Source organism: Nelumbo lutea, chromosome 1, assembly GCF_056320005.1.
Source record: "Nelumbo lutea isolate HS-2025 chromosome 1, American lotus-T2T, whole genome shotgun sequence".
Classification (NCBI taxonomy): domain Eukaryota; kingdom Viridiplantae; phylum Streptophyta; class Magnoliopsida; order Proteales; family Nelumbonaceae; genus Nelumbo; species Nelumbo lutea.
In genome coordinates, this window is record NC_142684.1 from 120,821,335 (window position 1) to 120,893,423 (window position 72,089).

Below are 72,089 nucleotides of genomic sequence, written 5' to 3' on the forward strand. Positions count from 1 at the left end.
CTTAGTTGTGTATCGAGCTAGACTAAGCTATAAGATAGAGGATTAGAGCACCTGGGGCGGTTAATCCGGCGAGGTCGCTCCGATGCTTAAGTCAGTGTTGTATCATGATTGCGAGTTAGAATCTGAGTGCTAGAGAGCTTGGATGCAAGTAATCGCGCGTACCTAGACCATGGAGGGTTGATGCCTTTATATAGCTGAGTTATTGCGGGTTTCCCGGAATAGTTTCGAGATCTGCGGCCTGAATGGACGAGATCCGTTTCCACTTTAGTCAGGGAGTAACGTACTAGTCACTGAACCTCATTATCGCCGCCCAATTCAGACGAGGAGAAGATAAGGCTTGTCGTTATGTGGTATGATCCCATAATATTAAAAGTTTGTTGGGAAGCTATTGGGATTTATTACATGTCACTTCGGTTCTCAGGCCCCGAACTCGATTACCCGCCAAGGTGGTGTTACGCTGAGGTGACCCTATGCCTAAGTGACTTTATGTCGTGTTCTGCATACCGCTGACTAGGCTCTCCTTGCTGAGTAGTCATCCTACATGAACGTCATGAACGTGACTTTTATTTACTAGGTTATGCCAAATTACTCATCATTAATTGCCCCCCACTCCTCGTGGCAGGGGTGCCAACCCAGTGCGGGGAGTTCACGACGATCTTAGGTGGATTTGGCATGGAATCTAGGTGATGTGGAGGGGGAGTCGTTGGTCGGACTTGTTCGACCGTTCGGTTCAACCAAGAAGTGACCCAGATCGCGTACCCGGTATGCACAGACGTCAAAACATGTGCTAAATCGATTTCAACCTTGAGGGGCATGCAAACGATTTTCCTAGGAGCCATCAGATTGTATTGATCTTGACCGTTGATTCCCAGATATACTGGCTATAAATAGGGGCCAAAGGGCCAATTTTCTTCACCACAAGTCCATAAGTCCACAATTTTTGAGGTTGCGCTCAAGTCTTCCAGTTCGGTATCAGCCTTTTCTAGGTCTAAGGTCGCCTCCTTTTCTTCGGTCTTCCTTTTGGTGAGTCCACCTTACTTTGCTTTTTTCCTTTTGATTCCGTTGTCCTTTTCTTTAATATGTCTAGCCTTAGCTTAGATAGTCTTCTAGACAGGAGCGGGGAGTCCGTTGGGGCCGAGGTGGGTACCTCGGCTCAGACCGTGGATCCTCGTCCAACCGAGGTGGTCACTTCAAGACAGGACGTGGTCCTCAGTCCGCCCAAGATGGACTCACCTCGGCAGGAGTGAGAAGCTTCTGGTAAATCGGCTTCCACCTCACACTGAGGTCAGCTGCCAGACAACTTCAGCCCATCGATAATGATGACAGACAAGCTCCTAGATTTAGTAGCCCGGTATAGACTCCCTAGCGACCTTGTGTATAACATCCCCTTAGGCAACTTTCCTTGGGATCATGATCACAACGAGATCGTGGTCTTCGAGGAGCAACTCGTAACTGGTCTATATATTTCACTTCACCCCCTTATAATCGAGATCATTAAGTTCTTTAACATTACCATAGACCAGCTACACCCGAACTCTATCCGTAATATCATAGGGACCATTTCTCTTTTCCATGATTACAACCGTCCCCTTGACCTCGATGTCTTTGCTTCAATCCTTTCCATTAAGAAAAACCCATTCTGCATTCTGCCCGAGCACAAGCGAACTTACTACTTGTCTCCTCGTCCCGGGTACAAACTGTTGCACGAGCTCCCTAATAAGGTCCCAGCCTGGAAGAGGTGTTACTTCGTAGTCTGCAACACTGAGGGGTGGCCCTTCCCAACTCACTGGAGGGCAGCCATCTAGGACCCCGGCGTTAGACTATACCTGAAGACAAGGGAGGAGGTCCGATCTTGGGTGGAGCTCGGCTTGAAGTTCGAAAACTTCGTGACCAAGGAGAAGCTCGTGCAAGCTAGCCTAAGTCCTCTAGGTAGGTTGCTACTTGCTATACTTTTTTATTCATTTTATCGTAGCTACCATGGACGACATCCCTGCCGATGAGCTCTTCGGGAGCATGAAAAAGGGGAAGAAGAAGAAGAGAGCCTTCGAAAGGGCTCATGTCGAGACTGAAGAAGCCACAACTAAGGTTGTCGTTCCTAAGCCCAAGCACCCACCAGTTGCCAAGCAGCCTCTCGTAGTCGATCTAGTCGAGGAGGACTCGAACAAGGCCACCCCACCCCACATACCCAAGGAGGCTACATCTTCAGAGCCCGTCCCAACGACCGCCACTTCTTCGGGCAGCGATGCTCTAGTTCGGAGCATTTTGACTCCGAAGTTCGGCCTTCTCAAGAGCAAGGACGCAGTGTTTAGTGAGGAGATCGCTCGTTGGGCCGACTTGCCAGTTGCTCGGCTTGGGGCCCGAGCAGCGGCAACACACTGTATGGTGGTGTGTTCTTGAACTTATCTTTCAAATTGTCTTGTACTTAGATTTTTCGTATACTGATAATCATTTTCTTCTCTTGGCATGTGAACTCCTCCATCCACGCCTTGGCTTACCACTTCGAGGTGAACCTAAAGTGGACTCTCGAAGCTGAGAAGTCTTCCCGAAATGCCCACACCAAACTGAATTTAGCACACAACGAAATCAACCAATTGAAGAATGACACGTGAGCTAAGAAAGAGTTGCTAACTCTGCTGATGTCAGAGAAGAAGGAGCTCGAAGAGCGTGAAATAACATTGAAGAGGGAGATTGAGAACATCGAGGCCCATGTGAAGGAATAAACCGAACTCCTGCTTCAGGCGATGGAGGAGGCCAAGGTTAAGGTAGTTGAGGAGTACAAATCCTCGGTGGAGCTTCGAGAAAGGTTGGTCGAGGCAGGGACAGCGGGCTACCACAAGGGGTTCAAGCTCAGTAGGTGGTTGACCCGGCATGAATTTTCCCACCTTGATCTCAGCACCATCACCATGTTGAAGATCACCAAGGAGATGGCCATTGAAGCTGCCAAGGATTCGGACTCCGAAGCAAAGAGTGACGACAACCTGCTTGATGACGAGGGAGAGGAGGCTGATGCTGTTGAGGACCATATGGAGACAGATCCTCCTACTGAAGTCTCCACTGAGGATGAAGAGCCCCAAATAGATTGAAGCCTCTTTCCTTAGACCCCCCCTTTTTGCAATCTTTGTGTGCAAATTTTTTTAAGTGTAGATTACTCTTGAGCTGGCGAACTAAACCAAATAGGAATGAAATTTTTTCTAAGTATAGATTACTCCCAAGCTGGCAAGCTAAACCAAATAGGAGTGAAATTTTTTCTAAGTGTAGATTACTCCTGAGCTGGTGAGCTCGACATTAGTAGGAATAATCTAATTGTCATTGTATGACAGGGAGAACAGACACTATAGGGTACATACCCGACCTGTCTATTCCTGTGTCACTTTGCTTTGCCCATGCCAAAGCGACTAGGTTTTAAGCTGCCTATGTCGAGGTCTTTTATCAACTCGGCACTACAGCCCTTAAGCTTTTGGGAGTGACTTATGGTCCTCTCTCTAGCTCGTTCTCTATTTGGCCGGTTTGGTGATTTCATGAATGACTTATACTTGGAGTTGTGGACTCATACATAGTACCTTCTTAAATTGTCGATGTTCCATTCTCGAGGTACCAACTCCCCATCCAAAGTCTCAAGCTCATACGTGCCTTCCCCGTACACCCGTCTTGTACAGTACAGACATTCCCAGTTCGGTCCAAGCTTACCCACGTTGGGCTTAGGTACCATAACTTTCCATCGGACTAGATCGCCAACACAAAATTGCCGCTTCTTGACCCGGGCGTTATAGTACCGAGCTACTTTCTGCTGGTATGCTGCAGTCCGGATGTAGGCCAGGGTCTCATACCTCCTCTACAAGGTCAAGGTCGTTACGAAGCTCATCATTATTTGCTTCCTCATCATAAGCCTCAAGTCACAATGTGGGCAATTCGATTTCTGTCAGGATCACCGCCTCTATACCATATGTGAGGTTAAAGGGGGTCTCACCCGTCACTGTTTTGATGGTAGTCTGGTAGGCCCAAAGAACGTTGGGTAGCTCGTCTACCCACAACCCTTTAGCTCGTGTAAGATGACCTTTCAGCCCGCAGAGGATAGCTCTGTTCGTTACTTCGGCCTGCTCATTTTCTTGTGGATGTGCTATCGAAGTGAAGTTCTGTTGAATCCCCATCTCAGCGCACCAGTTCTAGAATTTAATATCTTCAAATTGCTTCCCGTTATCCGAAATCAAGATTTTGGGGAGTCTGAAATGGCATACGATGTTTTTCCAAAAGAAATTTTGCACGTTTCAGGCTGTAATGCTTATTAGCGGTTCGACTTCCACCCACTTCGTGAAGTAGTCTACTGCCATGACTAAGAACTTCCTCTATCCGGTTGCCGGCGGAAATAGACCGAGGATGTCGATTCCTCACTGTGTGAAGGGCCATGGGCTAATAAGATACTTTAAATCAGTAGCAGGTTGATGGAGGATGTTGGCATGCCTCTAACATCTGTCACATTTTTTGATGAGTTTGAGTGTATTTGCTTTCATTGTGGGCCAATAGTAGCCCGACCTTAATGCCTTTTGGGCAAGGGCCCTCCCCCCCAGGTGTCCAACGCATAAACCTTCATGGATATCACAAAGTACAAGCTCAGCTTCTGTGGATCGCAGGCAACGTAGGTAGGGGAGCATGAATGATCTCCTGTACAACCGTCCATCTATGAGAACGTACTTGGTTGATTGTCGCTCTACCCTTCGAGCTGCATTGCATTTTGCAGGTAGGGTCATGTGGAGCAGATAATCAATGAGCGGGTCAATCCAGCTCAGTTCCACTTGCAACACGGGAGCGGCCTCTTCTGCCCCCCTAAGAATGTTGGGCCAAGGTAGGTCTTCTATGTACACAGTCCGCATAGTGTTGTCGCTCGTACTAGCTAATCATGGCAGGGCGTTGGCCTCAGGATTTGTCTGATGAAGCATGAGTGGAAGCTCGACAGGATCTCTCTGACTCTGGTTAAGTAGGCTGCCATGGTCGAGTCACGAGCTTCATAGTCACCATTGACTTGGTTAACTACCAGTTGGGAGTCACTACAAACAATGAAGTGCTTCATTCTCATCTCCTTTGCTAAGTTGAGCCCGACAATTAGTGCCTCATACTCTACCTCGTTGTTCGATGCCTCAAATCTGAACTGGAGAACATACTCTAGCTTCACCTCGCTCAGGCCGTACAATATCAATCCCGCTCCACTTCCTCGCTAGTTAGACGAGCCATTAACATGGAGGATCCAGGGATCCTTGTCCCAGGTCAGTACTGTTGTAATTGCGATCGGTGCCGCACTGGTTTATGCCTCCGACGTGTGAGCGGGCTCAGTCAGCTCAAGGGCCGATGCGTTGAACGTGCATTCTACTACGAAGTCTGCCAAGATTTGGGCTTTGATCGCTGGTCGTGACTCAAACCGGAGGTCGTATTCACTGAGCTCGATGGGCCATTTCGTCAATCTCCCGGACACCTCGGATTTAAGTAGGATGTGCCTCAGAGGTTTATCCGTAAGGACAACAATGGTATGGGCTTGGAAGTAGGGGCGTAATTTTTTAGTTGCTACCACTAGTGCGTACGCCAGCTTCTCAATGTTGGGGTATCTGGTCTCTACGTCCTATAGTACCTTACTTAGTAGACGGGCCATTGAACCCGGTCTATTTCCCTAATTAATACCACACTGACTACCTCATCACTCACGGAGAGGTACAGCTTCAAAACATCACCTTCCTCAGGTCATGTCAAAACTAGGGCGGTACTTAGATACCTTTTGAGCTCGTCAAACGCGAGTTGGCATTCTTCAGTCCATTCGAAAGCCTCATTCTTTTTAATGGCTTTAAAGAATGGGAGGCATTGACCTGCCGACTTGGACATGAAACGGCTTAGGACTGCTACCCGGTCAGTCAGCCTCTAGACTTCTTTTATTCTTCGAGGTGGACTCATGTCCATAATTGCCTTTATATTTTCTGGGTTGACTTCGATACCACACCGGTTGACTATGTAGCCTAAAAGTTTTCTCGAAGTGATTCCAAAGACACACTTATTCGGATTTAATTTCATATTATATTTTCTTAAAATTTAGAAAACAATGTCTAAATCATTAATTAAAGATTCAGAGAACTGGGTCTTTACAACCATGTCGTCAACATAGCACTCCACTTTATTGCCAATCAAAAGCTCAAAATTTTTAATTACAAGTCGTTGGAAGGTTGCTCTAGCGTTTTTCAAACCAAAGGGCATAACTATATAGCAATATAGCCCTAGTTTAGTTACAAAGACAGTTTTGTCTTGGTTAGTCGTGTTCATCCTAATCTGATTATAGCCGGAGTAGGCGTCCATGAAACTCAGCAACTCGTGCCCTGAGGTCGCATCTACTAGGCGGTCAATTCTGGGTAGGGGGAAACAATCCTTTGGATAGGCTCTGTTCAAGTCGGTGCAATCGACACACATGCACCACTTGCCATTGGCTTTCTTCACGAGCATCGGGTTTGCGACCTAGCTCGGGTAATGGACCTCCCTGATTAAGTTTGCAGCGAGGTGCTTCCCGACCTCCTCATTGACTGCCCTCCACCGTTCCGAGGCGAAGTTGCGTTTTCTTTGTCAGACCAACCTAACTAAAGGGTACACATTCAGATTGTGAGTTATGACACAAGGGTCAATTCTGGGCATTTCTGCCACAGACCAGACAAAAATGTCTAAATTGTTAAGTAGAAAACTTACTAGTTGATTTCGAAGCGGTTTGCTTACGAGTGCTCCGATCTGGAGAGTCTTAGTCAGTTCGGTCTCGAGCACTGGTATGTGGACCATCTCTTCCATCGAGGCAGCTCATTCCTCGCTGTAGTCCGTCAGTCGCTCCAGTTCGACGTCCTCTACTATCTTTGCTTTTCTTTTGAAAGCAGTCACATAGCATCTCCAGGACTCGAGCCGGTTGTCTTGTACTACTCCCACTCCGTAATCCCTTGGGAACTTCATCACGAGGTAGAAGGTCGACATTACTGCGCTTAAAACATGCATAATAGGCCAACCTATGATTGCGTTGTACAAGGATGGTTAGTGACCACCAAGAATGTGTGCTCGAACCAAACAATATTTGACCACGTGTCTGCCTCCACTAGCACTGTGACACGACCTATAAGCCTAACTTCTTATCCGTTGAACCCTACCAATGGGGCATCTGCTAGTGTTAGGTCGCTCTTTTGTAACTGTAGATTGTCAAAGGTTTCCTTGAGGAGGATATCTGTCGAACTACCTGAATCCACCAAGATCCGACTTACTTCAAAGTCATTGATGACCATCTTCACGACCAGGGCATCGTTATGAGGATATTGGATCCCGCGGGCATCGTCCTCGGTAAAGTAGATCGGTTCTTCGATCCAAGGTCGTTTGGGTGGGTTCTCTACTTTGTATTTTAGTTCTCGGAATGATGTTTTCTTAGCCACCGTGGATCGATCTCTCTTCTAGTAGTGGGCAAGGTGGCTGTTCGTTTTTTCTACTACTCTATGGGGCGTCTTTTTTTTATCTCCCTGTCGATCCTCCTGTTCCTTTTCTTCGTGTAGAATGTACTTTTTCAAGTACCCATGACGGATTAGCTCTTCAATTTCGTCTCGGAGGTTTCTACAGTTTTTTGTACTATGACCATGGTCCCGATGAAAGTGACAATAAACGTCTGGGTTCCTAGTCGTTTGGTCTCCACAGAGTCTAGGTGGCCATTTGACGAAAGGGAAATCCTTTATTGCCATTAAGACCTCTCCTCGCTTCGCGTTCAAGGGGGTATAGTTCGTCCTCTCCACTGGAGGGGTCCTGGAATGCCGACTCGACCTATAAATTCGCGAGGGGGATTTGCTTCTTCGCTTGGGAGACTTACTTTTCTTTCTTTTCTTGTTGCTCATCCTCTCTTCCTCCCTCTTCTTTTTTTCTCCTTGTTGGTTGTCAATTTTCTGGTTTATTTCCTCTTCAGTGCTGATAAACCGATCTACCAACTAGAGGAACTCAGTGATGTTTTTTGGTTTGTTGGCTACAACATCCCACTTGAACTCTTTATGGGTGATGCCTTTGCGCATTGCGGTGAGACGTACTGTTGGGTCAAGGTCTGGTATCTGCATGCATGTCTCGTTGAAGCATTTGATATAACTGCAGATTAACTCTCCCTCCCTCTACACCATGTTCAAAAGGCTCTCCTATGACTTCGGGCACTTCTTACTAGTGATGAAGTGGGCCATAAACATGTCTGCGAATTGTGCCCAACTTCTTATGGAACCCGGCGTTAGGTTTCTATACTAGGTCCGAGCTACTCCTTTGAACATGGTGGAGAAAGCCACGAACATACAAGCCTCATCGGCCTCGACGAGGTACATTTGGGACTGGAATGTGTCCACATGATCATTGGGATCAAATGACTCATTGTACTTGTCTAGTAGTGGGACCTTGAAATCTTTCGGCATTAGGGCTGCTAGGAGCTCAGGTGTCAGGGGAGAAGGCCGGTTGTTCCTGTGGCCAAAAGAGAAAGCGTTGTTCCTGTGGCCACCGAGCTCACCTCCTCTCTTTCCCGACCTTGGTTATTTGGATGGTTGGGCTTTGTTGTTGGATCATTTCTTGCTAATGAACAGCGAGTCTTGCAACATTGTCGTTGCTGCTTTTTCGATGGAGCGACATTTGTACTCCCAGCCTCCGAGTTGTTAGGCACTTTGATCTTACTTCGAATAGTAGGGCGAGCCGGTTCAGAGATTCTTCTCGCCGCCTCCCTTCGTCATGCGTTTGATGCTGGCTGCTGTGAGGAACCAAGGGGTCTCTCTTGGAGCTTGCACCTCGGACCTCGGATCGGTGCTCCACATGGGAAATTTGTCGGCTACGCCTCTCGAGCTAGCTGGGTTCGGGTCTATTCCTTGGGCTTTCTCTTCGAGAAGCAGGGGGAGTACGTCGGTCACCTACAACACCCCGGGATGGGGTTCACCCCGAATGGGGGGCCAGTACCTGTGAAATTCTCTCCCTACAGGGCGGGGACTGGCGCTGGTTGTTCGTCAGTTGGTTTGATTGCAGTGGTGGGAACTGCTGTTGATACTGTTGATAAAAATAATATTGTTGGAACTGATGAATCCGTTGCATCTGAATTTGCACCGTTTGGACATTTTAGATGAGGTCGTTGAACTGGGAGTGTCCAATCCCAGGGAGAATAACGGAAGGCTCTAAGAATGTGGCGCTCACTTGGGGGAGCAGGACACTCACCTGTTGGGCAGTGTGGATAGTGATGGGACTCTGGATATGGTCAGAGGAATGGTGAACTAGCCGATTATCATCGAGGGTCCTTGGGGAGCGACTATCTGCTACTCTTGCCCCCTAGTGATGTTCATGTTACCCTTACCATTGTGGGTGAAAGATGACATTGAGGTTGAGGCTGAGTTTGAGACTGTAAAGAAATTGGGATGACCTTTCGATCTTGTTCCTACAGACGACACCAATTGATGATGCGCGATCTGAAAGCTCCTAGATGGAAGATGACCTGGACCTTAGTCATGTAGCAAGCTAGACTAAGCTGCAAGACAGAGGATTAGAGCACCCAGGGCGATTAACCCGGCGAAGTCGCTCCGATGCTTAAGTTAGTATTGTGTCGTGATTGCGAGCTAGAATCTAAATGCTATAGAGCTTGGATGCAAGTAATCAACCTGGACCATGAAGGGGTTGATGTCTTTATATAGTTGAGTTTATTGCAGGTTTCCCAGAACAGTTTCGAGATCTGGGGCCTGAATGGAAGATATCCGTTTCCGCTTTATATAGTTGATGCCTTTAATGTCGCCATATCAATCAACTATATGCCATTAAGATTGTCCCTTTTAGTGTTTTCAAGGGCAGATTTTCCACTTAAACCGACCCACTAAATCATCTATCAAAAAAAGACCCCACTAATATGCCATTATTATGACTTTGGTTACGTTTGTTTGCCGTGTAAAAGTTCATTGATAGAGTTTCACACCAAACGGCTTGAAATTTCTGAATGGTTGAGTTTTGAAAAATGAGTTCGCATTTCCGCCCCATTACCTGTCGCCCCACAAACACTCCACACAATGTGCGACTACCACATCCAGCCGCATGTAGTAGGGTGTTCCCGCGTGTGGGGCTAACGAGACAGCCGCTAATTCGTCCTGTTAGCCCTAAAACGAGCCCAAACCTCCTTTCTCCCATATTTCCGTCCCCTCAATCTCAATTTGACGTTTTAAAAAATGACCCAGAAACGGAACCATTTTGGCCACCATTTTTTGGATCGATAGTTTGATCATCTGGTTTGAATGGATGGACCATTCTGACGAATAAATTAAAACAATAAAAAATAATTAAAAATAAAAATGGTAAAAATTCGTTGAACGGGTCGATGGTTTGACCACCCGAGTCAACAGAACCGGTTGCATGAACAGTTCTTGGGCCAAAAGGTCCGACCGTCCGGATCAACGGTGGTTCGAAAACCTTGCCTAAAATCGTGTCTGACCCCATTCTACTCCCCTCCGCCCAAGCTCAGATCCAACTCCATTTCTATCAATGGCGATCGCTCCAACTAGTTCACCGTTACCAGGTACGTTCCAACCCTCGTATTTTGTTTTGATATTTGGTTTTTCATTTCAAACCCAATATTTGGCTAAAAACCATTGAAAAAATCAACAATTTGTTAACCTAAGAGGTTGAACCAATGACCCGGCTACCCGTTCAACTATTTTTGACTGTTCGAATTGAACGGTCGAATCATCGACCCAGGAACTGGTGGCCAAAATAGTTCTGTCTCCGTGTCATTTTTTAAAACATTGTATGAGAGAAAGGAAATTTGGGCTCGTTTTGGAGCTAACGGAATGAGCTAACGGGTATCCCATTAGCCCCGCACACAGAGACGTCCCACTGTGTGAGACTGAACATGTGACAGTCGCACATTATGTAAGGTGTTTGTGGGCGACAGGCAGTGGGGCAGAGATACAAACTCTTGAAAAATATGATTATTAATGTAATATTACATCGATTTTATTAATATAAAACTTTATTATAAGTGAGGTTTTATATCAATTTACGATGTAAAACTCCACTTATGCATATGTCAACAAATCTGAATTAGGAGTGGAGTTTTACATCGATCTTCATTTACATTACAAACGAACGCCATATATCAGCATGTTGAATTGTTTTAACTTTCATTTGGAGACTTTATGTTTTATCCACTTAATTTGAACTATTTCCGTTAGTTGATCTCAGGACTCTATTCCTATATAGGGCAATAACAACCCTGGGGCTAAAAAGCGCTTAGGAGCTTTATCCAGAATAGAGATTTTGGTCATAGCCGGATTGCTAACGTTAAATTAATGAACCCCTGATCCAAAAAAGTGGTATAAAGGCTTAGCAAGAGTCGAGATTGATAGAGACCAAACAAACAGATAATCCAAGATAGAAATTAAGACTGGCCAAATCCACGAGGTAAATGACAAAAGACAAATTAAGTGAGCGAGCTAAAATGGAGAAGGTTTGCTAATTACATCCAACGGAAGGCTATATACGCAATGTAAGTGAGAGAGGTAGCGATCGAGGTCCTACAGGCAGCAAATCTAAAAGAACAGAATCCCCTTGGCCCTTGATAACCACCAACACCTTTTTGTTTCCCTTTTTCTTTGTTCTTTTCATTGAGAACCATCACTAACAGCACTAGCTAGCACCAGCTGCAGTCGTCCCTGCTTGCACAAGTAATAATAATTGCAGAGTTCCCAGTGGGATTTGGGCAGTGTCCGGAGTTATATTACGAAACCAAATTCCAAAAGCACCACCACCGCCCTGAACCTGAATGCAACAGAGCACCGGCCTCCTGCCAACAGCAAATTCACAACCGGCCGGTGCCAGCCAAACACTAAAAGATCGATGATGCAACCTCATCATCATAAGGCATAAACCAAACCCCATTCAATTCAATTCAATTCAGTTTGATTGGGAATTGGGATCGGTGGGGTCTCGAGATGAGGCTGCTGGTCATCTTATCCCCTTCACGCGACGCGCGGATGATGGATGGATGGGTGGTTGATTTTGACTTTTCTTGCTCATTCATTCATCATCTCACCATCCTTTTTTTATTACATCATCACATGCGTCTCATCTCTTTTCAGTTTTCAGTTTTCACACACAAAATAAGTCAAATTAATTAAAAGACTGTCATCAGTGATGGCTTTAATGTTTTTTGACCGAAAGAAACCTCCGTTAGTCCGTGTTCCTCTTTTCCACCTACGATTCGTATTATAAATTAATTTCAGCCTTTTTATTCCTTGTTGCACATTTCTCCAATTTACATTTAACCTTACACTAAAATAAATTTTATTCAACAATGGAAAAAAAATGTGCAAAAAGCACTAACACATGATGAACTCATTATATTAATCATCATAGAATTATATTGAAAGTAGAAATGGATTAGAAAATTCTTACGAATAGTATGAATCTAAGCATCCAAATTAATGCAAGAAGTTCATTTGCAGTCACCTAAGCCTAATGTCTTTAGTTCTATCATCCGTTATAAGAGTTCAGATCTTCTGTCATCATGGGAAACAATCATAAAAGAAGAACCATCCTCTCTCATGCTTCATTTGCAAGATTTTGGAATAAAACTAGAATTAGACAAGGGTGCGTGATTTCTGAATGAGAATATTGGCATTGCTACTCCAAGATATACAGATTTGTCGAGCATTGCGCAGAATAAGTGGTGATTAAAGCAATTCGGATTTATTCATCACATCAATCTCACAGCAAATATCTCCATGAATAACAACATTCAAATATGAGAAATGTTTCCAATGTACGATTGAAACATACTGTGAGCAGGTTTGCATGAATAATGTTATAGGCCAGATCTAGAGTCTGATTAGAAAGACACTAAGGTGGAAGATGACATTGTAAACCTAGACTGGTTTTTCTCTCACAAAAGTAATCTTTACACCCACTTCATAACCCTTGCAGCCGCACGTCGGAGGACATATCCGTATTTAAATGCTTATATTCTTAGAAGGCCTAGTGATGTGGATGTCATGAGGACCAATTCTCACGTGGTAATATGGACTATAAGTTAAATAGGTGTGGATTCACAGCTGCCCTTTTCTTAAATAAATTCTGAGCTACTGCTCCACCAATAATTAATAAATGCATCTGAGAGATACATGGAGATGAAGAGTATACCCAGCCAGACAGCCCTTTAAGTAGCTAATCAACAAATTTTTAGGCCCGCGTAAATTGTTGATCCTAGTGAAATCCGTTAAACCTTTTGTCTAGAGACCGTAGATCTGGCACGTGGGATTTCAAGATTATGAGAAAGTTTTGTGATCATATATATAACCCTTTGTATTGGCGTCAGATGAGGTTTTTCGTTGGAGAAATATCTGCTACGCCCATTGGTATAGCCTTGGGCTAAAGCAGCCGTGAATCACAGCCTTTGATGTATTAATGTGGCTCACCTTGAAGTGGATGAAGTGACACATTAAGATGAGGCCAAAAATCTACATCCAAAAGACCTTGATTTCAAGTTTTAGCTGAAGGTTACACCCCAATTACGAAATACATCCAAAGACCTTGATTACAAAATACACCCCAATTTTACCATTTCTCATTTGTCCCACGAAAAACTATCATTTTCATATAGGGGTGCTCATAAAAAACGGAAAAATGTGATTAACCATATTGATTAATTCGATTTTGGTTTGGTATTTCTGAAAAATAAAGGATTGGTTCAGTTTTCAGTTAACCTAAAAGAATAGACTATTTACTGTATCAATCGGTATATATATATATATATTATACAGTTTTAATATATGCCATATGTTATCTATATATTATATACAAATATTTGCATATTATATTTATAATTATCTATTTATTATTTATAATATATTATAGTATTTATAATATATATATATATATATATATTTATATAATATATGTTATAAAAAATCGAAACCGATCAACCAGTGCTACCCATTTAATTTCAAAATAATACCTAGTGGGACACTATTTATTTGTTAAGAATTTGAGAATAAACTAGACAACTTTCAACGGTCTACACAATATACATGATACATCCGTCTTGATTTCGTAGAGCTGAGGTCATAAAGTGGGACCCATGGTTATGAAGCATGCCAATATAAAGGGGTTGTGTGGTTATAGTTCGTTCTCATCTATACTATTATAAGTCATACAGGGATGCTTGTCTTGATTTTGGTGTATTCATAAAAATCAAATTTGATTGTATAATGTTAATTTTATCTTTACTCTTTATTTACATTAATATCATATAGAATAAACAGTAACTATAAAGGTGCAATTTGGGTTGGCCTGAGTTTGACATCTTACACTTTTATAGGCTTGGGGTTAAGGTTGGACCCATTGATATTTTGACAAAATTCCAACCGTAACCCTCCCAAATTTCACTCCTAAAAATGATCTCAAAAAATAAGGAAAAACAAGAAAGGATAGTTTAGGGCTTAAAAAATATTTAATAAAATATTCTATGAATTTAACTGATTGACAGAATGTTAATAATGGAACTAAGGACTGTTAGAATCTAAAAGTTCAATGGGTCTTTGTCACAAAACAAAGTTTAGAGGCTAAGTATCACTACCCGTTAATACAGGGTGGGCATTTGTAACTTAAGCTCAGTTTGAAAGGAGTACAAATACAAATATATAAAGTGCTAAAACTTGTATTTTGTATTATTTTATATGTTTTGTATTTATACTCTTTCCAAACTGAGCTTACATTTAGAATTAAAATTAGGGTTTTCAGGTGCTAATGCAGCAAGTCCCAAGATCGATTTATGCAAACGAATGACTTTAAATGTGTATTGGTGTTCTAAATAAGTCAGGTTGTCAAAAGATTTGAGCTTCCATCATATATAAATAGGGATGCAATTCGGGTTAGCCGAAGTTTACACTGCTTTGGGCTCGGGCCTTTGAACCAGGCCCATTCAAATTGTATGTGCACATGTGTGTTTAATCTCTTCTCTCTTGGTTTCTATAACATTGTTTGCATTGTTGGATAACTATTGAGAGCTTGCGTTTTTTGTGGGTTTGTCCTTGTGCCTCCTACTTCAAAGATGCTAAGTTAGCCTTTCCAAGTATTGGCCTAGTGGGGTCATCTGCACACACTTTTGTTGATTATTTATTTTGACTTTGTAATCTGTGCATAAATGAATGGATTTTACCTTTTTAATGTTTTAAAAAAATCCGCACTCTCTTTGTTTCTCACACTTCCATCTTTTTAAATGATTTGACATATATACACAAGGTTATTATGAAGTGTGGCGCCATTTAACCAAGAAAGAAAAGAGAGGGAAACTGAAGAGCTTGATCGGTTCAAACCGTGACCCAATGGTTTGAATGATTCATCACTTTGACAGTTTGGGCTGATGCGTTTTCAACCAAGTCAATGAGCATTTAAATTTTTATTTTAGAGTTTGATGTAAAATAGACCCGTTATTGCCTCTGGTTTGACGGGTTGTGTTGAACGAATATGCCTATGCGAAACATAGATTCGAATTAGGTTAGGGTAAATGGATCGGATTAGGGTCCACATAGATTCGAATTAGGTTAGGGACTTAGGGTAAATCAATTTGATGTAAAATCCCGTAAATCCACAAATGGATCGGATTAGGGTCCACAAACATAGATTCGAATTAGGTTAGGGTAAATCAGTTTGATGTAAAATCCCGTAAACACGGGATCCACAAATGACTAAAGCCGAATTAGGTTAGGGTAAATGAATCGGATTTGATTCGGGACGGACGAGGACGAATATGCCTATGCGAAACATAGATTCGAATTCGATTCAACATGATTATGGGTAAACGGATATCCAAATACGATAAATCAGATTATATCCGATCCATTTGCAGAATTGCAGCTTTACGCGATGTGGTATCTCTAGAGTCATCTTCCTGCTTGGGCTAGACCGGCTGGCCTGGTCTGATCAGGGTCTTAGCCTGCAAAGTAAAACAAAAAAAAAAAAACCCTGTAGTGTTGTTACCTGTGGAATCACATTCCATTCCACTATTCTTCCCACGATTCCCGTGTGATTTTTCTTTGCAAAAACAAGGCCAACAGCCATACGGCCCATACCAGTTTTCCCTAGTCCCTATTCTCACCCCACCCACCCTAAAAAGGCGTACTTTTAAGGTCCCGTGTTTTTTCCTTTTTTTATAAGAGGTCGCGTGTTTTTTTAAAACTGTAATTGAAAAATACAGATCATCCAAAATTACTGGAAAGTATAGGTGGACGGTCGAAATCATTACATATAGCGGAATTCTACTGGTTGGATGTCACATCATATGCTACAGCTTTAACATCATTGGACCACGTTATCAAATCTCGCAAATCCTTTTTCAATATCTATTTCACAGTTTAATGGGTAAGGACAAATTTAATGCTTTATAAAGGAAGTTGGATCCGTTACATGCCGACTCGTGGAAGGCCTATAGGCGACACTTGTCGATCAAGGCAGAGAGGAGAAGCAAAATTACACTCACACCAACGAAAAAAAAAAAAGAGAGAGGAATCGAAAAACCGGTAAGAATTTGCTCCATCACTGACTGTCTTGCTCTGCTTTTTTTTTTTTTCTTTTTCTTCTCTCTCGCTTTTTCTTCCTTTTTCGTGCGAAACGCTCTGCAAAATAAAAACGCATTGTGAGTTTGTTTTCGTGGAATTTGAAAAGATTTTTCTTTTTTTTTTTTCGAGTTTTCAACCTGTGTTGCCGTTTTGTTGTTTGATTCTTCATGTTTTGTTTATTTTCCTGGACTTTTTCGCTTCAAGTTCATTTTTGTTGTTATTTTTTTTCGCATGGTTAGTTGAATTGAGTAGTAGAATTGTATAAGGTTAGGATTTTTTTCGTGTGTATTTTTTCTAAAAATTGTATTTGATAGTTTCGTTTGAAACGATTTCTGGCTGTTGTGAGGTTATGGTTGTAAAACACTGAGACAATCAAATAATGACGAAGATCACAAGTTTATTTTTTATTTTCTTTTTTTCTTTGAATTTCTTTCTAAATCATCTGTAAATTTCCTGCTTCTCTGAAGTTTGGATTTCAACTCGCATGATACAAGAGAGGAACAAAGAATTAGTGGTTCCACTCGATCTCTCTTAGCTCGGTGGATATATGACATCTGTTAGTTAACAGTACTGGTTCATTCTATTTATTGAAAGGGATCTCAGATGAACTTCAAGAACGCTGGTGATGTACCACCACCGGAAGGCAGCGGCGGCAGTGGAAGGCTGTCGGGAAATTTCCTGTTGGCCAGACAGCCTTCCATCTACTCGTTAACCTTCGATGAGTTCCAGAACACCATGGGTGGCCTTGGCAAGGATTTTGGCTCCATGAACATGGACGAATTTCTCAAGAATATATGGACTGCTGAAGAGGCTCAAGCCATGGCCTCCTTTGGAGGGGCCGAAGGTGGGTTCCCTGGCGGGGGGCTGCAGAGGCAGGGTTCCTTAACTTTGCCTCGGACTCTCAGCCAGAAGACGGTTGATGAAGTCTGGAGAGACATATTTAAAGAAAGTAGTGGTGGCAAAGACGGAAATAGCAATGGGGGATCAAATTTGCAGCAGAGGCAGCAAACTTTAGGGGAGATGACTCTGGAAGAGTTCTTGGTCAAAGCAGGGATAGTAAGAGAAGATACTCAAGCAGCTGGACGACTGAATAATAGCGGATTCTGTGGGGAGATATCACGTTCCAATGACATTATCAGTCTAGCTCTTGGGTTTCCACAGCCGGGACGGACTAACGGAATCGTGTCTAATTGCGCCACTGAGAACATCAATGCGGTTCATACTCAGTCTCCTAGTCTAGCCATCAATACAAACGGGGTCGGATCTTGTCAGCCGTCGCAGCAGCAGCAGCAGCAACAGTACCTACAACGAATATTCCCAAAGCAACCCACGGTGGCTTATGCCTCCCCAATGCATTTAGGCAACACTAACCAGCTGTCTAGCTCTGCTATTAGGGGTGGAATTGCAGATTCAACGATGAATAACTCTTTTGGTCAGGGTGGAGGAATGGGCACTGTTGGTATAGGGGCTGGGGCTGTTACAGTTGCAACAGGATCTCCAGCAAACCAGTTATCCTCTGATGGACTTGGGAAGAGCAATGGCGATACACCTTCCTTGTCGCCAGTACCTTATCCATTTAAAGGAGGTCTTAGAGGAAGGAGATGCAGCGGAGCTGTGGAGAAGGTGGTGGAGCGGAGGCAGAGAAGAATGATTAAGAACAGAGAGTCAGCTGCAAGATCACGCGCTCGAAAGCAGGTGACTTCCTGAAAGTATCCAAAAACCTTTTTAGCTTATATTTATTCATATGCTCTCTCAGCATTTTCTCTGTTCTTTCAACTGTAGCTTAGATACGAGTATGTATAATGATGTGCATGTGGTGCTTATTTTTTACCTATATCGAATCACATGCCTATCTGCATGCGCTATTATTCACATTGGAAGAAGCTAGTAGTTTACTGATCAACCCTGAAGTAAATTTGCCATGAAGACAAAGTGACAAACCACTTGATAGGATGGAACAATCTTGCGCAACTTAGACTGTTCTAAAAGCCATTCTCAAGGCTAAACATTGAAAACTATAAGATTTTTGTCCGGAGAGACTTGACTATGTAGTTCAAACATAATACCTCAAAATTGGACACTCAACTGCAGAGGTCACCAGCATGCGATTTATTTAGGCTTGTCAGAAAGAGAACCTAAAGAAAGATGAGAGCGCACCATATGCAAAGCATCTTTTATGGAGTTTGGATTCTCTGATGACCAGTATCCACATCGCAATGAATATAAGTATTTAAAGTAGATTAAAGTTGTCATAATCCTCATGACCAAGGGCTTGCCAAAGAAGGGTTGTTTATTTTATATGAATTCAATAACTGAAGTTTTTGTTTGTGTGATTTAGTTATTTGAATGGATTGGAAATGTAGGTTTATTGTTCTCTGATTGTGAGATTTTGCATTCTATCCCTGTTTGTATGAAAAGAAATAGTATAAGTAGTGTTGACATTATTTAAAGATTCCATTTTTGTGTTATGTATCCAAAATAAATTACTTCAGAATAACTTTATTTTGTGCTTTCTTTTCCGGTCAAAAGTTGAACTTGCAATGTGAAACAACTTATTACATTCTTGTGTTTTTTGATGGATTAAATTTGCATTATATTTATTGTGCTTGTCTTAATGCTTGAAAGGATCTTCTACCTAATTTTTTCTTTTGGAGTAGGGCATTCAGTTAAAAAAATTCATGCTTGGTTAATCTAACAAGAAAATGATTAGGGGAGTCATATATCAGGTTCCACATAGATAACATAGATTTAGGGGGTGCTTGGTAATATGTATGATTATGTTTTTCTAAAATGAAACAACTGCCACATCAGCAAATCTTGTAGTGTTTTGTATTAAAAAACAAAATAACTGCATTGGCCCACTTGGAGCTGTCGATTCTGTGGCACAGCTTAATAGAGAATCCATGCCATCCTACCCTCAGTGCCTCTAATCATTGGCTTTACCCAATAGAACTCACACCTGGGCTCCAGCTATCCTAAGGGAAACTTTAAGGCTATGTTTGGTTTGAAGGAAAATGTAAGGAAAGGAAGGGAAATATAGGAAAACCTTTACAACCCTTGTATTGGTTTCCCTGTCTTTTCCTTCCTTTCCCTACCTTTTCCTTCAAACCAAACATAGCCTAAAGGGAACCAGCTATTAGACTGTTCAATTAGTCTTTTGCCCCTATACCTAAGTGAGACAAATGATTTTCACATCAATATCGCCACAGGCTTACCAATATGTATGATTCTGTTTTTTAAAACAAAACAAAACTGAACATCAGCAAAATCATGCAGTTGTTTTGTATTGAAAAACAAAACCATGCACATTGGCAAACCCCCCCTTAGAGTTCAGACCATTTCTGACATAAATGCCATTCAAGTGTGGGATAGTAACCTTGAAAGTTGGGGTTGAATCCATGCTTATGTGTCATTGTCTGGTGAAACTGTTCTACATGTCAATGTTGCTTTATCTATTACTAACAAGTAACCAAAGCTGTCTTACTAGAATCTTGTTGTGGCTCAACTTGCATTTGCTTAGACCATTAATTTTGCATTACTCTAATAAGAATCTAAACTTAATGAATAAGGTTTTATAACAATTAACAAAATAACTTAAAAGAGAATAAGTTTAGATAATTGTTAGTTATTTGAAAACACACATCCACTCCCCCTTCATTTGTCCACTTCCACATTCAGTACTCCACATGCACCTATGTAATAATAAAGGGAGGAATACACTTCTTTACTAACATGTAGATATTCTGATTAAATTATAGTATGAAGGTGCTGCACCTTGAGTAATTATGTGGAAAAGGAATTTTATTATGTTAAGAAACAATATTATAATGTAAAGCAGGTGCAATGATAATGTATGAAATAATATAAGTAGTTTTATAATGGCCAGATATAATACCACCATGTACACATGCATGTGTATCTAAACTTGGTCTACCATGTGTTGAGTGACTGAGTTTATAGTGCAAATGTTGGAGTAGTGGCATGTCCATCAGTTATAACATGACATTGAAATGCAAACCTGAACAGTGGAAATACCCATTCCATTCAGGCTATATTGCCCTAGTTCTAATTATGAATCATGTGCTTATGTGTTTTTCTTTTCTTTTCATTTTCTGCAACTGTCAGGCATATACCATGGAATTGGAAGCAGAAGTTGCAAAACTTAAAGATGAAAACCAAGAATTGCAGAAGAAACAGGTATTTTTTAATTGATGTAGTTGAATTTTTTGTATAGTTAGAAGATTAAAAAGTTTGGCTTATGCCAAACCCTGCTTGACCATACTTTAAATGTTGCAGGCGGAAATTATGCAAATGCAGAAAAATCAGGTTTATGGACCTTTCACTTATAGACTTAACTTTTTTTCTTCACATTAAGTAATCATGTTGTCATGTAAGTGGCACCATCACACTTCTGTCAATGAACAAATCATGTTGTCAAAGCCCTTATGGCTTTTGGCTATGTCTGCCAATGAACAAATCATGTCATCATGTAAGTAGCACCATCACATTTCCTTGTCTTTTTGAAGGAAACAATTATATGCCACCCCAATCATTCTTTGTTTTCTTTGGGCACAAAGTATGTAACAGAGCCCCACTCCCAACCAAAGAATTATGTAGCCATGGATCTACCACTGTAGAATAATGCCCTTCCAACTCCCATCCTAGCTAGACCACAATCAATTGGTTGGCCTCCATAGGAACTCATCTTTGAACAAGGGCATTCAATGTTAATCTCAGCTTATTCAAAGAAGGAAGGATGACAAAATATCTCTAATTTCACTAGGGTAATGAGTGAGATTCAACAGGCTAACCAACCATGATGTTCTTCGAGTGTCCTATCAAGCATACAGAGTTCATTGGGAGACAGACATATTAGTTGTTGGACCACAATTGATGTACAAGTTGGCACAACCAAGAATGCTTGTAGTCAATATTGCAAATGTACGTTAAATTACCTAAAATGCAGTGTCAATCAATTGAAAGAAGATTGTTGTTCGCAAGTTTTTTTGCATATTCTACTTGGCAAGGAAATCTCTTGGTGTCAAAGAGATTAATTACTAGGTTGTTCACTCTCCTAGCTTCATCCAGATTAAAGTTGCTTTGGCCATATCCAATATGGAGCAGAGCAAAGATACTGTTCGTGATCCCTGCATAACTAGGATTGACAAGGGACTAAAGTATCTTTTTGTGTTAATTGTCATTTTCCAGAATGATCCATATGAATTTTCCCTTGTTATCTCAGACTAATCATGTTTTTATGATGGGAGAAGTTGCTTCTTTTCCTCTTCAGCAACTCATAGTAAAAAAGAAAAAGATGTTGAAATTGTTGAATGATTCCTTGTTCTTTTCTTTTGCTGAAGGCCAGTAAAGTACACCGGCCTTCTATGTGATAAACAACCAAATATAGTTTTTTAAGGTGACAAAAAGAGGCCATAGTTTTGTGTCTGCAAGTAAAAAACCTTTCAGTCTTGCTCATGTGGCAATATGATCTTTAGTTGCTTTACCCTCCCACATGAAGAAACATCAATCTCGTGCCTTCTTTAACTAATTTTAATAGTGAGGCCAGTGGTTTTTTTTTTTTTTTTTTGCTTATCTGTTCTTCCCTGTTAATTTTGTTTTCTCGCAGGTTTTGGAGATGATAAATCAGCAACGGGGAAATAATAAAAAGCAATGCTTGAGGAGGACACAAACTGGTCCATGGTAGAGTAGAAGGATTGGATGGTCAAGAAATAACCTGTTGTGAGATGTTACATGGAGAACAGGTAGCTGTAAATATAGACAGGAGACAAGTATTTGTTGTAAATTATCGAGTTTAGTGCAGTATTATCATGCAGGGTAGGCTTTTCCCGTTAGTGTGATACGCTTGCTTCTCTTTTGATCATCAAAGGCAGGTAGGTTAGGGAGGCAAAATATGCAGTGCAGTAGGTAACGTTCGTTGTCTACTTGAGAAGATTCTGATATTCACCCCTTATCGAACCTTGGTTCTTCTAATTTCATTAATATGGTGCCTGGTCAATAATAACCTTGCATGTAGATTGTAGACCCACGAATTTTTATAATGCATCTTCACGACTTGCATTTTTATGTAAGAATGTTGAATTTAATGCATCTTTATGCAGTGTCATTCACTTTATCTTTTCAGTCTGTTTGGAACAAATTTCTACAGTTTTGAGGTTAAAAGCATTTGTAACGGTGTATTCTGCTGCTTGTGCCTTACTGTATCTGGGCTCATTCCATATTCCCACGTGCATGGAGAACTGGAGATTAAAGTGTTCAGACATGATCAATCAGATTGTCAGTTGAGCTGCATAAGCTTTGTAACACCATCTGTGCACACTTTTTGGTCGGGCTCGGGTTAGAGATGGCTATGTCCAAGTTTCCAGCCAAACTTTTGGCATGAGGAGAATAAATATTGACATAGTTAATTACATGTGTGCCCACTGACGAATATGAATTGCAGGGTCATATCATATTAATTCAATGAATTTGTAGTCCATACTGGGTTTCCCAGTACATCGATGGATATGGCTTTTGGCGGAAATGCCTTGTAATTTTGTAAACAGAGAGAGGGCGGAGAAAAGGAACAGTTGGAGACTTTCTGTGTTCCGTAGCAATCTGCGCTGATAGCTGCTAGATGGAAGATTCCAGGGTGTTTTTAATTAACACAACCAGTGCAGACTGTCAGACTGCCCAGCATTTTTCATCTGTATAGGGATGCTCTGTTACATACATCTTACATGGGTAAGATGGGTAACAACTAGGAAAAGGTTCTTTTCCAAGTGACCACTATTATATATATGACGCTCATGGTGGTTGGTTTTGATTAATTAGCGCACATAAAATAAAGGCTACTTATTTTGACAGAGAACAAAATGCCAATATCTATTTTCTTGCTGGTGGCATCTGAAACGTTTCAATACAAAAATATGTACATGCATAACATGTTTACTATGGTTACAGTAAAGCCACCATGCTACAGCATGGATTAACCCTACAAATGTTCCACGGAAGTAAATCTCAATTAAAAATCCATACGAAATTATGTAAGCAACATGGCAACAAATATACAGATATTCAACCGGCAAGCAAATGGAGGAGAAAATCAGGAGACCAATAAGCAACCCCAAACGCCCTTAACATTTTCGTTTCAAATGTGGGCCCCAGTCATTCACTCATTGTCTTATTCTACCATCACCATCAGCAGCAGAAGTTTCAATTCCCAACAAAGTATTAACTGAATAGAGATTTCCATCAGACAACTTGTGTTTAATTCGCGAGAATTCAATCTTAAGAGTGAAGGGAAAGCAGTTTCCTTGAATTGTAATCTTTATTTCATACTGGATTCAGTCCTCAGATTTGAGGCAGCGAAAGCTGATACGACCCTGACACTTGTATCAAACCAAGCAAGCTAGAAAAATGAGATCCATTGGGACCTCCAAACAACGATATAAGTTGGAACTTCTAGACCAAGGTTCTAGCAAGGGTATCTAGTAACCCTGGTGACATCAGGATTTAATCCCCGGCCTCTCCTCTCCTACAACCAGCTAGAGAACTGACCAACTGAGCCACAATAAGTTGGTTGGCCAACAACAAGTTGAACAAGGTCAAAATTGATTAGCAGAAACATAAATTCAAGAACCTTGGCTTCCAACTTCACATTTCTCTCTCTTATTTTAGTTTTCTACCTTAAAACTGGTAGAACTAACTCCACGGCCCCATAATACTCCCATGACTTGCCAATCATCTTAGAGCATCCAACACTTTGCTGCATTTTCTGTTTGTCAACCAGTTAATGCAACCTTGTCCAGATCGCTATCGGTGTCCATTATGAGCTCTAATTCTTCATGATGTTTCCTGAAACTAAAACATTTTTGCTTGTGATTTGTGATACGTGTAATCCAACTCTTCTTGGAAGTTTCCCATCTTTCCTTGCACTGTCTATCTCTTCCCTTGTAGATGACCAACTCTGCATACAATTTGGACGAGGGACTGTTCGTGGCCCGGCTGCGAGGCATCTCATGAGATAAAGGCTATTTAAGGTTCACTAATGAATCGACATGCTTCCTGCAAGCCGAAGAAAGATTTGAAGCTTTCATTTTGAGGCATAGCATAGAAGATGTAGAACAGAAGCATTAATATCAAATAAACAAAGAGAGAGATGGAACGTGAGCAGCTCCCAAAAATTATAACAAATCTAAATTAAAATTATAACAACAGGCCCCAGATAATGCGAACCCAAAGTTTTTGGGTTTGGGTGTGATCATTCTTGGCCTGTCCCAGCTCCATCAAGTCCGCAAAATTCTGGGTCAGGCTTGGGCCTAACACTTCAGACCCAGTTTGGAGCTGGCCTATAATATAATATAATATATGTTATTTAAATATATATAAATAATATAAAAATATTTATATATAAATACATATTTATATAATATTATAAATATAAATATGAAGTTAAGTTGAATTGGTCAAAATTTCAATCTTAACGCAACCCAAAGGTAAATCGTGTTCATACTTTTAAGCTCCAATCCTAACCCAAATTTCAACCTAATCTGACCCTGCAGGTTGGATTCCGGCTGACCCGACTCATGTTGCCCCTATGTATATTTCATTCACTATGATTTTGTCGAATATATATTTAGTTTTTCCAGTCAAATGTCATTTATCAAGGCTTACGGCTTGCCAAATCTATGTTATGTGAACAGAGATCTGTCTTGGGTTTCGTATAGTTCATAAAGGTTATATCCAAATCAGCATGTATTATGGTTATATAACATGTGTTTTTACACTAGATTATATTATATGAAGTTAGTGGTGGTAATTGGGCGAGTTGGGTTGAGTTTGGTTTGAGTTGAGTTTTAACCTAAATCATTTAATCCACCAATTCATTAATGATCCAGTTATATAAAATTAAATGGATTGGGTTCAACTCAAATCTGCTTTAACCTAATTTAACCTGCCCAATCCCATTAATCTAATATTTATGTACTTAAAACAAAAAACTAATTCATTTTTAACAAATAAGTTAGTCGTAGCTTGATGGTAATAGTAGTTGTTATTTACACAAGTGGTGAAGGTTTAAATCACATTACATGCATGTTACTTTTATACAAGCAGCAAAGCCATTTAACTATATTCGGGTTTCAGATTTGACGAACCACATAGGTTCAAACCGGTCATACCAACTTGAACTATCTAATTGGATTGTCTTCAAGGTAATCACATCAAGTTCAAGAGTGGTTGAACCGTTTAGATCTGGATCAGTCCAGTTGGACTAGACCCTACCTAAACCGATTCAGTTCGGTCGGGCCAGACCCCGACCAGGTAGGTTCAATCCAGTTGGACCAGATTGGATCGGTTCAATCAATGGTGGATGACTTGGGTCGGCTCATATCAGGTTTGTGCACGGGTTTGGGGTCAAACTAATTGGCCCGAAGCGGGTCAAAAGAAGTAAATCAGACTGAGCCGGATTCAGGTCGGGTTGAATGCATATCAACCAAACTAGACAATCCAAACCGGACAAAGTAAGCAGGGTGGTTTAGGGTTCGGGCCCTACCCGGTCCAACCCGTTTCGGATTCGGGTCGACCCGGATCGTCTTGTGTCAGTCGAGTTGGGTTGTGTGAATAATGGTTGGAACGAACGACCCAAACCAGGCAAAGCAAGTGGTAACGAGCCATCCTATTCGAGGACTATTTCTGATTTGGGTCGACCTGGATAGGTATATGTTGGATCGGGTTAGACCACGTTGAACTAGTCCAAACTTGGGTCAAATTGATTTGGATTTATATTGGGTGAAGTGTGTTGATTTAAGACAAAACTAAATTTAGTCAATAATTAATAGAAAATTAATGCATTAATTATAAATTATTTAATTCAAATGAAGAAAAAAAAAAAACTAAGGAATTAATACTAATGTTTGTAATGGTTAACCCAATGGTTATCCACAACCCAACCCATTTAAATGGGTGGATTGGGTGATGGGTTGATTAAACAACCCGTCAAGTAAATGAATAGGTTGGGCGGGTTAGATACTAGGTGGTCGTGTGGGTTTAGCGGATTGAGTGAAAAATTACTACTCCTGAAATAGATAATTACCACATATTCCAAATACACGACAAAGATGTACTGTGAAACGTTGTGAGAGACAGTTTTGTGGGAGGCTGTCTATTAACTGTTCGTACATTATTTTTTCTGGAGACTACTTGCATATTCAAGAAACATGCAGCATGGAATCAACAGTATTATTGAAGGAAAAGGTAGGGAAAAGAAGGGAATAGTAAAAAAACGTTTACAAATCATCTTTTCCTTCAAACCAATACAGCGTGCGTTAGGGTGTATTGAGGTGATGCATATTATTTCAAAAATTTGACCAATGGTTTTGTCATTAATTAATTCGATGGAGCTTTTTTTAATCTTATTCTTTCTGTTGCTTTGGTGGTAGTTAGTAAATGTAGTTGAGTAGATGATGGCATGTTTAAGATCTTTTATTGTGCTCAATGCACTATATTGTGTGTGATAATGTATTTTTCTGGTTTGCCAAACGCCATCTACGCCAGATTCTGACTGTCATTTAAGCTGTAATTTTGATGTACTGAAGAGCTGACACGGTTTCCCTGTCAGCTCCTTGGGGGAGGAGTAGTGGAGGACCTGATTATGCTAAATGACAGAGTTACAACATGAGGACCATGCTCAAGCCATGTGATGGGGTTTGGCTTCTAGCTTATACTTGATTTGGTTCATCCTGACATTTGGGGCGGGGGCGGTTTGTTTTTTTGTGTTTACTCCTCTGACACGTGTGGAACATGGTATTTATTTTCTCCTCGTTACTGCCAGAAGAGTTGCCTTCCACCGTGACCGTGGTCATATTCTTCTCAACCAATGTGAACCTCAACCATTTTGGCATGGCAGAAAGCTGTCTCCATCTACACTGCAGCCTCCGGTGGACACCGGTGGTGTATGTCTTACCGGTGTAATATTAATCTTTCCTCTTCTTCTAAGTATCCAATGGGCAATGATGACTCAAGTGAAGTAAAGTAGCACTCACTGTCACACTCACACATAAAAGGATATCAAAGCAGAAAATTGAAGCAATGAATGATCCATCCACTAGCTTAAAGCTGGGCCAAGGCTCCCCTCCTCCTCAGGAGAAAAATGGAGTCAATTTTCTAAGATAACAGTTTAATAGATATGGTATGAGATAATGTGAGGTGGATGTTCCACAAAACGACATGAGCTATAGGGTCGTCAGTCGTCAAGGGAAGTTGGGCTAATAAGTTTGGGTTTGAGTACGTGATAAAGATATTGTTGCAATAACGACGGGGCACGCATCCCTATTTGCAGTGAGATGAAGAAGATTCAAAACTCAGAAGGTTAGATGGTGGCCCTGGGTGGTGGGTAGTGCAGCACTAGTCTGAAATCCCGGGTGGTCACATTGCAATTCGACACAACCGATTTCTACTCTACCCTTTTTTCTGTCATCTATCTACCTACTACATACAACAAATATAAGCCAGCACATGGTCCTCAAACGATGGCCAGTAAGTTCGATCCACCCCATTATCATCCCTAATTTTCAAATCATTTTGTTTATGTGTTTGAATCTTTTTGCAGCTCTAACTTTAGGGGTACAATAAGGGCCAAATCAATAAAATATCCATTTGGTTGACAGCAATAGGGGTCTAGAATCTATGCATTCCAATTACAGGCAGACAAAATGGGATTTTGATTTCTATTTAGGCTCAATTTGAAAGAAATACAACAACATAAATTTGTAAGGTGCACATCCTTGTATTTATTTATACTGTACATCTTTAGATTTGTACTCTTTCCAAACTGAGTCTTATGGCGAAATATCCCATTCCACACGGCACACGAGGCTTGCAAACTGATTGATTTATCAACAAGTGATTAGCAGTGAGCTCTCTCGTGTTTGGGAACAATTTGCAGATCTCTTGTTTGCTATTCTGTTTCTTCAGTGTTGAGAGGCTTTTGTTGGGAAACCTTAGATTTTTTGTTAAAACCCTATTTTACATGTAGAAATAAAACAAACTGGATTAGCTAAATTAATAATTCAACTATCATGAAATATCAGAAAAACTTAGAACCAATCAACTGATATCACAAAAGAAGTGATCAATCAGGTGGTATCCATCAAATTCGGATATTTGATTGATCAAATCTCTTTCTATACCATATCTTTTCCATATCAGATTTTCCTTTAAATTAATTTACTTTTAACATTAATGCTGCTTGACTTCTGAAAGCTCACTGGGATGGCATATATGTAACTTTTGACAGTTTAGATGGTAAAGTGACACCATAGCGGGGGTTTTTAGGTTAAAATGTTAACAGGTTGGATTGGGTGTGAAGGGCTCGGTATAATTTGAGTTGAACAGTGAACATAACCATTTAATTTCATTTTTTAAAATAATTATCCCTTCTCTCCTAAAACCTCTCTATACTTCTAATTTATTGTTCTTAAAATTCTCATAAAGTCCTAATTCGGTCAATCCTAATATGTACTCTTAACCAATCCCCACTTCAAACTAAGACACGTCTCTCTCTCTCTCTTACACACACACACAAACTATTCAATCCATTTAACTAAAGCGATGTGCTTTCTTGGATCGGGTACGGTTTGGTTTTTGTTAATCTGACCCATTTACTTTGAACGGTATATTACCTATTGTTTATAATTAATAATTTTATTTATTTTATTATAAATTATACCAAAATAAATTAATTATTTTTATGATTAATTAAAAATTCCTAAACAATATTACTATTTTTAATAATTAATAATTTTTATTTTAATAATATCTTTGGGGTTAATTACTAATATTGTTGACAATTTACTAATAGTTTACCAAAATTAATTAATTATTTTTGGGACTAATTTAAAATACCAAAATATATTATTATTTTTAGTAATTAATATTAGTGATATAATAATAATTCACAACTAGTTAATTAGTGATATATTACCAACAAATTAATTAATTACAGTAATAATAAATTATTTTATTAATATTAAAATTTAAAAATTAATAATTGTTTCATGAATAATTAAATTGGTTATTTAATTAACTATTATTACTATTAATAATAGTAATATTTTTATAAATTAAAAATTATAAAATTTATTAATTCATAATTAATAATTATTAACTATAATTATAAATTTATTAATCATTTGTAAATATTAATTATAAAATTTAAAAATATTTATTAACTATTTTTGGTGAATTATTAAAAAATAACGTAAAATATTATTGTTATTAGTAATTAATATTACTTTTAGTAACTATAAATTAAAATTGGTGCTATTAATTACTAGTGGACCTTGCCATGCACAAGTTTTGTTAAAAGAATTTGAGGCAAAAAGAGTTAGGGGTGTATGTGTATCTTAGGTTGGGTGGGCCTAACTTGAGCCTAACCCAAGCTTTTGCACAAGTTGGGCTTGAGTTTTTGAACTTCAAGTTAGGTTTAGGACAAAAAACTTAAGGCTGACCTAAACTCATGTTGGGTTTGGGTTGAGGCCTCATGTAGCTTAAGCTCGACCTAGCCCAATTTGAGCTTGTGCCAACATATTATGATATACATATCTACACACTATCACTATGTTCTAATTGAAAATTGGGTTACAAAGCTCAATACACCTAAGCCCAAGTCCAACCCAAGATGTTAGGCTAAGCTTGGGTTGGACCTAAGTTGGTAAACTCAAGCCCGGGTTAGTAAATTATTAATAATTATTGTTATTTTATTTTTGTTATATATTAGTAAATTATTAGTAATTATTGAAAATTACCAGTAATTTTTCTCTTGCCAACCTAGGCCTAACCTGAGCTTTAACCCAACATCTTGAGCTAGGCTTGGGATTGGACGTATTGAGCTTTGTAGCCCAATTTCTAGGTAGAATATATTAATAATATGTAGATATGTATATCACAAAATGTTGTATAGGCTCAAATTGGTTGAATTAGGCTCGGGCTACCCAAGGCCTCAACCCAATCCCAACCTGAATTTAGGTTAGGCTTGAGTTTTTTGGCCTAAACCCAACTCGAAGTTGAAAATTCAAGCCCAACCTATACTAAATATTTGGTTGAGTTGGATCGGGCTGGGGTTAGGCTTACTCAAGTTGGATGATCCATGTCAAAATGTCTCTCCTTTGAGAGAAGCTATTTATCTATTTTTTCTATTATTTTATTTTTTCTATTTTCGTTTTTTTTAATATGAAAGATAATCATTATCTATTTTGATTAGATCAATAAAGTTATACACTATTATATATATATATATATATATATATATATATATATAGAGAGAGAGAGAGAGAGAGAGAGAGAGAGAGAGAGAGAAATAGAGTGTGTGGAAATATACAACATAATGAAGTAAAACATTAATAAACCAAATAATATAAATAGGTTGAGGTTAAACAATCAAACATTAAACAACCAAAATAAAAATATTATTTTAAAATTTATTAATTTGAAAATCCACTAAAGTTTCACTTAAAACTAATAAATATTAAAAACAATTCAATTCCACTTAAAAATCAAACTTAATAAACACTAATAAAAATAAGAAATTTAAATACAAAAAAATTAATTGATAGTTTTAATAATATTATGATTTAAACATGGGTTCGATATATTGCAAATAGAACCCGTATTTTAATGTTGTATTTTGTTTTATTTATTCTTTTTATTTTATTAGATATTTATATTAATATATTTTTAAGTAATTAATAATCTTGTTAAAATTAATAATTTTTATGAGTTGACACTTTACTATCTATGGTGCCCATAATACACAAGAGATAGAGGACCCATTAAAATGATATAAAAATAAAAAAATTAATGAAAACCATAATGTGTGATATACAATACAACATATTTTAACACATACAATAATAATAATAATAATAATAATAATAATAATAATAATAATAATAATAAATAAATAAATAAATATTACTAAAGTTAATAAAAACATTAAAATTTAGCAAGTTTTTACCTATCAACTATTCAAAGTTAAGAAATTAATAAAAATTAATTAATAATTTATAAATTAAAAAACTAAAATACATTTTAATTTTATTTAAATATAATAATAATAAGTAAAAAATTCTAAAAAAACAATAAAATAAAACATTTGCATTCCATATAAAAATATTTTCTTAGAGATGATCATTTATAACTTAACCCAACCTTAGGCTCAAGCAAATATTTTCTTCTAAGCTAGGTCTAGCTCAGATGGGTAGTGGGGCTATAAAATTAATAAAAAATTACTAAAAATTAAGAATTCAATAAAAATTTTGATAGGATAATTAAAATTAATAATAAAAAGTAACAAATCATTAATAATTTAGCATAACCTGATTAGATATTTAATTTTTTAACCTTAAGCAACTATTTTCTTTTGAGTTAAGTCTATCTCAAATATGCACCATGCCCACATAATGTGTGTAGTAAGGTTGTAAACGAATTAGGTTCAAATCAAATCCAATTACATCCACTTACAAAATTTCTAGATCTGCGTCAACATCTATATATTATTATGTTGGATTTTGAATTTTTAAAGTATAAGTGCATACATGTATAATTACACATAATATCTATGTGTATACATAATTATACTACATATATACAAAATAATATTTTTTATTAGATGTGGATTTTAATCAAATTGGATGGGGTTAAATCCACATCAAGTTGAACTATTAACCAGATGCAAGTTCCAAGTTCTAACATCCAAATATGGGATAATTGGATTTGGAGTCTAATTGGGTATCAAACTTTTGGTGTCCAATGACGGCCTAGCGGATAAGGCCCAAACTAAGCAACCCCTAATAAACTTAACTTAGAACTTATATGCATATATGGTAAATATTATTATATAATATTTAAATAATAAATTTTATATTAATATATATATAAATGTTATATATTTTTTATACTAAACAATAATTAAATAAAAAATTAATTTGTAAAAAAAGCATAGTTTCATAATTAACACGAGCAAGCTTGTAGGCCCAGATAAATATTATTACACTTAAGGTGTGGGTTGGACTAGGCTAGGCAACCTTAAAAATTTCTAATACTATCAAAATTACACTCAATGGGGGTATCCTATCCCTCATAGCTACTTTAACTTCTAAAAATAGTTAAAAACCCAAAAATAATGCATGCATGGGTTGCACTCAGTTTGATACAGTCTAATTATGAATGTTACGATGCATGTAATTTGGGTGGGTTAGATCAGGACGGGGACTATTTCAAGCCTAATCCAAAGTCTTAAACCTTAAGTTTGGGCTTAGATTAATTTAATTATGATTAAAAACATTAACTATAGATAAATTTAATTATGAATAAAGCTTAACTTTTTATATTTACTGATACTTAGATATTTTAAATATTCAAGTGATACTTATAAAAAAATTGAAACATTTAAGCATTGATAAAGAAAAAAATAAATAAAATAGGACACTAACAAATATTATGAAAAAATAATTAGCAATAATTTATTATTTTATTTAAAAATATTAATATAATTAATCTAAATAAAATTTAAATATTTTAAACCACATTGCATATTTGCATTATTTTGTTAATTATAAATTTTGATTATTTCATTTTCCTTCATAAATTCCGTGCATCGCACGCTCTTCATTAAGTCCATGTAAAAGATGACAAAAAGTCAAAGAAACCCATCAACTTCGGCCTCGAATCTGAATTCCGAAAGTGAAAAGTAGAAATACATGGTACGCAGAAAAAGCAACTCTTTATTACTTCTCCAGCTGTCCTGTCCACCCATGCCATTCATGTACATCGCGGTGACCGGGTAATATCTCCTGACCTTATATGTAAATCCTGGTTCTGGATACTGGACAGAGAGCTGAGCAGAGCAGATAATCCTCCCCTCAGTCTTAAGGCCCTCAGCTCAAACATGCTGCTATTTATGTTCTTTTTTATAGTTTCTACCTTATTCTTCAGGGCCAAAGGCAAGAGTTGAGAAGCATTTATCAATATTTATTTAATAGTTAATACAGCCACACTTCGCCCCAGAATTGTTATTCTTCAGTTTTTCACATCATGAATCTCTGAGCTGTAAATCTTTCTATTTTATCAAAAATATATAGAAAAAAAAAAAGAATTGTTATTTTACTTGTCGGGTCTGGATACCCGACTTTTTTGGTGGCTGTTTTTTTCCTTTTTATTTTTTTGGGTATTATTACCAAAAAGAGTCACATTACTGATTACACACAGACACAGTTACTACTTCCAGGCTTTACTCACTCAATTCACATTTTCTAGTCAAAAATACATATTAGAAAAGAAACCGTAATTTGCTTTCCTTTTCCAGCTCAGTTACAGACTTACGGTGATTCAGTGAACTTGTTTTTTTCTTCTTTCCTTCCTCAAATGACTTCAACAATTTTCTTACGCTAGATTGGAATCTAGTACGAATACTCGGGGCTTTGTACTGTAAGCAGACCAATCTGACACCAATCCACCGGTATAAGAGGTTTCCAATACTCTCCTTATCCTCTTATCGAATCTCGATACCATATAGAGAAAACAAAAAAGAGGTTTCCGATTAGGTTGCTAATAAAAAACTAAAAACACAAGAGTTACGACCGACTGAGCGAGAAGCCGAAAAATCATTGGATTTCGTCTAAAATACCCGCCATTGTACCGAATTTTCTGGTTAACAATAAAAGGAATCTCCCCTCTCCTCCCTCTCCCTCTCTCTCATCCTCTGATGTCTGTCTCTGTAATGAAAAAATTACAAGTAAATGAGAATGCTGGGGCTAGGATTTCAGGAGACGAAACCGGAGAGATCGGCTTGCCAGGGTCGGGATTACAGTCCCAATTCTGTGATTTTCACCCAAGAATCCAACTTAAGTCTCGTCTTTTCCGCTACCGGAAGTGTTGATCGTTGCTCCTTTGCGTCGGATGTTCACGATCACGAATCCTTCGTTTCCGAACTCTCCAAGGTAATCTCACTCCTCTCCACTTCTGTCTCTACTTGACATTTTATTTTTTTCCCTCCATCCGAGAATGCACGTTAATCTTTTTCTGCAACTTATGTACTTCTCTATTTTTTTCTGAGCCAAGTTTTGAGAAAAGCAAGGCTGCCTTCTATTTTTCATCTCCGAATGATCTATGCTATTTGGATCATCTGCGTTGAACTTGCAAGCATAACTTGAAGCTTTTTACTCATTTTCTCGTCTTTTTATTTTGGTATGTACTACCTTTTTTTTTCGTCTAAAACCACCTCTGTACTTCCTTCAACGAAGAATAGAAGCACTTGAATTGAACGTGAAAAACAGTGGTCCTCTTCGCTTCTTCGCTTTCTTTTTTCCCGCCTGTTGTCTTATATATGATTCTTTAGCTAGATTCATATTTCGAAATTTGAATAGAAAATGATAATAAGAAATGACCAGACCACTATAAAGATCAGAAAGGGGTTTTCAGCATTCAAAACTTTTATCAAAAAAAAAAGCATTCAATCTGGTAGTAATTATATGAGCTTCGACCATGCAACTTGAAATTTGAAATCCATCCACTCTTCAACTTTAGAATCTTTGTTTTGGTCCAGCATTTGGCGGGAAGTGATCTCCACGATAGTTCGAGTGGTCCAGATCTAAATCCGAAGAGGCCACTTACGGTACAGAAGAACAGCCATCCTGTCAGAAAAGGCGAAAGTGCAAAAGGTACCAATTGACTAGCATGGTTGTAATGAAAAAGGGGAACAAATAACAAGTAAATAGAGTAACATTTCAAATTTTCAGTCACTAACTCTAGCCTTCGTTTAGATACAGATCGACAAGAAGAGGAAGAAGAAATAGAGACAGATGACGATAATCAAATCCTAGATAGAGGAAAAGATTCTGATTCTTTCTCCACTGCTCTCATAGGTATCGAGTCCTGATTCTAACTTGTTTTTCCTCTCCGGGTTGTAAACACTATAACCAGTTTGTTTCCCAGAATGTCAGATCCGGCGACTCCAATCTGATCCTCTCACAACCGCAAAGAAACAAGGGAGGCAAAGGCCCTCCTCGTTAGATCTGAATAGTCGAGGAAGCGATGCCACCGGCTCTTCGCCAGGATTAGTAGGCATGAAGAAGAGCTCCGGTTCTTCTCGCAGATCTGGTACGTTTCCTAGCCCGGGGACGCCGAATTATAGGCATGGTAGTGTAGGGGTTCAGAAAGGTTGGAGCTCAGAACGAGTGCCGCTGCCGGTAAATGGCAGCAGGAGGTATGCTAGTGCTGCTCTGTTGCCTTTGAACAATGGAAGAACGTTGCCATCTAAATGGGAAGACGCAGAAAAGTGGATTTTCAGTCCAGTATCAGGAGATGGAGCTAGCCGGTCTTCAATGCCCCATCCTCAAAGGCGGCCCAAGTCCAAGAGTGGCCCGCTTGGCACACCGGGAATGGCTTTCTATTCGGCGTATTCGCCTGCAATGCCAATGTATGACGGCGGGAATTTTGGGAGTTTCATGGCGGGTTCCCCTTTCTCAACTGGAGTACTAATTGCAGATTGTCCATCTGGTCGATCTGGTGGTGGTGGTGGTCGTGATGGTGCTTCTGGCCGAGGCTCTCTCCATGCGCAGACGGAGCCCTGTATTGCGCGTTCCGCTAGCGTGCACGGGTGGTCGGATGTGTTGGCTCAGTCTTCGACGACCGGCTTACAAGGTAATGATTCATGGCCATTGATTCCTTCATTATCTTTAGAGTGTCGGTATTCGGTTCTAAAGTCTAACTTTCTTGGGATGGACGTCTTTCTATACTTCATTACTCTGCAACTCTTACCAAAAAAAAAAAAACAAAATCGGAGTTGAACGGAAGAAATAGGCTTTTTTTTATTTTTTATTCATAACAGAAGAAATAGTTTTTTTCAGTTTGATGATCACCCTAGTTTACAATGGAACCATCTTGATAAATTTGAATTAAAATGGATTGTCAAAGACCAACTTAGTAAATGCTTACTTAGTTGGACCAAATCCCATACTATATCAATGTCTAAATGAGGCAAATCAAACTGTCACATTTCTGGACCAATGCTTGAATATACCTAATTAAAATTCAAAACATATCGAACCACTTGTCGGCATTTAATAGGATGTCATACGAAAAAGGTCAACAGATGCTCTCAACTGCTAGGCGCTACTCTCTTTCTGTAATTTTAGCAGAGAAGTACAGAAAGGCTTATTGCAGAATTCTGATTTTCATTGCAGATCTACAACATTTCAAAAGGTCAATTACCCTCACCCTATGTGTCAATACCGCCCCTGAATTGACATCAATTCCGAACTGGCTCCAACTGTACTTTGTGCCTATGAATTCTGACCCTGGGTTGAACCGTCATTATCCCTAATTTTAACATAAATTTGGTATAAATAGAGATCTTAACAAAGTAGCTCGTACCGACAGCTCAAAAGAGTTCCATCCTCGTCAACTTTGTTGGGAACTTTCCCGGACTAGCTTTATGATATCTTGAAGGATGATCCTTAGTTTTATTTTAGCTTCTCCTCTCGTTACTGAGTAACAGGTTCATTTAGTTTTTTTCTTGCTGTTTAGCCTAGTTTTTCTCTTGCCGGTTTCTGGTTGGCCTTGTTTCTTCACCATATTTTGTTTTAAATGAAAAAAAAAAACATTGTTTTCACTAAACAGACAGAATTAACTAATTAAGGTTAATTAGACTACGCTACGGTGCTTTAGGACTTCTCTATTAATGTTACACTAAGGCCTCGTTTGTTGCAAATTGCCGGACGTCCTTGTCAATTTACTGTTGTCATGTGAACATTTAATCCTTGTCAATTTATTATGACATAAATTCGATTGAGGACCTATAAGAGTGGAAAATTTTGCAAAGGCACATCAAGCAAGAGTCCGAGATATATGCTTGGACAAATTAGGTTAAAGCCATATACCTTTTGACTTTATATTGGTATTTCACTTTATCTTATATTCGTATGTTGCTTTTATTTGGCATTGGGACGTACTGTTCAATTAATTTATGCACAGTTAAATGTAAATAGTTAATCATTCTAAAGATCCAAACAAGTGCTTTTAGTATATCAAACTCTTATATTCTTACTTTTTCATCTCTGATAATAATTGGTTCCATTGAATCACCTCCAGATGAGAAACTTGATGGCACCAAGGATGCAGCAACCATGATATCTCGTTCTGTTTCAAGAAGGGATGTGGCAACCCAGATGAGCCCTGAGAGTAGCACCCAATCATCACCAAATGGTAGGCCTTCTTTCTCTCCCTCACCTCCTCCACTCCTTCCAATTGTGGAGCTGCGGGACCGCCATTCCTTTAAATCAGAAATCAGGGACGTGCAAGTAGATGAACGGGTCACTGTGGCAAGGTGGTCTAAGAAACATGGCGCCCGAGTGCCTGAAAAGGGTTCAGCAAATGTTGAGGAATGGAACAAGAAAGCCACAGAAACTCAGCCTTCAGCTTGGGAAGTTGCTGAGACAGCAAAATGCCTATCAAAGTATATAACTTCTTTTTAATTTTATTTCCCAAAAAGAAATTATGTTTATGAATGAAATGATTGAACAAGATGAAAATATCTATTTATCATGCAGGTGTAGAAGAGAGGAAGCCAAGATCACTGCGTGGGAGAACTTGCAGAAAGCAAAAGCTGAAGCAGCAATACGGAAACTAGAGGTCCCCTTTCATACTTCTAATATCTATCATTTATTTCATCCTTTTACAATAGGGCAGGGGCCATTACTTTGGTGTACTACTAGTAAAACCTCAGGCTAACAAGCCTGAAAAACATGGGTTCGAATCTGAGAGCACCCACTTAGTGCAAAAACATGCCAAGGTTAGGTCTGTTCCACCATTCCATTCTATTTAATGTCATATCCATAATCTATTATTTGTACATTGACAATTCTAGATGATAATAATGATACTAATAATATATTCTAAATTTTATGTATTTTTTATTTTTTTATTCTTATTTTTGTTTTTTTTTTAATCAGATGCAAATTGTAAAATCTAAATCTGATTAGATAAATACATCATCCAAATATGTGATAATCGGATCAAATTGTGAAGTTTCAAGTATCATTGTCAGGCCTACCTACTTGGCTAGACCCTTCTTTTTGTAATGTTTTATCTTTTCGGTGTATCTTTTTTTCTTGTTCGTTTATCAAAAAAATATAAGATTTAAATAGAGGGAATTGAATGAGGTGAAAAGTAGTAGTTCAATTTATAATTTAAACCTTATAATTAAACAGTGACTAAATTCAAAAATGAGTATGTATTTTAGTCAAAAGAAAGTGGGACTATCTTATTCATATTTTTAATATTAGTGTAAATATAGAATTATAGACGTGTTGAATTTTTTTTTTTTTGTATTTTTGTGTGTAAAAATAATTCTGATATGTGACACTTTCTTTTTGTTTAATATGATATTATGCATGTGCCTGAATTTTTTTTAATTTATGTATATTTTTTTCATTTTTATATTTTATTAATTATTTATGACATTAAAGGTTAACACATTTAATCCAAAAGTTGAACTATTTATTACTAATTTTTATATTTCATTTTTGGCTAGTTCTAAATTATGTATTTCGTTTTCACTACCAATGAAAATAATTCTTGTTTATTACATTTATTTTTTTTATTTTGATTAATAAAAATATCAAAATGTGTCTATTTTTTATATTTTTCTATATTTATTTCTAATTTAAATTTTTTATTACTTAAGTATGACTTCATTGGTTGATCAACTTGATTCAGATGATTGAATTACTTAGTCACCATTTGGATAAAGAATGGTTTTGTTTTTGAGTTAGTTTTAAAGTATATGGGTTTATAATGTTATAAATATTGGCACAGATCTAATTTGTAGCATTTATTAGTGAAAAATAATTTAAATATTAGATTTAATAAGAGAATGAGATTTAATACCTTAAGTATAAGACTTAATGAGAGGAGATTAAATGAGATGAAAAGTAATAATTGAAGTTATATTTTCAATCCTTACAATTAGAGATGGACTAAATACATAAATATGGACATTTTAATAGCCATAAAACTGTCATTTATAATAAAATGACTTTTATACTTTTTTTCAAACAAATAAATAGAGGGTAATTTTAGTTTAAAAAATTTTCACACTGCATCCACACTTTTATATATAGTATAGATATTGTGTATGCACATGATAAACCATTTTAATGTACTTTTCCTTATTTTACCATCTGTTGTGGTTTCTCACAAATATACTCTTTTGTAATCCTGTCTTTTCTAGCTTTTCAAGCCATTCATTGCATATTTGCGTTTTTGCTACATTCATGTTTTGGTCTTTGCTACACTTTTGTTTTAGACTTTTAGTCTCTTATAATCCTGTTCATGGGTCGGAAAAGCTATAAAATTTTATAATCCTGTTCACAGACCTAAAATTTTTCCATTATTAAAGGAAGAATATTTTATTTTTGGACTACTGAAAACCCTTTTTGGTGAAGGTCCCATTTTTCCAGCTAGATAGAGATGAGATAGCCAATCAAAACCATAATTCTTCAACCCCTCAAGCCTTATATAGGTTTTCTTGTCTTTCCCTTCCTTTCTCTACCTATTCCTTCAAATCAAGCATAGCCTTAATGTTCCATGGGTTCTTATGAAGGGGCCAATTTCTCTTATAGGTGTTCTTAAGGCTTGAAATACGTGGGATCTAGAGAAACCGATAATTAAAAATAAGTTAAGCAGAAAATATTTATGCTAGAAATATATCTCCTATTATTCATGCGAGACAAGGCATTAGTGTTTGTTGCTTTTAATATTCTGATACTTAGGTTTAATTAACTTTGATCCAGATGAAACTTGAGAAGAAACGATCATCTTCAATGGATAAGATAATGAGCAAGCTGAGATTGGCCCAGAAGAAAGCACATGAGATGAGGAGCTCAGTAGCAGCCAACCAGGCCCATCTGGTAGCCAGGACTTCCAGTAAAGTTGTATCCTTCCGTAAGGCTGGGCAGATTGGATCTTTGAGTGGCTGCTTCACCTGCCATGCGTTCTAGAAAAGTATCCGTTTTCCCATTGATTCATCTTCACTATCTTGAGTACCTGGTGAGCTCTATTTCCCTAGTGTGTGATATAAAAATATCACCCCCTCCCCTCTCACACACATACGCACGTATACAATTTGTTAATTTGATAATGCAAACATCACAGAAATATTAGATTTTTTTTTCTTTTTCTCGACATAGCAAATAGTAAGTTTGTATATCCAGTATTGTTAGGTGTCTGCACTTAGACACACCCAAAGAAAACGAAAAGAAATATATAGATATCCTAACTTGTACGCAAGAGAAATTTTCAGTAGAGGACCATTAGGAGGGAAGAAACAGATGTAATTAACAACCTATGACCACCGTTGTCTTAACCTTTGCTTTCTGACTGCCAAATATACTCCACCACCCAAGCATGGGGAGCCAAGTTATTGCGGTGACTCATTTGATTCCTGGCTGAGCCAATTTTTATTGGTTCCTACCCATGACCTATATAAAAATGCATAAGCTGGTATAATGAGTTCAATTTCAAACAAATTAATAAAAAATGTTTTCTAATTAAGAGATGATTGACAACATGATTTAACTCAGCCTCAATCATCATAAAAACAAATAAAACTTAAAGCCCTAGGGATAGAGGAAAATTCCGCCTACTTTTGCTACATGGACAAATTCTATGGCCAATTTGAACTTTTCATAAGATAGGGAATCCTTTGATATGTCTCCATACCATGGTTTTCAAACTGTTATTGACCTGGATGGTTGAATCATTCAGCCCAGGCAACTGGTTCCATAATCCATTTCACCCTTGAACTGTTCTTTTGCCCAAAAATGTTGATTTGGTCAGTGACCTGTTGATTCAGGCGGTCATCTCGTTTGACCCAGATAATAGATTTTGGCTGTTACTTTTTTTTTTTTTAAATTGCAACTAGCTGAAGCTGATCTCCTGTGGGTTACCAAAAAATTCAAAACATGGCAATATTTTTGTCTCATAGCATGTATTCGGGATATGCTCATACAAAAGGATGAGTATAAATTGGGCACATCCCCTTCATAAAAAAAAAAAAACTGGATGTGCACTTAATAAAATTCTACATTGTAAACTGATTCCCCAAATCAACTCCATGACTAACAAGTCAACTTCAAACCGAATGAATGAAAAATCTGATTCGGCAAATTATGCTAACCAAGACATCATTTTTGTTAGGCATGCTTTCTTACATGATCAAAATTCTTGCATCATTTACAGTCAACTGATCCATGTTTTTTATTGACGACCACGTACAGAGGACTCCAAGCATGGAAAGACAAGTAAACAACAATGGAGTAAGTAGGGGAAAAAAGTTTACAATTTCAGCAATAGCCAATAGGTAGTGCCAATCAGTTTTGCAGTGGCTGGAAAGGCGGGTGTTTCCAAATAGATGTCAGAATGTTCTCTACATTCATTTCATGGGGGATGTGATCCATTACGGGAATTCCAATAATAGCGTATGAATTCATGTATGTAGCTCGCACTTGAGATTTATCAACCATCATAAATGGAAATTCTGATCGTCGGGCTGTGGAGCCCTCCTCTAATTTGAGTGGAATATGGAGTGATCTAGTCTAAAATACCAGAACTAGATCACCTGTTGTAGACATGGTCCATGCTCGACACTCCCTCATTCTCTTTCATCAAAATAAGCACCTTCTTTTCGATGGCTATTACAGACTTGGAGTTCATTAGCCATTGTTAGGGTTCAGACGATTTGAATGTGTTGATGATGGGACAATGAGATATGCAATAACTAGAAATATATCTTAATCCACAAATGGTAATCCTGACAACTTTGGTGCCTAGAACGGTCCAAAATACAATGTCCACGGTCCACCTAAAGCAATGAATTAAGAATTGCATTACAATTAACCTACAGGATCCATGATTTCACGAGCTGAGAGTTTTGTGTGAGCTTTATGCTTTGCTTCTTGGGCTCAGGCAAGGGTGTCAATGGACCGGTTTTGAACTGAACCTCGTCCAGTCCAAAATCAATTTAGATGGATTGGACAAACCAAAAAAGACATTGGATTGGATCAATTCAGTCCAAAATATTTATTAGATTAGACTGGACCTTATCGGTTTAAGCCAATATTCAGTCCATTGATATAAGATAAGAACATAGGTGTCAATGGACCAGGTTTGGGTTGAAATCAACCCAAGTTAAAATAAATTTGAACAAATTAGATGGTTGAACATTGAATTGGATCAATCCAAAATCATCCAAATTATTCATTGGATTGGATTGGACCTGGTCCATTTCTAATGAACTCACATTGGATTGGATCAGATTGGACCAATTCCAGTCCAATCGACACCACTAGGCTCGGGGCAAGGTGGGCTAAGCCTCCCCTGTTATTTTTTTACCTTCTTTTGACAAAGGTTAATACATTCCTTGGGTGGTCCCCCTCCACATGGAGTAAAGTTCGGGAATAAAAAAAAATATATAATTACAAACGAGGGCTGTAAATTATTCAGCCGAATAAAATAATTGTATGGGGAATTAATCATCAGTTCATCACCATAGCCTTAATTCCAACTGTTTCAAATCTTAGTGCACAATCATTTTAAAGAAATTATAGAAAAATCACTGCTATCGTATGCAACAATAAATACATGTTTTTCATTTTAGAAGACCTTGCCTGCATAACAAGCCCCGAAGGGTTATATAGATGAGGCCAGCGGTTACATCCCAACAATTTAACAGTTAATTTGTCCCTGTTGATTTTCATCTACACGTGCTTGGCAACAGGATCAGAATTTGAGTACAGAATCAGAGCAATCCGCAGTAGTCGGTAATTGTTAGAGACAAGCAACGACACCTTTGGCAACATAATTGACAACTATATGGCTTTGAACCAGATTCAAACGGTGTTCCAGGGAGAGTGGGTGATAAAACATTTAATTTCTGTCGATTGTGAAATTGTAGACCTCCATTTATCCATAGAACATTGAATGACTGGCCTTTCTAGTTGCTTGGGTAGTCAAAAACAAGGCCTTCTGCAACACTTCTTGCCCTTGCATGACCAAAAAGTTTGCTCACAATAGCCAGGGAAAAATCTGTTGCAGTAGCAAGTCCTCTGCTCGTGATCAGTTTACCATCAATTACCACTCCAGCACTATCAACAACTTGGCTGGTGAGTTTGCCCACAACAGAAGGATGAGCTGTGGCTCTTTTATCCTGTACAGCAAGAAGACGCAGAAACCTTAATAATTATCTACAATGGGTCTGACATGAACTTCCTGCACATTACCTCGATTAAACCTTGCTTCTGCAAGACTGCTTGTGATGAACATATGGATCCATATATTCTTCCAGATAATTTTTGTTCCCTGAGTAGCTTCTTCAGAACCTTGGATTTGTGAAGCCGCTCAGCTCCTGCAAACCCTCCCTGAAAACTTAGGTTTAATCAATCATCCCTACAATCATGTTGGATAAAATGAAAGGACGAGTCCAAGATTATAACATGGCCAATATGAATTTTACGACAATCAGGTAGGAAATTTTATAGTCCAACAAGGTGACATGATGAATATTCGCTTAGAAATACAGTCAATTGAACATTGACCCAATGATGTCAGAAGTCAGACTGGTGAGCAAGTGATTGTTTGGGTCCCAGTTAAATGATGGGTTTTCATGGTTTGAACAGGCTAACCAGCCATTAACCAGTAAAACCATGACCTACTGAGCATTACAGTTTTCTACCCAGTCCAAGCCTGATAACATTGCATTGATCATTATATCACATCATGGAGAGAGATATTTGGTAATGCTTTCAGGTGAGGGTGAGACAAAGGAGGTTAATCCATGTACACAAAGCAAAGAAAACACTGTGCCAGTGGCTGGATCCCACCGTGTCCCCTATAGGATGGGAGAGTAATGGCATATGTTTTTTCTTTTTTCGAGAAAAGGTTAACCAGATTTCATTAAAGCAGCATGAAGTACATGAGCAGATGTACTGCACGGAAGAAAGAAAACCCAAACAGCTAAAGATAAAAATTACAAGGGGGGGAAGCCTATTGTACAGATTTTCTAGTCTTGCTCCTATTTTAGCTAAACCATCTGCAATATGATTCAACTCCCTCGATATCCACAGCAAGTTTGCGTTTATATTTTCCAACGAGTCTCTAGCCTCAGCCAGATAATGACAACCTCCAAGGGCCCCCTTCCTTGTTCTTCAGCCATTGATAGTATTAGCAGAGTCTACAATGGATAAGTTCTGAACGCCCAACCTTTTTATTATTCTGATTCCAGTGAGAGAAACCATAACTTCAGCCTTTGTTGAATCGGCATAACCAATTGGGCTACTAAAAACCCAACAGATATTACCCAGATCATCCCTCAAAATACCCCCTATCCCAGCTACACCAGGATTGCCTGCAGCACTTCTGTCAAAGCTTAAAGTCATCCCCCCATGATGAGGTATCTGTAGTCTCTGGATTGGTTGAGGGTAAAATGGAAGAAACAAGATCATTTGGATATTTCTGTTAAGGTCATTGAGAGAGAGTCCTTGGAACAGCTCGGAATTAGCAGTCCAGAAATTACACTGAAAGGAGATATCTGAGGTTAGTTCTTCAAGAGATCTGATTTTGTTGTCAAATACATGCCTGTTTCTTTCCTCCCAAATTCCCCACAGTACTGCATGTAACACCGTTTGCCATTACACTTTACCTCTTCTGCTCAGGCCTGAACCATGCCACTGATGGAGAAACTCCTGAATATGCTCTGGAAAGACCCAACTATAGCCAGTCAGGTTTAAGAAATGGCACCAGATCTTTTGAGAAAAATTGCAATGAATAAGTAGATGATCAGCTGATTCACCTTCTCTTAGGCAATAGCACACAGGCATGAGGAGAAATATAGGATCTTCCCAAACTTTTTTTCTGAAGAAGGTCACAAGTATTTATTCTCTAGGCACGCTTCCCAAACAAAGAAGCAGACTCTTAGCGGAATATGACTGCTCCAGATCTTCTTGAATGGGAAAGTGGAACTCTGTTCACCAGCAATTAGAACCTTGAAGATAGATTTGGAAGAGAAATCACCATTTGGGTGGAGGGTCCACACGCGGGTGCCAATGGAATGAGGGGAAGTGTAGACTTCTTTAATGGTATGAAAGAAGTCCAAGAGGTCTGATATCTCTGTCCCTTGGGGGCCTTCTAAGGTTCAGGTTCAAGTTGTTATCAGCTGAAATATCTGGGATACAAGAGGAGACAGTTGCATCTTGGTCTAAAGAAAGGTTAGAGATTCGTGGGAAGGATTCTGCTAGGGTGGTGTTCCCCCACCAGAAATCTTTCCAGATTTTATTTTATCACCATTTCTCACTTTACATCTGATGAAAGGAAAAAAAGAAGTGTGAAGAGGCTATACCTAATGAGGGCGGATTTGGCCCTCCAATGACATTATGGCACATGGCACCTCACGACAACTAGGTGCAGCCCAGCACTTCACAGGCAGCTCGCCACCAAGCAGCTCGGCACCTCACAGGCAGCTCGCCACCAAGCAGCTCGGCACCTCACAGGCAGCTCACCACCAGGCAGCTCGCCGCCAAGCAGCCAAGCACCTCACAGGTAGCTCGCCACTAGGCAGCTCGCTACCAAGCAACTCGGCACCTCATAGGCAGCCCACCACCAGGCAGCTCGCCACCAAGCAAATCAGCACCTCACAGGCAGCTCACCACCAAGCAGCCCGATACTTCACAGGCAGCTCGCCACTAGGCAGCTCGCCATCATGCAGCCTGGCACCTTACAGGCAGCTCGCCTCCCAATCAGACCGACCGCCACATGGTAATTCCAAGGACCTCACCATCGTACCCCGCGTCTTACGGGATCGTACCTTGTAATGGCTATATTAGCTCACCCACTTCCCGACTCAGGCAGAAATGGGCAACCTTACTGGTTGGTGGCATTATGCCCAACTAACATGGAAACAAATCCTATCACAGCGGGGATCCAAGAACTACTCCACCAAACCCGCAAGGACTCCAGTATATAAAGGCTTCACCCCCCAGGGGTAAAAGAAAAGGAAAAAAAGAGATGTGTAATCTCTGCTCTCTAGCTCTCTCATAATCTTATATCATCTTCAAGCTCACAACTAAGTGCTAACTTAACCATCGAAGTGTCCTCACCGGGTAAGCCACCCTGGGTTCTCTAATTCATCTCTTGCAGGTTCATCGAGCCCGTAATTGCTGGTCGCCAGATCGTCTCCAGCAGGGAGCAGCCGGATTGCGCCACATCGTTGGCGCCGTCTGTGGGAACTGCTACTAAAAGCCCTTGTCTCCATTCAAAAATCTCAAGCTCATAAACAAATCCATGGCTTCCTCCAGCAACGCTGGACAAAACAACGAAGTGCACGTTTCCAACAACCTCAGTTCCCGTCTATCTGCATAGGTCAGTTCACAACACCGCTTACTGCACCTGAGGTCCCAGCGCTGACGATGCCCCAAGCGACTGCACAAGTGAACGTGCCACTCCCTCCTGTAGTCGGCGCAACATTCACTGAACCCTCTATGGTTCTGTGGGAAACGCTACAAGAAGCTAAGCTCTCATCCTACAAAAAGCTAAGTCCTCTTCTCCAAGAAAGATAAGTCCTCACTTTTTAGAAACTAAAGCTCTCGCTTTATAGTTTCCATTTTTTATGAACTCAAAAACTATGCAGAAAGCTAACAGACTCAGCAGCTCTACCAACTTTACTTTCAATTCAAATAAAACCTCACCAGTCCTCTTCGCGAGGTCCCCTCTACAAAGATGAGCTCTTCGTGGTTTCCGCGGGAGTTGGCGGCCAACAGACTACATGGGCGCCCTTGCTGGTCGAGCCTTCCAAGGCTCCCATGCGAGCTGGCGACCTAAAGTTAGTGGTACTGCCCCCGAAGGTTGAGTTCCTAGTAGCTTCTTGTAGGAGTGGGTGACCGGCATCACGAGGCTAATGCAACGCAAACATAGCTCTAAGGCGCCCACCAAGCGGCCTGGCAACCTGGCACATGCGCCGACCTAGCGACTTGCAAGACGTGCTCACCAACGAATTCGACATGCATACCCAAACACTCTCATGATCCTTGGAAGTTGGCCCACGTGCCGAAGAATCTGAAGGGTGGTCAACGTGCATGGCGGTTGCCTCCAGGAATCTCAAACCACTTAGACGACCTTGCAGAAATCTCAGATATGGTGCGTGAAGCCCACGCCAAACAATGCCTATATAAAGGCACCAACCCCAGAAGCAAGTAGGCAAGTTCTAGCTCTCAGACTTTGTGATTTTTAGCTCGTAGTCTACTATGAGAGTACTGACTTAAGCATCGAAGTGACCTCACCAGGTTAGCCACCCCGGGTCCTCTGACATTTAGTTCCTTGCAGGTCTCTAAAGAGAAACGAAGCTCATCAATCCAGCTCAGCACCTGGTCAGCCCGGCGCCTCACAGGCAGCCCTGCACCTGGTCAGCCCGGCTCCTCACAAGCAGCCCTACACCTGGTCAGCCCGACGCTTCACAGGCAACTCGCCACCTGGTCAGCCCAACACCTCACAAGCAACCCTGCACCTAGTCAGCCTCGCACTTGGTCAGCTCGACGCCTCACAGGCAGCTCGGCACCTCACAAGCAGCTCGGCACCTCACAGGCAACTCGGCACCTAGGCAGCTCCACTTCGGCCTCTAAGTCATCAGCCACTTGGAAGCAGACCAAATGATGAGGCACAAGCGACTTGGCGACCTGGCCCTGGCGCCGACCTGGCAGCCTAGCACGGGCGTCAACCTGGCGGCCTAGCCCACTAGCGAACCGGCGAACTGGCAAAGACTTCAGCACCACATAATACCCAGTCGCCTCTTCGACATGGGCGAACTAGTCCCAGTTGCCTCCTTGGCATGGGCATATAAGACACAATCGCCTCTTCGGCATGGACAAGATCAAGGAGAGTGAACTACAAGTCGCTCCCAATGCCTAAGAGCAAAAGTACCGAACTGGCAGACTTCAGCACCACATAAGACCCAGTCGCCTCTTCGGCATGGGCAAGATCAAGGAGAGTGGACTACAAGTCGCTCCCGGCGCCTAAGGGCTAAAATATCACATAAGACCCAGTCGCCTCTTCGGCATGGGCAAAATCCAGGAGTGGACTGCGAGTCGCTCCCAGAGCCTAAGAAATTGAATCAACGCTTACGAGCTCATCGAATTAGTCATTTCAGGCCAAAAGAAGCAATCTACTCCCCTTCGCCGAGTTACTTTCAGCTCGGGAGTGGGGGGCAAATGATCAGGGCGGATTTGGTCCTCCAATGACATTATGACACATGGCACCTCATGACAACTAGGTGCAGCCCGGCACTTAACAGGAAGCTCGCCACCAAGCAGCTCGGCACCTCACAGGCAGCTCACCACCAAGCAACCCGACACTCCACAGGCAGCTCGCCACCAAGCAACTCGGCACCTCACAAGCAACTCACCACTAGGCAGCTCACCACCAAGCAACCCAGCACCTCACAAGTAGCTCGCCACCAAGCAGCCCGGCACCTCACAGGTAGCTCGCCACTAAGCAGTTCACCACCAGGCAGCTCACCACCAGGCAGCTCGCCACCAAGCAGCCCAGCACCTCACAGGTAGCTTGCCACTAGGCAGCTCGCCACCAAGCAGCTCAACACCTCACAGACAACCCACCACCAGGCAGCTCGGCACCTCACAGGCAACTCGCCACCAAGCAGCCCGGCACTTCACAAGCAGCTCGCCACTAGGCAGCTCGCCATCGTGCAATCTGGCACCTTACAGGCAACTCGCCTCCCAGTCAGACCGACCGCCGCGTGGTAATTCCAAGGACCTCACCATCGTACCCCGCGCCTTACGGGATCGTACCTTGTAACGGCTATATTAGCTCACCCACTCCCCGACTCAGGCAGAAATGGGCAACCTTACCGGTTGGTGGCATTATGCCCAACTAACATGGAAACAGATCCTATCACAGCAGGGATCCAGGAACTACTACACCAAACCCGCAAGGACTCCAGTATATAAAGGCTTCACCCCCCAGGGGTAAAAGAAAAGGAAAAAAAGAGATGTGTAATCTCTGCTCTCTAGCTCTCTCATAATCTGATATCATCTTCAAGCTCACAACTAAGTGCTAACTTAACCATCAGAGTGTCCTCACCTGGTAAGCCACCCCAGGTTCTCTGATTCATCTCTTGCAGGTTCCTCAGTTCCCGTCATTGCTGGTAGCCAGATCATCTCCTACAGGGAGCAGTCAGATTGCACTACATCAATACCTTTCCAAGGATTTGAATTCTTTACCCGGTTCAAATGAAGATTACTATCCCACCCATTTGCACTTATTCCATATTTACTTGAGATGACAGCTTCCCAAAGAGCATCAGACTCTATAGGGAATCTCCACAGCCACTTACTCAAAAGAGAGGTATTTTTCTCTTTTAGATGCCCAACTCCCAATCCTCCCTCCTCCTTCGGCTTACTCACTTGATTCCAACTTCCCAAGTGGTTTTTTTGCTCCCCTCCGTCCCAAAGAAAGTTTCTTTGGATTTTCTCTAAGAGGTTTCTCACTTTAGATGGAATTTGGAAGACTAGAAGGTAATAGATTGGTAAGTTGCTAGAGAGGCCTTTAAGAGAATGAGTCTGCCCCCTTTTGATAGATAGTATTTTTTCTAGGAAGCTAGTTTCTTTTCACACTTCACCACTAGCCCCCAAAAGCTTAGGGTTCTTGAGTTGCCTCTAAGGAACATTCCTAAATAAGAAATAGGGAGGTTTTCCACTTTACAATCCAGTAAAGATTTGAAGTTCTCTAGAAGATCCTCTTCTACTGAGTTTATGGGTACAATGCTGGTTTTGCTAAAGTTGACCCTTAACCCAGTGACTGATTCGAAAGCTTCAATTACCCTTTTCACATTAGAGATGTTTTCTAAGGAAGCATCCAAGAATAAGATGATGTCATCAACAAATTACAAATGAGATACCTGAACCAAATCTCTCCCCACTTCAAAGCCCTTAACCAGGTTTAGTAGCTTGGCTTTATCAAAAAGAAAATTGAAGATCAGGGTAAAAGGGAGAGGAGAAAGCAAGCAACCCTGTCTAAGCCCTCGACTAGCCGTGAAATAGCCCTTAGGCTCTCCATTTAGGAGCATTGAAAACCAAGATGAGCCAATGCAGCCTTTGATCCGCTTAATCCATCTACTACCGAATCCTCTCAATCTCAAGCAATCAAAGATACAATCCCAATCAACTTTGTTGTAGGCCTTTTCAAGGTCTAACTTGACTAGTATCCCCGACTTCCCAAGAGCCTTTCTGTCTTCTACACATTGTTTGCAATTAAAATACTATCCACAATTTGTCTTCCTTTGACAAAGGCAAACTGATTTGGAGAAATCAAATCTCCTAGAACTTTAAGTCTTCTTGATAGAACTTTCGCCAAAATTTTGTAGGCACACCCTACCAAGCTTATTGGTCTATAGTCCTTAACTTCCAAAATTCCCCTTCCTTTGGAAAAAAACACAGAAAAGTTGAGTTTTAAGCCTTTGTTTACAATGGCAGAGGAGTAAAACTCCCTAAAAAACTTTAACAGGTCTTCTTTAGCAATTTCCCAACATTTTTGAAAAAGGAATAATGGGAATCCATCTGGACCAAGTGCCCTATCTCCATCCATGCTGAAGACTGCCTCTTTGATTTCTATCTCTTCAAAGTTTCTTTCCATCCAGGCTTTCTTATCTAACGACAAGGTCGATCCTTTCCATCTGCTCAATCTGAACCTGCACTGGCTTTCCCTAGAGTATAGGCTCTTAAAGTAGGAGAGGAAGGTTTCTGTGATTTCTTCAGGATTTTCCACTTCTCTCTGGTTCACTCTTATTTTGGAAATGAAGTTTTTCCTACGTCTTCCCGATGCATAAACATGGAAAAACCTGGAATTGCTGTCTCCTTTCAGCCATCTCACTCTTGAATCATCTAAAGTGCCATTTTGCTCTTTTACATCTAATTCATCCAATTCCATGAGCATCTTCCTTTTCTCATCTTAAGGCTCTATACTGTTCTTTTCCCCAATTTTTCAACTTCCTCTTCAGGAATTTTAATTTTTGTAAAAGCCCGAATCCAGCCCATCCCTCTACTTCACACTCCTCCCACCAACCAGCTACCAGCTTCTTAAAATTCTTGTGAGAGGTCCACCATTTTTCTAGTCTGAAAGGGGGCTTTCCTTTTGTAATTAGGTCAGTGTTCAGCTTAATAGCTAGCGGTCTGAAATGCAACAATGGCATAGGTCTTGGGTTAGGTTGGGAAATCTTTCCACCCAGTCCTAGGATAAAAGGAACTTGTCAAGTCTGCAACTTACTGTGTTTTCCTGCATATTTGACCAGGTATATTGACCATTCTTGAGAGGAATGTCACATAGGTTATGCTTGGAGATGAAGCTGGAAAATTTTCTCATGCTTCTTGCTGGAGCTCTACCATTGGAGTGTTCTTGGCTGAACCTTATTACATTGAACCCTTGTTGTTGGAGCTCTCTCTCTCTCTCTCTCTCTCTCTCTCTCTCTCTCTCTCTGAGAATTGGGACCATACACCCCTGTTAGAATTCAATTGAACCCTTCTTTTGTATTGGTGAATAAGGCCGAGATTAAGAAATTTCCTTTATCAATTTCCAACCCCGAGAGCTCATCTTCCTTCCAAGCTATAATAATGCCTCCTGAAGAGCCTACTGTAGGAACAACTGCCCATTTCCTTCCCCTTATCCCCCAGATGGCTTTTATAAGTTTCCTGTCTACTACCTCTTTCTTTGATTCCTGCAAAATAATTATATCAGGGTTTTCTCTTTTTAGAGTTTCCTTCACTAGAGTCCTTTTGAGTTGGCCTTCCAATCCCCTGACATTCCAGCTTAGGATTTTCATTGAGATTCTCTTATAAAGATTCCCTTATTCAGTCTATTCTCCTCTGAATTCCAACCCACTAAACCCCATTGCAGCCTTTTGAGTTCCCTTTTAGGTGCCTTTTCTACTCTTTTTTCCTGTGTTCCCTTGTTTTTGGCGTGATCTTTCTCTCCTGGCCCTTGTTTTTCTCCAATTTGCCCTCTTCTTTCAATCCCTAGTGAACTAGTTATTTTTGTTGTTTCCAGATCCTCTGAAACCTTTCTTCCAATGCTATTTGGCATAGCTGTCTGATGATCTTCCACTTGCTCTAGGTGGGACAGCTCTCCATTCAAACCTAAAAGACAAGAGACAAACGAAAAACAATGAGAGATTTTAGAAAAGTCAAAAAACTTGGGTTAAGAGAACCTGAAGCAGACAAGGCGGGAAAGGTCCTGGGAAACGAAAGGTTGGCGTGGCGAAAGTTGGGAGAGCAGGCTGGTGATTCACTTCCTTGTCTACGAACGAGGCTATCTGAGTCTGAGAATTTCCCGTACTCTGGATTGACTTATTCTAGAATCTCCACACTTCTCCAGATTTCCTTCCCTGCAAAAAATCTTCTGAGCCCTTTCTAAAGCTTTCTCTTAAGGATCAGCTTCGCTTTCTGTTGCATATGGGCTATCATCGCCCTAAATCGTCTTCTTCATAGCCAAACGAGCCATTAGAACTGGTTGAAGGGGTTGGAGCTCTAAAAGCATTTCCTTTTTGTCGGCCCGAGCTTGGGGGGTGGGGGGTCTCAGGCACTGGTTGCCTAGAGAAAGAGGAAGTCTCCGGTGGGCTCGAGAGGAAAAGGTCCATGTGCGAAAGAGAGTTACGGGCCTCTAAGGGATGGCCCAAAACTTTAAACCTATTGGGGTTCGGGTCGGGTATTGGAGCCTGGGTCTTAGGGGGGTTCTTCAAAATATTGGATGCCTTTCTAGAGGGATGTCGAAACTTTGTCTTCTTTTTGAACACCTACTCCTCTCTAGACTTTAAGGGGAAAGTTCCCGCCTGAGTTTCTGCTCTGGGTCCCGCTACCGACTTAAGCTTCCTTCTTACGGCTCCTACCTGATCTATCACGCATTTGATCAGCAAGGGAGTGATTGGCACATGGTAGTTTGCCGTTATAGCGAGTCAACTCAGTTTGTGGGGGAGGAAACTCATTCGTCTTCTCCGTCTCTAGAGAGAGGTAGAATCAAACATTTCTATCAAGGAGGGGTACTGATCTAGGAATGGCATGGGTGCCCCGATTTCTTACTTCGATTTTGGCAAAGCTCAAGTTGGTGTGATTCAACGATTATGGATCTAAATCCTCCATGCGACCACATAAATCTCCTATTAAAGAGAGTCTCCTTCGTCCAAAGGTGGAAAGGGAGACCTATTATCCTTACCCAGCCATTGAATCTCAAGGAGCTTGGGGCTGCATTTATCGTCGGCCACCATCTTTCTAACTTTACCCAATCGCCGTAAATCGGAACCGAGTCATGTTTCACCCAAGCCCGAACCAGCTCTTCTGAAGGGGCGAAACCAGCTGCTCTATTCTCTTCGAACGAGAAAAGCTCCAACAGGGCATCAGAGTGCAAGTTTGCAGACAGGCCTAGTTCTACTTCTTTCCAGCTTAAGGGATGAGGCTTAGTGCAAACAAACGCAAATCTCTAGTTTCCGAAGGGATTGCCACAATGGACAACAAAAATGAAGGTTGAACCTCCTACCTTGATGATCATGCTTCTGGGTTCTAGGAGGGAAGAGATTTAGCAAGAGGTCTTTGGTACCAGGAATTGGTCTATTGGCACAAAATTAGTTTAAAAACTGTAAGAATGTTCTCCAACCTTCATTGGCTAGTTCTTCAAGAATACAAATGCTTATTGGCCCGTCTAATTTTTTCCAACTACTCAGACGAACAAATCTACCCCAACTATTTTCTTTGAGTTGTAAACAGAGGACTCTTCCTTTGGACACTCTCTTGCAGTCCATAATGTGTCGTCTCTGCTTTTCCACGATTTCTTGGATGAATGTCCAAGTCCACTGGACATCCTCCTGTAGTAGATGGATTCATGACCAAGCTCCCCTTCCTCTTTCTATCACTACAATCTCATCTTCTTGATTGCCACTTCTTCTTTCTAGTTCAAAGGTCTTTGAGCCGACTACTATGAACCTTGTTTGTTCAGTGGCTTCTACAGTTTGAACCAAAAGAAAGTGGAGGAAGAGCAGAAGAAGAAGAAGAAGAAGAAGAAGAAGAAGTCAGTCGAACCTAATTAAGTACAAAGACTAAACTACCCCCACTTAAGTATGGGACAGGAAGTCTATTTAGAACTGCCACATAAGCACATAACTTAAACTAACTAAAAAGACTAATCTACCCCTCACTCGGCTAACTATAACATTCCCCCTCAAGCTAGAGAATATATGTCATATAATCCCAACTTGTTATATATATAGTACACTCTCCCTGAGTTTAAACCTTCTGTAAACAAATCTGCCCACATGTTCCGTGCTTATCTTTCCAATAAGAACTTTCTCCCTCACAAAGTGGCAATCAATCTTTATGTGCTTTGTTCTCTCATGAAAAACAGGATTAGATGAGATGTGAATTGCAGCTTGATTATCACAACATAATCTCAAAGGTCCATCCATTGAGAATCCAATTTCTTATAGGAGGTTTCTCAGCCATACTAATTCACATGTAGTGTGTGTCATGGCTCTGTATTCGGCTTCAGCACTACTCCTTGCCACAATGGTCTGCTTCTTACTCTTTCATGTCACTAGATTGCCTCCAAGGGTGTGCAATAACCTGTAGTAGATCTTCTACCCGACGCGAAGCCTACCCAATCTGCATCTGTATACCCAATTACCTCAAGTCTTCCTCCTAGTTTTTACAATAATCCACAGCCTGGAACTCCCTTCAAGTACCTTACAATTCTAAGAACTGCATTCCAGTGAGGTATCCGAGGATTCTGCATAAATTGGCTCACCACACTGACTGCAAAGGAGATGTCTAGTCTTGTGATAGTCAGATAGTTCAGCTTCCCCACTAATCGTCTGTATCTTCCAGGATCATCAAATATTTCATCTATACCACTACTCAACTTAGAATTTGGTTCTATGGTAATTCCGACCAGTTTCGCACCTAAAAGTCCTGTTTCATCCAGCAGATCAAGGACATATTTTTTTTTTTGCACAGATTTACACCTTGTTTTGATTTGGCAACTTCTATACCCAAGAAGTACTTCAACTTCCTAAGATCTTTTGCTTGAGAATGTTCTTGCAGGAAAGCCTTTAGTTTATCAATCCCCAATCTGTCACTGCCAATTATGACAATGTCATCCACATAGACTACTAATAAAATCTTTTCGGCTTTTAAATCATAGTTGAACACTAAGTGGTCAACCCGACATTGTTTCATTACAAAATTCTTCACCATTTCACTAAACTTCCCAAACCAAGCACAAGGATATTGTTTCAACCCATAAATTGTCTTTTTCAGTCTACAAACCTTACCATCCTCCCCCTGAGCAACAAACCCAGGTGGTTGCTCCATATATACCTCCTCCATGAGGTCACCATGAAGGAAGGCATTTTTAATGTCGAGTTGAAACAAGGGTCAATCATACATAACTGCCAGGGAAATTAAGACACAGACTGAGCCAATCTTTGCCACTGGAGGGGTCTCCATATAGTCCACCCCATACAATTGAAAATAACCTTTAGCAACAAGTCAGGCCTTCAAATGCTCCACACTGCCATCCGACAAGTATTTAACAGTATACACCCATTTACAACCCACAACATGCTTACCTGGAGGAAGAGTAACGAGTTCCCACGTGTGAGTATGCTGAAGAGCAGAGAGTTCCTCCTCCATTGCTTGACGCCACCCGGGTGAAGTAAGGGCCTCCTGGGCATCCTTAGGTGTAGAGATAGATGACAACTGAGAAACAAACTAGCGATGTGAGCCAATCTTTGCCACTGGAGAGGTCTCCATATAGTCCACCCCATACAATTGAAAATAACCTTTAGCAACAAGTCAGGCCTTCAAACGCTCCACACTGCCATCCGGCAAGTATATAACAGTATACACCCATTTACAACCCACAACATGCTTATCTGAAGGAAGAGTAATGAGTTCCCACGTGTGAGTATGCTGAAGAGCAGAGAGTTCCTCTCCCATTGCTTGACGCCACCCGGGTGAAGTAAGGGCCTCCTAGACATCCTTAGGTATAGAGATAGATGACAATAGAGAAACAAACTAGCAATGTGAAGCAGAAAGGTGAGCGATTGAAACAAAAATAGAAATGGGATGTAGGGTACAACTACGTTTACCTTTCCGTAAAGCAATGGGAAGATCAACTCAAAAGGTTCTGGGACAGAAACAACAATAGCATCCATAAACAAGGTAGAAGCTGGAGGTGTCGGTGTCTGTCAATGAGTATACACGTGCCGGATCGGTGGTCATTCAATAGGAATTTGCACTGGAGGAGTTGAAGATTCAGCCCCAATTGGAACAACCGAGACGGGATCACAGACTGGAAGAGGGAGAGGAAGCAAAGGTGGAGATAACGATACTTCAGGTCCCGAGAAAAACAGAACGGACTCAAAAAAAGTGACATCAGGACAGACATAGAACTTCCGAGTAATGGGATTGTAACACTTATTCCCTTTCTAGGTCCGAGAATAACCAAGAAAGATACACTTAATAGAGCGTGTATCTAGTTTGTCTAACCCAGGACTCAGATTATGAACAAACACACATCCAAAGAACCGGGGTGTTAATGGAAAGGGAGACAAGGTGGAGAACAAAATAGAAAAGGGAGATCGACCATGAAGGACGAAATAAAGCATCCGGTTAACAAGAAAACAAGCAGTAAGCACAGCGTCACTCCAAAATCGTTTAGGAACACTCATATGATGAAGGATAGACAGAGCAATTTCAAGGAAGTGACGGTTCTTTCATTCAACCACCCCATTTTGCTAAGGGGTAAATGCACATGAAGTTTAATAAATGATGCCATGTTGTTCTAAATATTGTTGAAAATAAGTGATGAAGTATTCACGACCATTATCTAAACGAAGACCTTTGATTGAAACACCAAATTGCGTACATATTTCAGCATGGAATTTTTGAAAAATGAAAAATTGTTCACTTCTTTCTTTCATTAAATAAATCCATGTCATCCTTGAACAATCATCAATAAAAGTGACAAAATACTTGTAACCATTATAAGACTCTATTTTAATCAGACCCCAAACATCTGAATGAACTAAAGCAAAAGGACTCAACATATGACTATCAACTCTAGGACTAAAGGAAACCCAATGGTGTTTCCCATATTGACATGACTCACACTGTAAAGACGACAAATGACTCAAAGATGGAACCAGTATCTTGAGTGCCTTGAAGGATGGATGCCCCAGCCGACAATGCCATTGTAGAAGAGTGAGGGAAGTTTGAAGTGCAACTGACGATCTACCACCGTCAAGATAATACAATCCACCGGCTTCATGCCCTCCACCAATCTTCTTCCCAGTCTTGAGATCCTGAAAAACACAAAATGAAGGGGAAAATGTAATAGAGCAATTAAGGGTTTTAATTAATTTATTAACCGACATAAGATTGAATGGAAATTTAGGTACATATAGAACAGATGATAATGAAAGAGAGGTTGTATCAGCATTACAAACACCACAGATGGGAGAAGAGGAACCGTTGGCAAGGGTAACTGTTTGAGATGTGAAAGTTTCATAGAGGGAAGAAAACACACCTGGAGTCCCAGTCATCTGATCAGAGGCTCCAAAGTCAATAATCCAAGGAGAGGGTTTGGATGTCAAACAAGCTATACTTGAGTGAGCAAAGGTGGTTGTAGTATGTTGTGAAGTAACCTGAAGGAACCACTCATACTCATTGTGCGGTACACTCATCATCTCCTTCCCGGAAACAGATGTAGATGTGCAAGCTGTGAGATCCAATGATTTAAATATCAACACTATACGCCCGATGCGGGGCGTATCGTATCGTATCGGTATCGGTCATAAGAGATACGGGAAATGCTACGAACAGGTACGTATCCTCTGAATCGTCCATATCGGAACAATACGCATCAGTATTAAACTATATCGTATTGTATCGGTCGATACACGCCGATACGGAGTGATTCGCGTTTTCGCACGTTCGCGCATCTAATTAAAAAAACAACAGCTGACGAGGCTTGAACCCAAGTCACTACGCATGCACGCAAACTTGAACACATTTGTATGCCACTAAGGCAACCATTAGCTCTTGTTAAAAAGTGAAACAAAATAATTATTTATTAATGCTTACATGTAATCCTAACAAATAACATATATTTATGTTCAATAATTCCAAGTAAAGATTAAATAATATTATTTAAATTTAATATTTTATAAACTATGGAGTAAATAATTTCTCAAATCCGCATTCATATCAAAAAGAGGTTTTTAATCTCAAAACATTTATACAAATAAAAATACTAATAATAGAATAATAACTTTAGTACTTAAAATTTATAAATTTGAATGTGAAATGTATCTTAAAAATTTTATAAATTATTAATTAACATTTTAATTTGCATTAAATAAAAATATATTTATTATTTACAAAAAATGACAATTTATTTCATAAAATTATAAAAATAATAATATAATAAGTTTAGTAATTAAAAATTATGAATTTGCACAGATATGTATCTTAGAAATTTTAGTATCTTTGAGAGAGTTTAATTTAAGACTATGTTTTTATAAATTACTAATTGATATTTTAATTACATTTTATAATAACATTTTTGTTGTTTACCAAACATTTGAGAATTAATTTTTTTAGTTGATTATTTAGTTAATGTTAAAATATAAAAATAAAAACAATTGATACAATAATTACATATAATAGTTGCATGTGTTTTGGCGACATGAGCTTTAATTGAAAATAAATAATAGCTTTGCCATGTATTAATTTGTGAAAATTTATATATGATACATTTTAGGACTCAAGATTGAAACATTATCGATAAAAATTGTATGATTTCTATGCATCCCGCTATATTAATTGTAATATATTTATTCACAAATACCATTAGAATATACATTTCATATGCATTTATACATAAATTTTGACTATTTTAGCCTTAAATGTAATGTTATTAATATATTTATGGAATCTATATATATATTAAAATCGATCCTGCCATGTTAGCAGCCCTCTCCTATCAGGAAACCCCCATTCTAATTTTCTATTTTTTTATTTTTCTTATTTTTTTAATCCACGTAATTATCCCACATCCAATCAATCTTTTGTGAAATAAAGTGGAGCCGGAGACGTTTGGACTTCCCGAGTGTCTCCTGCCCATGTATGCCATTAATCCCACCTACAATACACTATTTAAAATTTCACATCGAAGTGCTTATTTGAATTTCAAACTTGGTCAAAAATCCATTAATTTTTGGCAGCCTTCCCCATGAATCTCCTTAATTTGGGCTATAATAGGCAAACCACAAAATTTCCATGAATTTCTGTGATCTTTGTCACTAATTCCATTAAATTAAGACCCCCCAAATAAACCACAACACACAAAACTAATATTATAATACTCTATTGGAAAGGATGGAATCCTGCTCAGTGCTCACCTGATTGATCCTTAGCATTCAATATGTTGCACACAAACATACCTAACGAGTCTCTGTTTCCATATGAATTTGGATGCTAAGATTCAGATTCATTCTCACTTCCATATCTTATCTTTCACACTCGACCCTTTATAGATTAGAGGATGATCCAAAACAAGGTTTACTGAAAGGGAAGCATGCCTGTTTGTAATAACAATAACAAAACCATTTCTCCTTCATTATACAGTAATTATTAAAAAATTAACAGTAATTATTTTTATAATTAACATTATTTTTATAATGTTTAATAATTAATATTAGTGTAGAAAATACAGTATTTAATTTACACTATTTAATTATAATTCTAAGTAATTATCAGAAAATCAATAGTAATTATTTTGTATAATTAACAAAAGTCAACATATGGTAATTTTATAATTAACGGTATTTATTATGAATTAACACTAATTTACAGTATTTTCAATAAATACAGTATTTATTAATTGACTGTATTTATTTATTTTTAAATACATTAAATGGTAATTATTAAAAATTGCAGTATTTATTAATTAACAGTATTTTCAATAAATACAGTACTTAGTTAATTAACAGTTTTTATTAATTAATATTAAATACAGTATTTAGTTATAATTAATGAACAGTATTTATTACTTAACAGTATTTAATTATATTTAACAGTAGTTATCAGAAAATTACCTTTATTTACATTTAAATAATTAACAGTAATTACATTGATGTAATTATTTATATAATTATCAGAAAATTAACAGTAATTATTTATATAATTAACAAAAAATCAACATTTGGTTATTTTAAAATTATCAGAAAATTACATTTAAATAATTACTGTATTTTTAGTAATTAGCAGTATTTATTAATTAGAAGTAATAGTAATTACAGCAGTTATTACAAACAATGTATTTATTTTAATAATTAATAGTATTTAATATAATGTATTTATTAATGAACAATAATTTAATAATTACAATATTTTTCATAATTACAGTATTTAATTAATTAACAATATTTTTAATAAATACAATATTTTGTTAATTACAGTATTTGTATAAAAATAATGTATTTATTAAATAACAATATTTTCAAAAAAAGTAACCAAAAACATTGTAACTATGTTTCTGAAAATCCGAAAATATGTAATTAACAATATTATCAGAAAACTAAAAGTAATTATTTTTATAGTTAACAGTAATTATTTTATAATTAAAAAAAAATCATAACATATGGTTATTTTATAATTAACAGTAATTATTTTAAAATTTTATATTTAATTACATTATATGTTATTTTATAATTAACAGTAAATATTTTTAAAAAAATTACACTTAATTATATTTATATAATTACAGTATTTTTAATAATTAGGTATGGCAATTCATGCTTTGATATAGTGACAAGTGAATGCAACATTTAAACTAGGGATGGCAATTTCTACCCTATTCGGTGGGTACCCATCCCTACCCTCCCTAACAGCAGCAACGGGGCAGGTTTTTTTGCTTGAAGAATGGGTTTTGAGGTTCTGCAACCCATACAAGTACGGGTTGGTTTAATTAATAGTATTTTCATAATTACAGTATTTTTAATAATTAACAGTATTAATTAATTACAGCATTTATTTATTACAATTTTGTGTTTAGAATGCTTGGTGTAGATTATTTGTGTTTTTATTGTTGCCATCTATTTGAAAATACTTGCTTTATTTATGTGATTGATGTGTTTCCAATTTGTTGTTGCAATTTTATTAGATACTTTGTGTTTTTTAATGTTGCCATATATTTGAAAATGTTTGGATTATTTATGTTATTTATGTGGTTGATGTGTAATTAAATTTTATTTTGTTATTTTCAATTTGCTGTTGCAATTTTATTCCATAAAAACAAAATAATGATAATAATAATAATAATAACATTATTAATTAATTAACAATATTAGAAAATTATGGTATTAATTAACTAAAAATATTAATTACAGTATTAATAGTATTAAAAAATACTGTATTTATTGAAAAATATAGTATTTATTGATTAATAGTAATAGAAAAATTCAGTATTAATTAATTAGCATTATTAATTGCAGTATTTAATTAAAAGTATTTATAATTGCAATATTTTTCATAATTTTTAATAACTAAAAGTATTTTAAAAAATATTGTATTTATTAATTAACAGAATTAATTATAGCACAGCACGACTTGCACTTTGAGTGGGTCACATGCGGGTCATGTCGTGTCGGCCCAACACGACCCAATTTACACCTCTACTTAAACCCACCCAATACTGGGGACGGGGGGAGGAAATTCGAGGATTCCCCATCCTTAATGAGGAGTGGGGTGCCTTACCCCTGAACTCGCTCAACATTGAGGAATGGTTGCCTTGCTCTGAACCCGTCTGACACTGGGGACAGGGTAGGGATGGGGTAGAGTGTCTTGACTATGGGGCAAGGACAGGGATGGGGTGCCCAGCCCTGAACCCAACCCATTGCCATTCCTATATAATTGTTAATTATTAGTGGAATTAATAAAAAATGTTAGCTTTTGTAATTATTTTATTTATTTAAAATTAATCAAAATTTCATTTAGAAAAAATAAAAATCATTAAATTACTACAAATTATTAATAAAACTAAATTTATTAAAAAATATTTGTTCATATTCAATTAACAATAATTATTTTCTATAAATCAACATTAAATGAAATATAAAATTATTAAAATTTTAGATATTAATAACAACTTTAAATACTTTTAGTTAATTAACAACAAATTTTGATTATTAATTTAATATTAATTAATAGTAAATAAAATTGTTAAATCTTTCAGATTTTCTCGTGCATCACACGGGTCCCCGCTAGTTTATATGCATTTCTTGATGTATCCAAGCATCTCCATGTTTTTTCATCCGTATCCATGCGTTTCCAAAGCGTATTTGTACCCTATCCATATCCAATTGGTCTGATACAATACTTGATAACGATACTTGAATCCTTTGTGAGATCTAGTTGTTGGATCACTGACATCAACCCCACCAGCTACTGCATGATTAGCCCATGTAGAAAATGGACCATGGAGATCATAACAAAAATTCACCGAATGTCCTTCCCTGCCACAGTGGGTACACTTCCTAGTAAAGTTACATTTTCCTTTACCACGGCCTCCCCTTGAGTCACGACCACCACCACGGCCAAACACGGAACCACCACGACCTCATCGAGATCCATGTCCTCCCCCCCCCTCTAGTACCGCGTCCACCTCCTCTGGCTACTCTCTGTAGAACCCAAAGAGATCCTGTGAGCCTTGCAAATACTTCCTTGAGTGTAGGAAGAGTAGAGCCACCCAATATTTGGGCTCTAACTGGTTCATACTTTGATTTCAGCCCCACTAAGAACCTAGTGACATCCAGTTGCTCCCTCTGTTGTTGCTGAACCTTAACATCCGGAGTTGGGGGATGATAGACATTTAATTCATTTATGAGGTTTTTCATACTGGCATAGTACTCTTCTAAGGCTTTATTCCCTTACTATAGATCAAAATACTCCTAATAGAACTGATATACCCTCGTAGTATTATCCTGCCCAGAACAAAGCTTCTTGGCATGTATGTCCTTAGTTGTATCTAAGAACATAAAGTTGGCACTTATTTTGGGTTCCATACTATTCCATAACCATGTCATGATTTGGGCATCTTCCTTTTCCCAGTCATCAAACCCTGAAGAGTCGGTTGATGGTTTATCTTCTTTCACATGCTTCATTTTCCTCTTTGCCTTGAGAAAAACTTCCACTGACTTGGACATGGCACATAATTCTCACCATTAAGTTAAATTGAAGTCATCTACACACCTAAATAGTCAGAGGGAATCACCACACTAGGTTTCTGATCACTACAACCATCTCCAATTGCTGCCATGATGCCCTCCCAATGCTACTTCTAATGCTAAATCCCCAGTCACCAACCGAATACTGCTGTCAGGAGTTTGATGTTCCAGACACTACAACAATCTCCAAACACGGATTATAGGCTCACAACCAGTCACAATCAATCACTACTATGTAAACTACCATTCAGATTAAAGAACAAAAGGTAAACCAGTATTCAGACAACAACAACAACAACAATGCAAAAAAATGATGTAGACAATTCGGCCATTCCTTCCACCACAAACACACAAACTTTTGTTCTTATTCACACCACTACTGATTACACAGAACCATAAGCCACATTGACAGTAACTCAGTAACTCACTAACCACATACGAGCCCTCTTGAAGCTGCTCAATAGAGGGTGAGCATCACAAGCACTACCACATGACCATAGCTATAAACACAGCCTGTTCTTGGACCTTTTTGCCAAGAACCAAGGCTACAAACAACCTAGTTCTTTAGGTTCTGATCAGTCCGAGCAGATTTTGAAGTTTTTTCAACCCAAAAATACTAACACAAAAAAAAAGTAACCAACCTCAATGGAGAGCTTCAGTCGACCATCCACTTAATTCTGAAGTTATTTTCTTGAAAAGCAATCAAGTTCTGGGCAGAGGAAGAAGGACCGAAGTGTTCTCGGACCTAGGTCGAGTCTGTGTTCTCCATTCTCAGTCCAGGAAAAAAAAGAGTCAGGATCAGAGAGGAGTAGACTTAGCTGATACAATGTTTGTTCAGTGGCTTCTACAGTTCAAACCAGAAAAAGTGAAGAAGAAGAACAAATCAGTCAAACTTGGTAGCCTAAACCCTACCAGTCAACCATAATGTGGATTAGGGGTTTAATTAAATACAAAGACTAAACTGCCCCCACTTAAGTATGGGACAGGAAGTCTAATTAGAACTGCCACATAAGTACATAACTTAAACTGACTGAAAAGACTAATCTACCCCTCATTCGGCTAACTCTAACAAACCTCTTTTCCATCTCAGTTTTTTCTAGTTCTGATTCTCTTCTTATTCTTTCTGGGTTTGTCGTTGAACCGTTCTCTGGTGTTAGCAGTCGCCGGTGTTAACAATCATCAGACTCCATGAACTCTGGCGAAGAATAGACGATTCAGGTGAAGAAAATGGGGGAGAAAGAGAACCAACTCGTCTCCATATTCACCACATTTCTCTCGCTCACTAGGTAAAGAAAACAGATGTTTTATGTTTTATGTTTTTCCATTTCTTTTTACCAGCTTTTGGTGAAGACATTGAAAGAAGTTATATATATATATATATATATATAAAGAATTAATTAGATGAATATTAGTTGTTGTACGCTAGATGGTAGCATATTTATCTCACCGGAAGAATGATCAGGTCATATATTGAGTCAGTAACACTATCAATGGTCTTGTCGGCAACAATTCTTGTGTCTTGAGATCCAACAATTTGCACAGATTTTTCAACTGAAGCAATTACAACATCTGCTTTAGCACGTCTTAGAATATCAACCACAGTTACCACTTCAATCTCTTCAGTACCATTTGCAACTGGAATAAGAACCTGCAAAGTAGATGAATGATAAGAATTATTTTAGGTAGCTTTTAATAAGAAAGGTAGCTGATGAACAACTCCACAACAGCACAATGAAAGCATTTCTGTCACAATGGACAAAATTAGTCCTCATCCTGACATCCCACTATAAATGTTTCTCTTCTGATTCTGAATAAAGAGAAAATTAGAATAAAGATACAAATTTGGAAAAGATGAGTTGCAAAATCATTTAACAACTTCCAGAAATACCAACTGGCAAAACAATCAAATTTAGCTCCAAAGAAAATGATTTCTTTCTGTAAAACCACAGGTACAATTCAACATACAAATGAGATTTGTAGAGCAACTTATACAACGATCACAAACTTTTTTTTTTCAGAAAGTCGATTAACTTCAAGCCAGGGACATCAATGATTGGCACACTTTTTTCTTACCTGAGACAATTGATGGACAAGTTTAGATAGTGGATGCACTGATATCATCATAAGCATGTACAAGGAGTCTATGACTTCAATGGCATCTTTACGCTTGCCATATACTGAGAATAGTGATCAACTATATTTCATTACTCTATGTTTTACAGTTCCACAAAGGATTCCATTCTCCATAGCCAAGAAAGGAAATGGTGGATACACAGACAAGGCTAAGCTGATGCTGTCTCTGCAGCTCTGTCATGCACAATTGGACATCAGAATCAGAGTTGGATTGAGCATACGTTAAGGGTTATCTAAATTTCACTCCATAGAACCAACTAATAGATGAAGAAGCTATTCACAATTATCTCATTGGCTGCCCTATGGGTGAAAAAAACATGAATTGTCCACAGAGATGGTTGAATAGAAGAATGGTTTTAAGAGCTTGACCAGACTGGAAAGTGGAAAAAGGGTCAACTGGCCCCACAACAGTTAAATTTGTTATTCAATTTAATGAATAAAAAATGGTTAGATTAGGAATCAATTCCATACATCTTTCTTTTCGCATAATGGACTTTTCCTAGCTCCTAATGGAAGTGAATTATCTTCCATTATATCTCAGTTACCTACAATAAGAAAATAATTCCCTTAGTGGACCTCTCATCAGAGTGTTGTTTCATCAAGATCCAAATTCAATTCATAATGATGATGTAATTTTGCAATCCCCAAATGACTTCTTGAAGTCTTGTAGGCTGTTTTTGGTCTTGGAAGTGAAAATGGAACTGCATTCCACTCATGACCCAATTCCACAGGATTCAATGACCCCCACCACTCCAATGCACATGCACAACTTCAAGAACTGTGAAATAATACATGCAGAATTGAAGGCTTAAAATCTGTTAGCTTCTGAATTTCAGTCCATCATGAAGTCAAACACAAAACAGCAGATTTAAGGAACTTTGATATTGGCTATCCTGAAATTCACCTATTCCATTTCCATCTTGATCCAACTACAATCTTAGGCTTGTGCTATACTATAGTGTGTGTTCGACTTCCTGGGTCATAGGTGACAAAATAAACAAGTTGAAAGAAAATTATTTGACCATGCAGCTAATCAGTGTACTTGAAGTGTCATCTAGGAGTCTTAAAGGCCAATTGCTTTGGGCAGGCATATAATAAACATCTCAATATGGGTAAATAAGTAATTGTGTCCCTTTATATACTAATCAGAATGCATGTTAATCCATTTTTACAAAGAGCTAAAAGTCGGGCTCATAATCCCTATGTATACATGTATGTTTCACTTTAAACCAGGAAGGTTATATAAAAACGGTGAGTTTCCTTTTGAAAAACAAGTTTAAATTGTCATTCGGTCATTTGCTGAGTTAATTTTTATTATTAACATGTAATTGTATGATACTAATGTACAGTTATATACATATATTGTAAGATATGTACATATTTATCCATTCATCTTTGTCACCTAGGCAATGCTTCAGTTCCTTGCCTATGCATAAACTTGCCCTTGCTAGGACAAAACACCAAGGTATAGTCTAGCTGTCTTAGCTGCATAGCAGCTAGGGGTGTGCAAATGGGTAGGTTCTACCTGGAACCGAATGGAACTGACCTTGAACTGGCCATGAGCTGACCCTACCCAATCTGTTACAGAGTAGTGTCTGGTTCCAAATTCTTGGAACCAACCCCCACCCAGGCTGGTTTCAGGGTCTAGGGGTTTACCCTACCTGAACCGACCCGATGATCCGGCCTTGGATGGCCTTGGTGGAACCTGCCTTGGAACTGAACTTGCCTTTAAATAAACCCCAAAATACTTTCGGGGATGTGAAGATTTGAACCCAAGCACTCATGCTTACAAAAGCCATGGTCTCACTTGACCATTGAGTTACTTAAGTTATTAGATCATTTGTTTTCATTTTAATATTTGAATGTGTACAATACGTAATGTAAAACTGTAAAAGGTAATATTTACAAAGTTTAAATTTAAATTATAAGTTTTGAACCATATAATGATAATCTACATATTAAGTTACTCAATTTAATCGATAAAGATAATATAAGTTTTAAACTATATATTATATTTATTGAAAATCAAGTGTTTTTTTTTTAAGGGTGGGGGAGCAAAGAAATAATGAGTTTCACAGGTAGCCTTGGAACTACCTTCACAGGGTAGGCTCCGGTTCCAAAAACCTGGAACCAACCCCTACAGGATAGTTTCCAGGTTCTGCCATGGAACAGAACCGAACCGACCCATGCTCACCCCTAATAGCAGCAAAGCTGATTATGGAACTAGTAAAGACTGATTCTGTGCAAAGTGAACACTAAAAGGGAAACAGGTTAGGCAAATATAACATGATGTACATACTTAACCTTTAGCGAATACAAACATGATGCATGTAACCGATCCGAAATGGTTGAGATAAGGTTTTGAAGTTGTATGACATAGATGGAAAGGATGGATCAAAATATAAGTGGAAATAAATCATCGCCATCATTTAAGCCTTATCCTAACTATATGGAGCTGGCTACATGAATACTGTTTTGCAAATATAACATGATGTACATACTTAACCTTTAGCAAAATACAAACATGATGCATGTAACCGATCCGAAATGGTTGAGATAAGGTTTTGAAGTTGTATGACATAGATGGAAAGGATGGATCAAAACATAAGTGGAAATAAATCATCACCATCATTTAAGCCTTATCCTAACTATATGGAGCTGGCTACATGAATACTGTTTGGACATTCTGTTCTGTTTAGTGTCATGTCCATTGTTAACACAATATAGGATATCTCAATGGTGAGTTTGAAATCAGCTGGTTTGAGATTTAAGAGAAAAAAATGTTGGTTCTAATATTCCATTTCTTTTAAAAGAACGTTTACTTTTCTGATCTATGATCTATTGCAAAAAAGGTCATAGTAATGGCATAAACCTACCAGTCTTCTGCTGTACCATGGTGTCTAAGAGTAACTCCAATTTTTTTATAAATAGAGTAACTCCAAATTTCAGTGAACTAGAATATAATGTAATAGAGATCTTCATGCTCTGAATTACCATGAATAGCCTTTGTTACAAAAACATTTGAGTTGGCATCATGCTTATCTAGTTAAAAGTCCAAAAATACAGTGGTAAACTTTACAACTGTAGCACTTGCTAGATATTAGAATCACCATACCTATTTCTTGCACAAAGATCCTAATGATAATAAGGAAATTTCTAACATATGCTCAAAGGTTGCATTCTAGTTGCACAGAACAAAAGCCTAAACCAGGAAGAGAGAGGAAAAAGAAATCCCTAAATTTGAATTGTAACTGAATATAGAAACAAAGGAAAGGTTCTTTGAATAAAAAAAGACATAATACAGTGAATAAACAACCAGACTCTGGTATGTAAGCAAGAACATATAAATGATTTTTTTATCAAAAGAACATATAAATGATCCCATAGAGTAGAATGCAAATAAATAAATAAAATACTTACATGAGGGATATGGCCAACAGACCACTCAATTTTGTTGAATTCTTCCTTTCTAGGATTATCTTCATGAGCATGGAACAGCTACATCAGAAAAGCATCATCAGCATAAGATGAATTGTCCTGGAGTTTGCAGAAAATGTGAGAAACTGTAACTGGATTTATGTGCAAAGATCTGTTATCAAAGAACTTCTGGCAGGATTTTATGTATTTTGGCACTTAATAGCTTTACAGTATATTCATAATTGACCTTATGCTGCCCAGTAAAGCTGTATGCTTCACTGTAAAATTGTTGACAGTAAATATGGAAGAACAAGAGAGATTGAAAATGTCTAGAACCTTCTAATCTGCACAAAGTATCCTGCTCGGTATCTAAATTTAGGAGTAAAATGGTTATGCAACGCTGGAAGGATACTTAATATATATATATATGTGTGTGTGTGTGTGTGTGTGTGTGTGTGTGTGAAGGCTTGTAATGCTCACAAGACACACCAAACTCTACAGCTTCAAGGGGCCTCAGGGACTGAATATCAAAACATTGAGGATATCAAATATTGCATGAATAGCCATCGACTTCAAAGCAAACCAATGAACAATTCAACATTTTTTCCTATATCTAATTCAAATTCTCCAATCTCTTACATTTCTGTATTCTTTCAATGAACATTACTTGGTGTAATGGTAAAATCTCATGTTAACAAGCATGATAATGAAGGCTCAAGAAACAAGACCTGCCACTTTGTGCAAAAGTCTGATAAAGGTTAGACCCGTATCCAGTACATCCCTCCTAGGAGTTCGGATAGCTGGAACCAACAATGGGTGATGGCATTTTTTTGTTTAACCAGGAATAGAAGAACTATATATCAATATGTAGCATAAATCCCTTAATGTGGCTCAAAAATATTAAATTTTAATAAAAGCAACCATAAAAGGACATAGTTACAACACTTACTAGCGTTCCTTCAACCTCTTTGGCAGTAGAGACCCCAAAAAGTTGTTCTACTAAAGATAGAGCAAACTCAAAAGCTGTTCCAGGGCCACGGCTGGTTGTAAGCTCTCCAGACACTTGGTTGTTGGATTTAACTGCCCAGAACGTTGGAAGCTTATCCATAAACGCCGGATGACAAGTTGTCTTGCAGTAGCAAACTATATCAAAATGAGCCCACCAACATAAATTGATTTACAGAGAATTTAAGCTAACCCCAAAGGAAAGCTCCTACGCACAAAGAATAAGAGATCATACCTGTTTCCTCTTAAGAAGACCCCACGGTTGAAGTGTGACTGCTGGAGCAGCACAGATGGCACCATATAACCTTTTCTCTTCAGCTTGTTTGCACGTAATCTTTCGAAGGATTTCACAGTCTCTGAGTCGTGCAGAGCCGGGCATTCCCCCCTAAAAGAAATAAACAAATAAAATAAGGGGCGTATCTCCATGAACATTGCGACATTAACCATCAAAAATAGAAGTTCGCAAGAAGAGCTATTACAATTGGTTTTTTTAGTAAATATACAATTAGTAGCTATTTGGATGGTAGGTTATTGGATAAGGAAAAGAAGAAATGGTTAGTCAATCTCAGCATAACCTATGAAAAGATATAATCCAGTTAAAATGAAATGCAGAACTAGAAGACTCACCGGCAAAGCAATGAGATCGAAGATGTCGTTCGAGCAGGTTGAGATGCAGGTGTCAGCGACCAACCTGGTTCCAGAGGAGGCTTCAACCTCGAGCTGCGACTCGACCGATGCAACGAGCACGTCAGCGCCAGCCCGGCGTAGAACACCGACTAAGATAACGGCTTCCATTTCCTCCGTGCCGAATCCAATTGGAACTAGAACCTATGGCAAAATGAAGAAAGAGATTAAAACACTTCGGAAGTTAAAACCTAGTTTTGTTTCCTTCTTAAGAGTTCAGGGTTTAGGGATATTGGGTCAAAAGAGAGGAGTTAGGAGAAACCTTCCTTTTAGGAGGGAGAGCAGCGGGCGTTGTCGTTGGAGTGAGAGTGGTTGTTGATTTTGACGTGCGTATAGAGAGAGAGCTCCTTCGCTGTTGAGCAGCGAGAGGTTTAAGGGATGACGAGCGAATTCGCGTGGGCGCTGGAGCAATTGGTTGATGTTGCAGAGACGGGGACTTGAGGGGAGAAGGTGGGAGAAGAGGAAGACATTCCATCTTCAGGCAAAACGCAACGTCCATTGGCATCACACTATCACAAAACCATCATCAGTCATCACCATATGCTAGTGCTTACCGCATACAGGGGTCAGGGGCGAGCTGAGTTGCGAGTTCCGACTTCCGAGTTAGAGCGCAAGGATTAATGATTTATGCTCCCGCTCCAAAATTTCACACCTCCCGGCTCTCACCTCTCACTTCAGTCCCGCCGCAGGTACGCTACCTTATCCATTTAAAGAAAAGCCACCGGATATTTTTCGGTTCTGGTTGAACCAAAGTATGGTCTATTGTCTTTCGGGGCGACCTGAACAATGGACAATCCCTCGGCCTCGGCCGGTCGGAAAAAAATTTGGGTAAATTAAAAATAGGGCAAATTTATTAAACTAGTCTTATGGTTAATTAC

General features: G+C 38.9%; 3 protein-coding genes across 14 annotated transcripts; 2 read left to right on the forward strand and 1 right to left on the reverse strand.

Annotated features, from left to right (window-relative positions):
• The first annotated feature begins 16,428 nt into the window (after positions 1–16,428).
• LOC148877164 (ABSCISIC ACID-INSENSITIVE 5-like protein 5) lies at positions 16,429–22,722 on the forward strand. Of its 6 annotated transcripts, none has more exons than XM_088982129.1 (5): positions 16,429–16,550; positions 17,057–18,284; positions 20,715–20,786; positions 20,886–20,915; positions 22,216–22,722. In XM_088982129.1, exons 2-5 carry the CDS (start codon positions 17,193–17,195, stop codon positions 22,291–22,293), a joined length of 1,272 nt encoding a protein of 423 aa, XP_088838255.1. In that variant the 5' UTR covers positions 16,429–16,550; positions 17,057–17,192; the 3' UTR covers positions 22,294–22,722. The 6 variants fall into 6 exon arrangements, with proteins under 6 accessions (XP_088838255.1, XP_088838280.1, XP_088838263.1 ...); XM_088982137.1 differs by having other exon boundaries at positions 16,432–16,550; positions 17,184–18,284; XM_088982146.1 differs by having other exon boundaries at positions 16,449–16,550; positions 17,193–18,284.
• An 11,257-nt stretch (positions 22,723–33,979) lies between these two features.
• LOC148877165 (uncharacterized) lies at positions 33,980–42,214 on the forward strand. Of its 2 annotated transcripts, none has more exons than XM_088982113.1 (8): positions 33,980–34,585; positions 35,191–35,305; positions 35,408–35,509; positions 35,580–36,287; positions 37,737–38,100; positions 38,195–38,276; positions 40,439–40,694; positions 41,924–42,214. In XM_088982113.1, the coding sequence occupies exons 1-7, from the start codon at positions 34,385–34,387 to the stop codon at positions 40,643–40,645; spliced, it is 1,779 nt and encodes a 592-aa protein (XP_088838239.1). In that variant the 5' UTR covers positions 33,980–34,384; the 3' UTR covers positions 40,646–40,694; positions 41,924–42,214. The 2 variants fall into 2 exon arrangements, with proteins under 2 accessions (XP_088838239.1, XP_088838246.1); XM_088982120.1 differs by having other exon boundaries at positions 34,136–34,585; positions 35,414–35,509.
• Positions 42,215–43,098: 884 nt separating this feature from the next.
• On the reverse strand, positions 43,099–71,900 carry DJ1C (Class I glutamine amidotransferase-like superfamily protein). 6 transcript variants are annotated; one of them, XR_016112252.1, is made up of 9 exons: positions 71,474–71,759; positions 71,155–71,355; positions 70,763–70,912; positions 70,472–70,651; positions 69,526–69,603; positions 65,420–65,620; positions 57,855–58,047; positions 43,925–44,062; positions 43,099–43,851 (listed from the first exon to the last, which is right to left on the reverse strand). XR_016112252.1 is itself a non-coding variant. In XM_088982194.1 (9 exons), the coding sequence occupies exons 2-9, from the start codon at positions 71,684–71,686 to the stop codon at positions 43,639–43,641; spliced, it is 1,374 nt and encodes a 457-aa protein (XP_088838320.1). In that variant the 5' UTR covers positions 71,766–71,899; the 3' UTR covers positions 43,099–43,638. The 6 variants fall into 6 exon arrangements, 5 of the variants coding, with proteins under 5 accessions (XP_088838320.1, XP_088838314.1, XP_088838330.1 ...); XM_088982194.1 differs by lacking the exon at positions 57,855–58,047 and adding an exon at positions 71,766–71,899 and having other exon boundaries at positions 71,474–71,686; XM_088982188.1 differs by lacking the exon at positions 57,855–58,047.
• Positions 71,901–72,089: the final 189 nt, after the last annotated feature.

Excerpts from the sequence above, each read along its gene's own strand:
- LOC148877164 (XM_088982129.1), top strand. The coding sequence starts at position 17,193 with ATGAACTTCAAGAACGCTGGTGATGTACCACCACCGGAAGGCAGCGGC. Across the intron at positions 18,285-20,714 it reads GATCACGCGCTCGAAAGCAG|GCATATACCATGGAATTGGA; the intron begins GTGACTTCCTGA and ends TGCAACTGTCAG. Across the intron at positions 20,916-22,215 it reads TGCAAATGCAGAAAAATCAG|GTTTTGGAGATGATAAATCA; the intron begins GTTTATGGACCT and ends GTTTTCTCGCAG.
- DJ1C (XM_088982173.1), bottom strand. The coding sequence starts at position 71,716 with ATGCCAATGGACGTTGCGTTTTGCCTGAAGATGGAATGTCTTCCTCTT. Across the intron at positions 70,913-71,154 it reads TCGATCTCATTGCTTTGCCG|GGGGGAATGCCCGGCTCTGC; the intron begins GTGAGTCTTCTA and ends TATTTCTTTTAG. Across the intron at positions 65,621-69,525 it reads CTGTTGGCCATATCCCTCAT|GTTCTTATTCCAGTTGCAAA; the intron begins GTAAGTATTTTA and ends TCTACTTTGCAG.
- LOC148877165 (XM_088982113.1), top strand. The coding sequence starts at position 34,385 with ATGAGAATGCTGGGGCTAGGATTTCAGGAGACGAAACCGGAGAGATCG. Across the intron at positions 35,306-35,407 it reads AAAAGGCGAAAGTGCAAAAG|ATACAGATCGACAAGAAGAG; the intron begins GTACCAATTGAC and ends GCCTTCGTTTAG. Across the intron at positions 35,510-35,579 it reads TTTCTCCACTGCTCTCATAG|AATGTCAGATCCGGCGACTC; the intron begins GTATCGAGTCCT and ends TTTGTTTCCCAG.